The sequence below is a fragment of the Mchenga conophoros genome, linkage group LG6 (genome assembly GCF_057382185.1).
Source record: "Mchenga conophoros isolate Kocher_MC1m ecotype Shallow Benthic linkage group LG6, M_conophoros_male_GT1.1, whole genome shotgun sequence".
NCBI lineage: Eukaryota > Metazoa > Chordata > Actinopteri > Cichliformes > Cichlidae > Mchenga > Mchenga conophoros.
In genome coordinates this window covers 1,275,593-1,335,159 of record NC_140531.1, presented here as the reverse complement: position 1 = coordinate 1,335,159, position 59,567 = coordinate 1,275,593, and the positions used below count along the sequence as shown (strand labels likewise).

Genomic DNA, 59,567 nt, shown 5'->3' with positions numbered 1-59,567 from the left:
AGGGCTCAGAGAAGAGCTCGAGAGGATGTGGAGGGTGAAGGTAACGGTGGTCCCCGTGGTAATCGGAGCACTAGGTGCGGTGACTCCCAAGCTAGGCGAGTGGCTCCAGCAGATCCCGGGAACAACATCGGAGATCTCTGTCCAGAAGAGCGCAGTCCTGGGAACAGCTAAGATACTGCGCAGGACCCTCAAGCTCCCAGGCCTCTGGTAGAGGACCCGAGCTTGAAGGATAAACCGCCCGCAGGGGCGTGCTGGGTGTTTTTTTATATAACTATGTTAACAGAATAAGTTCAGATTCTCTTAAAAATAATAACACTAAAATGTTAAGGACTTTTTGAGAACCCCAGCACAGACACATCTGAGGGATAAATATTCTTTAATCGTAGATGAACTCAAGCAGAAATATCGATGAAAGCAGCCTCTCCCAGCTGTCTCAGTGTGAGAGGAGGCTACAGCCTGGACAGGTCCCAGTCTGTCACAGGGCTAACACACAGACACCCATCCACACCCACAGTCACAGCTGTGGGCAGTTAGCTAACCCCACTAACCAACCCAAGTCAGCTTCCCTTTTCTCATTTAAAGACATTGATGATAAAAGGTTAGATCGCTGATGTGCACAGAGTTTGTATCTTAGGATGAAACAATAAATAAACTCAGTGATATTGTGACTTCACACACGCATTAGTATGAGCAACCATTAATGAATGAAACTAAAGTTATACAGACCTTTTTGATCTAAACAGGGATTTTTCTTCATGCATTCATTTATGATGATAGTTTTTTATGTTCAGTCAGTAAACCTCTGCTCCTAAATGGACCTGTGAGGATTTGGCAAACATAAACTTCCTCTTAATTATACACAGATCAGCAGGATGCTCCTTTTATTAATATTCTTAACTCAAAAACACTGTTGGGAACTTTTTTAAATTCACTGAATCTGTTTGCGTACATCCTTCACGACTGTTAAACTTAGAAAAACCACATAACTGACATTATTCCTTGTGGACAGATGTAACATGGTGGACTAATATACTGACTCATCCCCATTTTTGCTGTGGACTGGTTTGTTTGTGTGTCACAGTTGCTGGTTTGGATTAACTGGAGGCAGATGTTTTTGATTGCACTGATGTGCGGCTCTGTGCAGGTGTGTCATATGGTCACATCCTTTAAATGTGTTTACGATGGACAGTTTGCTGTGTTAATACATAATTATACAGCTACAGTTGTATAATTAGCCTAGACCCGAACAGTCACACGTACACGTGACACACAAATTGCAATGGGACAGCCCAATACAGCCACCGGGACAGTCTGGTTGCATATTCAAAAATTCATTAAAAATCATTCTTGATAGTTGATGTCCAGCTTTCACCACATACCTCTGTGCCAAGTTTCATCCAGATTTACTGTAATATTCCTCAGAAATTAAAGGACATTTATATTCAATTCTATACGATTACTTAAATATTGCATCGTATTCAAAAATTCATTAAAATTCATCATTAATAGTTGATGTCTAACTTTCAACACCGTCTTACTCTGGGCCACCTACTGTACCTCTGGGACGCGTTACATCTCAATTCGTTGTAATCTTTAGCAAAAATTGAAAGAACAATTATATGTCAAGGCTGGCTCTGTGACACTAAATAACAGAACTCAGGGAATAATCCAAAAGGCGGTTTTATTAAACAAAAGCAACATACAAAATATCCCTAACCCATACTACATAACCTAAAAAGAAACATAGTGGAAGCAAAGGGACACTTAGAAGCACAAGAAAACAATATTATACTGAAAGGGCAAGAGACACAGCCCAAACATATTCCACAACTAAAACGCCAAAAGAACAAGTCATCCCACATAGCAGACGGGTCTGGCCCGGATCTGGTATCAAGCCAGCACTGCTGGCTGACTTCTGGTGTGGTAAGTGGTATATCATCCAGATATGGGCCAGGCCTGGCATAGATGGCACTGTTTATGTGATGGCATGCCACATCTGGCCTGATTGTGGTTTGGTTTATGTGGCCCAGGCTCATAGAAAACAGGTCTGGGCCGGATCCAGCATCAAGCTGGCACTTTTTCTGACTGACTGGTGTCATGGCAGGGTGTATGTCAACCAGATCTGGGCCAGGTCCGGCAATGATGGCACTATTTATGTTCCTCTTTTCCTACTTTAGTTAGAAGACCCAAATGCCATGTTGCAATACTATACTGCTATGGTAGCCAACGTTTCACATGCAGCTTTGACAGGTTTGTGAGTGTACACTTTATCCAAAACCTAGTGACTCATGTTTATCACTGGGTGGCTGTAGCTCAGGAGGTAGAGCAGGTCACCTACTGGTCGGAAGGCTAGTGGTTTTATCCCTGGATCCTCCAGTCTGCGTGTCAAGAGTGTGAATGTAGTTAGGAAGCAGTCAGTTTAGAGAAAGTGTGTGATTGGGTGAATGTGACATGTTGCACAAAGCACTTTGAGTAATCTGGGAGAGTAGGAAAGCGCTATGTAAGAATCAGCCCATTCACTGTCTGAACAGTTTTGTCATGTTACTTTTGCACTATTATGTTCCGGCACATGTTGTTATTACATGGCTTGATTAAGGTACACATTAGGCTGACAGATCTGGGCCACCAAAGGGCCGTCATTCTTTGCGGTACGCAGGCCATGTGTAAGCACATTGTGTGGGACAGATCCAGGCCATACCAATTTTGCTATGTGGGATGAATTATGTAAAAATAGAAACATCATAAAAATGAAAATGAACATAAAGTAAAATGTACTGAAAAGAACATCAGTATGGCCATCATTATTTGCTTGGAAAGTCTAAAGTTCCATGGCTTTGAACAGCCAGAGAACGCAATGCCCAGCTTAGAACGACTAAAAGTAACTTCTTTTAACATTCTGTCATTCTGCTTCTATATCAAACATCCACTAAAAATAGTCATTTGGAAAAAAAATTCGCCATTTTTCAGCAGTTTGGGTTCTTCTGTTTATAGGGGCTGTAAGGCAAGGCAAGGCAAGGCAAGGCAAGTTTATTTGTATAGCACAATTCAACAACAAGGTGATTCAAAGTGCTTTACAGAGACATTAGAAACAAGAACAAATAAAAAGCATGATTTAAAATTGATTAAAACAAGCAAATAAACTAACTAACTAATTAACAAACAAACAAACAACAGTATATAAAATCAAAACAGATAAAATCAGAACAGTAGATAAAATCAGTAGTTAGAGTAAGTTTTGAAGTTTAAGCTTAAAGTGTGGATTTGGTGCTTTATTCAAATGCAGCTGAGAACAGGTGAGTCTTCAACCTGGATTTAAATAAACTGAGTGTTTCAGCTGATCTGAGGCTTTCTGGGAGTTTGTTCCAGATATAAGGAGCATAAAAGCTGAATGCAGCTTCTCCGTGTCTGGTTCTGATTCTGGGAACTGATAAAAGACCGGATCCAGATGACCTGAGGGATCTGGAAGGTTCATACTGGGTCAGGAGGTCATTGATGTATTTTGGTCCTAAACCATTCAGAGCTTTATAGGCCAGCATCAGAACTTTAAAGTCTATCCTCTGACGGACAGGCAGCCAGTGTAAGGACCTCAGAGCTGGACTGATGTGGTCCACTTTTTTGGTCTTAGTGAGGACTCGAGCAGCAGAGTTCTGAATGAGCTGTAGTTGTCTGACTGATTTTTTTAGGTAGACCTGTAAAGATGCTGTTACAGTAATCAAGCCTACTAAAGATGAATGCATGGACTAGTTTTTCCAGGTCCTGTTGAGACATCAGATCTTTTATCCTTGATATATTCTTGAGGTGATAGTAAGCTGACTTTGTTATTGTCTTAATGTGTTTTTCTAAGTTTAGGTCTGCATCCATCACTACACCCAAATTTCTCGCCTGGTTTGTGGTTTTTAGATGTATAGATTGAAGTTCTCTGGTGACCTGTAATCGTTTTTCTTTGGCGCCAAAGACTATTACCTCAGTTTTGTTTTTGTTTTTGTTTAGGGGCTCTATCCGCCTTAGTGCAGCTGCCGTACCATACTGTAATGCAGTAAGTTAGCAGGCTCTCAATGGGTGAGTGGTGGAAGGTCAGCAGTGGATGTCTGGGATGATTGTATTAAAGGCTGAGCTGTAATCCACGAAGAGCATTCTGCCACTGTTCTAGGTGACTCAGCACCGAGTGGAGGGTCGTGGCGTCTTCTGTGGATCTGTTTGTGCGGTATGCAAACTGGTGGGGGGGGCGAATTCTGGGGGGAGGTAATCCTCGGTGTGCTGAAGGACTAGTCTCTCAAAGCAGCCATCCCATCCTTTAGACAGGATGGGATGGCTGCTTGATCCAGTGAGAGGTTGAAGATTCTGGTGGAGATGAGGGTGAGCTGGTGGGCACATGCTCTTAGCACTTTACCACGTAGTCCATCTGGACCGGCCGCCTTCCTGGGGTTCACTGCTAGGAACACACATCTGACATCGTGCTCCGTTACAGTGAATGGAGCGGTGCAGGAACCAGGTGAGGCTGAGGATGGGAGCAGGGCTGAGGCAGATGAGTGCTGCTGTTGTGGTGTTTCAAAGCGGGCGAAGAAGCTGTTTATTTCCTCTGCTAGCTGCACACTCAGGTTTTCTGTTTTCACAGTTCTGCCTCTGTGGTTTATGTTGTCTATTATTCCATGCCATGTGTTGTTGCTGGACAGGTGGGACCCCTTTTCAGGTCAGCTCGAGCAGCTCACCTGACCTAAAGTTGGCATTGTGGGCTTTGAGGAGTGTGCAGACCTCGCTGGTCATCCAGGGTTTTTGGTTTGGGAAAACCTGAATGCTTTTGTCCACAGTCACATTTGCCATACAGAACTTGATATAGTCCAGTACTGATCCTGTGAAAGTTTCTAATGCAATATATTATACTTTACTAATGTAACACTGCATGCCAAATCAATTTCGAAAATATCTGAATTTTGTATTGAAAAATGCAGGTTTCTTTCAGAATTTATTTTTATGTTATCAAAAATGTATTAAAAGTACAAGCATGTAAAATTACAAGAATGCAATCAAAAAAAATATGACCAAACAAGCTTAATTTACAGTTTACAGTTTGAAATACAGAACATAATGAAAATATATAAATAACTACCTATTCGTACCCTAAAGCAGATGACTCGTAATCTGGAGAGGAAATGGCGTGTCACAAATTTAGAGGATCATCATTTAGCCTGGAGAAAAAGTTTGCTGCTTTATAAGAAAGCCCTCCGCAAAGCCAGAACATCTTACTATTCATCACTGATTGAAGAAAATAAGAACAACCCCAGGTTTCTCTTCAGCTCTGTAGCCAGGCTGACAAACAGTCAGAGCTCTGTTGAGCCAACCATCCCTTTAACGTTAACTAGTAATGACTTCATGAACTTCTTCACAAATAACATTTTTATCATTAGAGAAAAAATTACCAGTAATCATCCCACAGATGTAATATTATCTACAGCTACTCTTAGTACCATTGATGTTAAGTTAGACTCTTTTTCTCTAATTGATCTTTCTGAGTTAACTTCAATAATTACTTCCTCCAAACCATCAACGTGTCTTTTAGACCCCATTCCTACAAAACTGCTCAAAGAAGTCCTGCCATTAATTAATTCTTCGATCTTAAATATGATCAACCTATCTCTAATGATCGGAGTCATTTTTGACCAGGACATGACCTTCAACGCACATATTAAACAAATATGTAAGACTGCTTTCTTCCATTTGTGCAACATCTCTAAAGTTAGAAATATCCTGTCTCAGAGTGACGCTGAAAAACTAGTTCATGCATTTATTACTTCCAGGCTGGACGACTGTAATTCATTATTATCAGGAAGTTCTGAAAACTCACTGAAAAGCCTTCAGCTGATCCAAAATGCTGCAGCAAGAGTCCTGACAGGGACTAGAAAGAGAGAGCAGATTTCTCCTGTTTTGGCTTCCTGTTAAATCCAGAATTCAAAATCCTGCTCCTCACATACAAGGTCTTAAATAATCAGGCCCCATCTTATCTTAATGACCTTGTAGTACCATATCACCCTATTAGAGCACTTCGCTCTCGCTCTGCAGGCCTACTTGTTGTTCCTAGAGTATTTAAAAGTAGAATGGGAGGCAGAGCCTTCAGTTTTCAGGCCCCTCTTCTGTGGAACCAGCTTCCAGTTTGGATTCAGGAGACAGACACTATCTCTACTTTTAAGATTAGGCTTCAAACTTTCCTTTTTGCTAAAGCATATAGTTAGGGCTGGACCAGGTGACCCTGAATCCTCCCTTAGTTATGCTGCAATAGACGTAGGCTGCCGGGGATTCCCATGATGCATTGAGTTTTTCCTTTCCAGTCACCTTTCTCACTCACTATGTGTTAACAGACCTCTCTGCATTGAATCATATCTGTTATTAATCTCTGTGTCTCTTCCACAGCATGTCTTTTATCCTGTCTTCCTTCTCTCACCCCAACCAATCACAGCAGATGGCCCCGCCCCTCCCTGAGCCTGGTTCTGCTGGAGGTTTCTTCCTGTTAAAAGGGAGTTTTTCCTTCCCACTGTCGCATGATTGTTGGGTTTTTCTCTGTATCTATTATTGTACGATCTACTGTACAATATAAAGCGCCTTGAGGCGACTTTTGTTGTGATTTGGCGCTGTATAAATAAAATTGAATTGAATTGAATACGTTACTCTCATTCAGTAACATAACGAAATCTATTCTGTAATCTGTAGTGGAATACATTTTAAAAGTAACCTTTCCAACACTGCTTGTAGATCTGCCCCTGAACAATAGGATTTTACACCTTTATGATTAGAACTACAGTATGGGCAGAAATCTGTGCCATCAGAAACTGAATTTGAATAGTTACATTTGAATTGCTCAGATTGAACTCAATTCAATTCAACTGAATTCAACTTATGGTTTCTGAATGATCGTCACTAAATTGAAATTGAATTCAATTGCTTTGAAACTGTATTATATCCTTTAAAAATGTAGCTCTCGAATAATTTCAGTTTCACTTCTCACCATTCAGTTTCAGTTCCAAAATTCAGTTATTTGGAACTTACATCCGGTTCCGGTTCAAGACTAATCAAGCGGAGAGTAATCGAACTTCGTTTTACCAGCGGACCGAAAATGGCAATCTTGAGCTGGACCTGGAGTTTCCGAACCATAAATTGAATTTCAAATTAGACTAATTCAAATTCAGTTTTCAAAAGCATTTATTCAAGTTACAATTCAGATTCAATCTGAGCCACGTGATGTTTCTGTTTTATTAGGAGACTGTCTCACCCCAACATCGTCAGACTCATGGCAGTTGCCCGCACTGAGTCCTGCTTTTTGTTGGCAACTGAATACATTCATGGTGCAACCCTGCAGCAAGTGCTTCACACAGACAGCTGCTACTCTAATAGTCTGTGTTATTGAAGGATTCAGCACTTCTTTTGGGTTTTTTAATCCATTTTTAGACAGCGATGAGATCAGCTGCACACTCCACAGAGGCCCAGAGTTACTGTTAATATCAAAAATATAACGCTGTCCTTTGAGATTTTAACATAAGACTGTGAGTGTGATGGATCTAAAACTGTTTAAATCTCTACAGCCTGGTAACATGGAAACTTTAAAAACATCAGCAGAAGGTTTCAGTAGTGTAGTGTGAGTTGTTCTTTTTATTTAATAATAGTCTATATTATCTATAACAGCTACATTCACCCTGGAGAGAAACTAGTGAGGGAGACCATCAGGACCAAGCTGGGTTTCTGGGTCCAGAGGTTTGGAGAAACTTCTTCCCGTTCTTTCATCACAGCTGTCCTGTGCCAGAAGTTCTGTTGACCCACTGAAAGAGGCATCATTTCAGAAACACCAGGAACACTGAAGCTCATCGCATTGATCAAGCAGGACTCATGATCTTCACCAGCAGCTCCCTCACAGGGAAATCTTCAGAGCTCCTCTGTAGGCCCGCCCCAGGAGATGGATAAACCCAGCATTTCATGAACACTGTGATGAGACCTTTGCTTTGTGTAATGTTATAAATACTCGGATACTCCCCAGAGGCTCCGGACTTTTACATAAAGATATTATATTCAGTCCTGTAGAAAGTTATATATTTAAAAAGATATGATCCTCTCTGGTTACTCTGGTATGAATAACTCTGCATCACTTTATGGTAAATAACACACTATCTGCAAAAAACTGTGAAAACTGTGACCTTTGACCTTCATCAGGTTTTATTTAATTGTGTTAGAGAAACTCAAACACGCTCTTCATGCAGCTGAGTACATCAAGTGTTTAAAACGGAAGCTGTGCAGGTCTGAGATACAAACTGAGGTCCTGTTAATGCTGATGTATAGTGACACAGTTACAGGGGTGATTAATCCTTTTGTTTTTTTGTCCTTAACTTTATCAATAAAACAGCTGCAGCTTTCACTACAGCACATGTGGTACTTTAACCTTGTACCGTTTTCATCAGTTCATTTTGCAGTTAAAAATTTAAAGATGCCGAGGAGCAGCTCAGCAAAACCTTAAAAGAACTGAAGGCAAAAGAAAAGAAATCACAAAGCAGGAACTCCAGCAACACTTGAGGGAAGATGAACAACTTTAATAATAGACCAACGCGTTTCGGCTTGTGGCCTTCATCAGGGTCATAGTAGAACATTTTAAAATTGCTTAAATACAAGACAGGAAACAGAAAAAAATTCCAAATTAACCAGTCAAAACTTCATAGATAGGTCAGCTGACATATAATAGGTAGGTATTGGTTAATTGGCTAAGTCACGCCCAAGAAAATACCGGACTAGATCATTACTGATGAGGAGGAGGGGGGGTGACATAACCCCCATACGTCTGAAAATAACACATGCATGAAATGCATAAGGAGGATGCTATAAATATACACACAGGTTTAAAAAAAAGGGGGGGGGGGGGGGTTGAATGGTAAAAGCACGTTTGAATTAGAAAACAAGATTACATCATCACATGGGAACACATTTGTTAAAAGATCCTTATTTATGTCTCTAAAATGTAAAATATCTAAAATTTAGACTTGAATTGTAGACTTAAGATGAGATGTCTGAAGCGCTACTTCTTCTTTGGCTAAAATAATAAGATTAATTAAATAAATATTACTCACGTGAGAGTAATTTAACTGGTTAAAAAAAAGGGAGATGTAGCTCATAAAAACTCTTTGATAGAAAAATCCTCATTCATACCTCTGGGGTGCAGACTCTTAAAACGGAATATCCAAGATGCTTCTCTTTTTTTCCAGATAAAATTTATGTTGCCACCTCTTTGGTTTAGTTTAATGGCTTCTATGCCGGAAAAATAATGGTGAATTTGGATGTTTATCATTGAAGTGTCTTGCAACAGGGCTGGTTAAATCATTCCTCTTGATTGAACTTCTGTGTTCATTAATTCGATCTTTAAGAGGGCGGGATGTTTCTCCTATATATATTTTATTGCATGGGCACTGTATCATGTAGATTACATTGTTAGTTCTGCATGTGATAAAGCCCTTTATGGCAATGGTTTTGTCACCTATAGCGTCTTTGAATGATTTAACATTTTTGGTATATTGGCAATTAATGCATGCCCCACACTTGAAATTACCATGTAGGTTATGAGTTATCAGGGTTTTATCTGGAGTGATAGGGTCCTGGCAGGCTCTAACAAGCCTATCTACCTATTAAGACGCACTTAAAGAAATAGGAAAGCTCAAAAAGGAAGCTAAAGAGCTCCTCAAACACAAAGTGAAACTGGCCAAACAGCAGCTGAAAGAAACATTTAAAGATGCCGAGGAGCAGCTCAACAAAACCTTAAAAGAACTGAAGGCAAAAGAAAAGCAAGCCGAGGACAGGAGGGGATTCTGGAGCAGCCTGCTGAGGAAGAACTGACCCAGCAGCATCTCAATAGTTTCTTCCTCCTCTCTCCACCTTTCTTTCTCCCCATCCTTCTTCTTGGGACGTTTGTTTGTTTTTTAAAAACTCTAATCTAAATACATGCACTGAAACACACAAATAAAATTGCCATAACTTGACCTCATGTTGCCTGCTTGTGTGTCTGTGGATGTAAAACAGTAACACACCTCCTGCTCTGTGTCTTTAATTGTAAATAAATGCAATATGTTTTCATTTTAAAATGCAGTGCAAAAAACTTCTGCTCCCACGTCTAACAGGCAAAGGAAGCTTTGGAGCACACTTGTAATCTTACGCTGTCAGAAGATAAACAAATGGAGAATGGTAAATTTACATGGACCTCACTCTAAATGGGTTTATATAAATCTCATATCTACTATGGCAGTGACAAACCTTAGCAGACTCTGTGGGTCCAGCTTGTGAAGCACGAGCGATTTGCTGCTGCACTGGGCTTTCAAATGTCCAATGTTTTTTCTTGAGAACTGAGACCTGACATTTTTTTGTCTGATACCTGACAAATTTTTTCTTGAGACCTGACGATGTCCTAAAATGTACACGGTACCAAAGGCATCCGCAGGTGACGACGTTTCGTCAACATTGTTGTTTGTTGGGGAGGAAACTTACAAACATACAGTGCAGCACTTCAGAGTCACACTGCTAGCGATCGAAGATTTATGTAAATTTGACAATCTGAACACACTCTGTACTGTACAGGAGACACGGCATGAGATTGATTGACAATCGTCTACAGCCAATCAGGACGCAGAACACAATGCGCTGTTAAAAAATAAAACATAAAAAAAGCATGCAAAAAAATCCGCAAAACAGCGAGTCTGCGAAAGGTGAACTGCGTTATAGCGAGGGACCACTGTACCTAGAGTGGCTCTTATTTATGCAACACTGATCAAATGAAAGGAGGCTGTCCCACACATTTATTTACAGAGGGGTACATCCTGGAGAGGAGTGGACCAGGTCACCAGTCTACTGTTCAATACAAAGATAGCAGTACAACACTTTATTGTACACACAGTGCAGTTTGGGGTTTGGGTTTTTTTTGTTTTCATACTGGAGAACAATAGCATGTCACACCAGGTCTGTGGATGGTAATATTCAAATGAAATAATGATCTATGCCAATAAAGTTTTACACTGTATTTAGACATTACATGGACCACATCCTAAACATGGTGGCTGTGGCTACAATGTAGCTGCCATCACCAGTGTGTAAATGTGTGCGTGAATGGGTGGATGACTGGATATGTAAAGCGCTTTGGGGTCCTTAGGGACTAGTAAAGCGCTATATAAATACAGGCCATTTTAAACATGGAAATTCAGCTGAATGTCCTGAATTTATCGAGTTTCGGAGAGAAAAAAAATCCTGATTGTGATTTGATTAAATGGTTTGATGAACATGTTGGCTGTTAGGTCTTCCGTACCTGAGGAAAATGGCTTCAAATAAGCGAGAACTTCAGTTACACCAGGTGTTTATCTTTAATCATCACTGAAAAATGGAGCACAGACTGGAGGTAGAGTTCAACAGGAGCACTGTTTCACACACCGTCACAGCAATCACCATCATCAGGTAGATCTCAGGCTTACATCAGCACCATTTAAACAAGACAGAATACTGTTGGCATATTGGGTAAATATTTACATTCATATAAAAATACACTGCGGGGTTTAGAACAAACAGAATAAATGTTTGTCACAGGCTCCCTGTTAGAGGTCCACCTGCAGAATCACTGAGTATGTTAGTCCTGCCGAAAAGTCACATTTCATCATGTAAGGTTGCTGAGCTATATAATCATGTCACATTGGTACAGTTGAACTGAAGAAATGCTGTATGAAACTAACAGTTATTCCATTTGTTTCCTGTAAATGAAGCAGAAGCACTAACTCACTAGTGTGAAAATCCAGGAGTCAAACCTGAGACAAACCCGTCAAAGCAGGGAAACACTGTTCACAAAACTCGGAGGCACTGTGGTCATCACTAACTCCAGAAGAATATTTGACACAAAAACCTTTTAGAGCACATCTATCAGAAAGCAACAAGCAGACTGAAAGTACACAATATAAACTATAAACAACGGTACCTTGTCACATATTCATCACCCAATCAGGTAAATCTGTGTTTTTCACTTTGGACTGCAACAATCAGCAGATGTGAGAACCAGTGAGGACAGACACAGTGAGGTTTGAACAGCTTTCAAAAGCTCATAAGACTCTAAAATGACTACAGAAATGTTAAAGTTCAAGTAAGAAAAGTTGAAATCGTCCCGTCGTCTTCAGCTCACAGGACCTTCTCCTCGCACTGACCGTCAGTCGCGTCCGGGCAGCGACAGGAGAGCCCTCCAAGCCGTGGCAGGCACAGGTGAGAACATCCGCCGTTGTCAGCGCAGTAGTTATACACTAAAGCATCAAAGGGAAGACAATGCAACAATGTCACAAAGGTCTTTACAGAAAGGCTCTTACTTTGACCGTACAGGATGTCTGAAAGGCCATGGTGGCAGAGGACTGATGATGTCACCCATGTGCACCACTGTTGCTGTCAAATGTCATTTTAGTTACATTGTATTCACATGTGTTCTCAAACTAAATGCAAAGAGAGCTTAGAGCAGCACAACAGTGTAAAAACAAAAACAGTAATGGGCAACAGAGCAGAGTTCTGATTGGCTGCTCTTTCATCGAGTTTGTGTGTGAAGGCCAGCAGTAGCAAAAAGAGATCTGTGTTACGTACGTGTTTGAAATAAAGATTTCACATCAGAGTTAGCGTGCCCGTCTTTTATACTGGGAAGAACCCATAATGTTTTCATGTGGACTGAAACAGCCAATAGTGAAAATACCTCAGAGTTCTCATGTGTGTGTTCACAGAAGGGCCAGCTGGCGGGACGAGTGCATAAACATGACTATATGACTAGAGGATCTGCAGCCTCAGGAAGTGCCTGAACACTTCATCATCCGTTTGTGTTGCACCGAAACCAGCAGGTGAAGCAGTTTCTCATCGTGGCCTGTTGTACAGTTCTGGGCTCTGAGCCAGTCTCCATATCCACAGCTGGCTTCTCTGAGGTCATGTCAGCCTGAAATTCCCATGCTTCACATGCTATGGAATCTGGAATCAATTATTCCCACTATTCCCACTGCATTAAACTGCTGTGAAACAAACTCCACAGAGCTCGAAACTCTCAGCCCACAAAGTTCCAACGAACGGGAAACTTCTCTGCTTACAAAAAGACAACATGGGAAAATCACCACCACCTTTAGGGATGTAAGAAAATATCGATACAACCAAATATCGCGATATTTCGCGCAATGATACTGAATCGATATTTAAAATCACTGTTATCGATTTTTTTAATTGAAAAATGACATGCATTTACTGTTTATTTCTTTTGTATGTTGGAATTCAAACTCCGGCCACTGGTTTGCAGTTTTCACCGCCTTTACTATGACGTAAAAACGAGGTCTCGCGATAACTGTAGAAGCGTCTAGTTTGCCAAAAGAACGAAGTAGAACAGTCAGTGGACGTGTGTGATGCTAGCTAACTGATGACTGAAGAGGAGAGGATACAGCCGGCCCCCGCAGCTTTCAAAGATGATGTGTGGACTTATTTTGGATTTAGGACAAAAGAAGGCAGTAAAGACTATGACAAGAGCTATGCAGTCTGTAAAACCTGCACCGCCAGAGTCAAATATTCCGGTAACACAACAAATTTACGAACACACGTGTCTAGACACCATAGCGACGTAGCGTCAAATGCTAATTTTAAAACGAAACGAGGTGATCCCGCTCAACGGACAATTGAAGAAGTTAACTTTTCGAAACTACCAGCAACTTCAACTCGTGCAACAAAAATAACGCGGTCAGTACTTGTTTTTATTTGCAAAGACATGCGCCCTCTGAGTGTTGTGGAGAATAAAGGATTTCGTAATATGATTAAAACGCTGGAGCCCCGTTACACCGTTCCTTCTCGACAACACATCACGGACATCGCTCTGCCAAAGTTGTACCAAGAAGTCAAAGCGACAGTGCTGGACTCTCTCAGCTCGGCTGAGACAGTTGCTCTGACATGCGACGCTTGGACTTCGAGAGCCACTGAATCGTACGTAACTGTTACAGCACATCACATAACGGACCAGTGGGACCTTCAGTCTCATGTACTACAAACCCGAGCCATGCATGACAGTCACACAGGTGAGCACATTGCAGCGTTACTAACTGACGCTGTGGCTGAATGGGGATTGAACGCAAAGGACCTTGTTGTTGTTACCGATAATGCACCAAACATGGCTCTCGCGGCTAGACTTGCCTCAGCTATCCAAAGTAGCAAGGAGTTTCCTATGCATTCCTGGAACAAGTGTCTCTGCAGGGAGAGTTTTCTCCTCTGCAGGAGACATAGTAAATGCACAGAGAAGTGTCCTGAGAGCTGACCATGTCGATCAGCTTGTATTCCTGCACAAAAATCTGGAAATTGAAAAATAAACACTGAGAAAACACTACACATGTAAAATCTCTGATATGAGAATGTTTGACATTTTGGTTGAGTCTCATAAGCACTTATTTAGATGAGTAAATTCCTTTTTTCAGGTTGTACTAAAAGTGTTCCATTGATGGACACTGCAGAGCTGTACTTTATTTTATCAACACTTAATTGTAATAGCACTTTACATTTTTTGTTAATGTTTACTTGGATGGATTCTTCAAGCAATTTCATTTTTGATTTATATTTGTTTATGTTAAGGTCACATAAAAAGTACTTTGTTTTGATGCTCCATAGAGCAGTTTTTGGATAAGTATTTTACAATCATAGTACTTAGAAAGACTTCAGTGTTACATGTTTACTTTTTTCATGTTAAAAAATACTTGATATTTCAGTAAAGTAGTTTTTGTTTGTTTATTTGACATGACTTCTAATAAGGCAGATGTTAATTTCTCCATTCATTTTGAACTTAGAGTGTTTTTGTTTCAGATGTTTCATGTCAAGCATTAAACAGTTTGGACTGTTTACTTGAGTTTTCCTAATTAAATTTAGTCCTACTAAACACAAATATCGTCTGGCTTTTAGTATTGCAATATATCGTATCGTCTACCCTGTATTATGATACATATTGTATCGCCAGATTCTTGCCAATACACACCCCTAGTTCCCTTATTTCCTGACGGTTTTATGACCTCTGGCAATATTTATTAATGTAAAAAACCAAAAAAACAATTAAAAACTAGTAACAACCAAACGAAACCAACCTTTTTCCCCTAATCTCAGTATTCATGCTAAGCTAAGCTAATTACACTCAGATGAGCTTTGCCCCCTTTTAAAAAAACCTTTGTAAACCTTCCTCCCACAGACTGTACTCTACAATTTCTCATCGTCCTTAGTCCCTACATTTGTCTCTCTGGTTTCAGTCACTGCTCTGGCTGATAGAAGTCATACCCTGTGGACACTGTGTTGCTGTTGTGGTGATGCCGTACAGGCGAGAGCGTTTCTGTGGCAGAAACTCTTCTGTCTCTTTCCCCAAGTGACGATCCACAGCCACCACGGCCTCCCTGTAAAACACCCACAACCTTTTAAATATCTCAGAGGCCACATAGTGATGTGTCAGATATGTCACATTAACACTGCCATTAGTCACAATGTAGTGAATGTAAGATACAAAGCACTTAAACATAGGAAAAGGGCTTGTGTAAATAGGTGAATGAGGCATGTTGTATAAAATGTTTTGACTTCTCCGTGAGAGTAGCTGACGTCATTAGCCACTTCCAGGTCCAAACTCCGCTTCAGGTCCCAAAGTCAAACGAACACTGCGACATCACTGAGAGTTACAAACTGTCTAAATTCTTTCATCTTTAATAAAATGATCAGTGTTGCTGCTTTACCAGGTGTAACTATGAAGTTTAACAACCGGTCGCAGCAGATGGCCCCGCCCCTCCCTGAGCCTGGTTCTGCCGGAGGTTTCTTCCTGTTCAAAGGGAGTTTTTCCTTCCCACTGTCGCCAAAGTGCTGCTCATAGGGGGTCATATGATTGTTGGGTTTTTCTCTGTATCTATGAGGCGCCTTGAGGCGACTTTTGTTGTGATTTGGCGCTATATAAATAAAAGTGAATTGAATTTAATTGAATTGAATTAACATGCAGGATGTTAACATGCAGGATGTTAACATGCAGGATGCTGTAAACGGACCAAACTTCAGCCAGGAGAACAACTGAGATAATCCATCCACAATACAGGTTAGTCATTCATATACTGCTGCATGGGCTGGGCTGTAGTTACATCCTAAGGTTTTAAAAACTGAGCTTTAAAATGAACAGTGGCAATAAAAACCGAGAGAGGCCGACAGCGATCACTGACTGTTTTAGTGATCACTAAACACTATGTAATCTGGCTTGTTCAGATTAAATAGAACAAGATACAAAACATTAAAACATGTTAAAAACACAACAGCCTTAATAAACTCAGAGCAGTTTGGACCCGGAAGCAGGGTTCATATGTCATCACTTAAAGACCGGATATAAGACTCAGTCCATGTACCATTTGACAGTTTTGAGCCAGGACTTTCTGGATTTAGATCAGCAGAGCTCTAAATAAAGAAAAATGCAAAGTAAATGTCTTAGTTGGTACCTCCTCCAGTCAGTGTAATACAGGTTTCTTCCAAAGGAAACCAGGGCAAACGGATACTGGATCCCTTCGACGATATTCCGCCTCAGTTGGCGGTGAGGATCCATACACTCCACCTTCCGAGTCCCTGCAGAGTCATTGGGATAAGTAATCCAGGAACACATTACCAGTAGGAGCTCTGAGTGCTGTGTGTGGATCTGAGGAAGGCTTTTTCCTACCTGCATCTGCCCAGCATAGCTGTTGGTTTTCATAGTCAAAGGTGAGACCGTTGGGAAGTGCTAGATTGTCTTTGACCAGGACAACTCGCCCAGTCCCATCCATGTTGGACATCTCAATTTTAGGCCCGTCTCTATTCCAGTCTGCCCAGTACAGCCGCCTGAGACCAACATCACAAAAACCAGTTACAAGAAACTGCTACTGCTGGGTTCATGATACAACTTCTGCTCTGATATTAATTTCACTGCTAGCAGACTCAAGCACATTAGCTTTCACCAAGAGTCCTGAAGTTATTGCTAGTAATTAGAATATATGGCATGTAGTAATGGATATATTGGACAAAGGATGCTGATTCATAGTGAAGGAGGACATGCAGAGGGTTGGAGTGACAGAGGAAGATGCTGGGAGGATGAGGAGGATGATAGAGGCATTGTGAGATAAAGGAACCTTCTAAAGGAAGCAACCAAAAGATGTAGTACACACAGGGTCAGTGCTACTCCTCGTTATACGATTACATAGTATTACTGCTAATACCTAGAGATGGCACGATACCACTTTTTTATGTCCGATACCGATACCGATATCATAAATTTGGATATCTGCCGATACCGATATGAATCCGATATAGTGTTTTTTAATCAACAAAACTGTTTTTTAAATATCTTGCTGCATTTTGTATAAGTTCATACTCAAGTTTAAAACAACAACTACACTAAAGCTATTCTGTTATACCTGTATACAAAAAAAAATATTTCATAGTTCAGCAATACTGATCAATCTAATAAACTTAAACCTACACCATCCTCCCTATTCTGGTATTTTAAAGAGTACTTAGCGTAAATATTAAGCAGCCTAACTAATAGGGTTCCAACTCCCAGCAACAACAAAAATAAATAAATAAAAAATAGGGAACCACCCCTCACACTCCACCTCATGATGCTTAATCGACGTAATCAACCTTAATTTGATGCAGTGTGAAAAAAAATGCACAGAAATCAATTATTTTTCAAGAAATATTAAATAGATTCAACATCTTTCTTCAACAAAATTGCAGACTGCACAGATGGTACCTTCCCAAAGGAAAAAGTACTATAGCTTACTAGGGTATATATATATATATATATATATATATATATATATATATATATATATATATATATATATTAGACTTAATAGTCACTATATACAGTAATTGACTTCTATTCATTTTACATCAAATTAAAACTTTGGGTGTCAGATAATTATTTATTAAAAGCTAGACATTTTAAATGAGAATAAGAAAGAAAAGTATGTCTTTGTGCCCCCTTTTCCCTGTTCATGCCCTATCGGCCCCCCTGGCTAAACTTTGCTAGATCCGCCCCTGCACAGTTACCAGCCGTCAGCTACATAGAAAAGATCCTGGAGTAGAAAGTAATATTAAATAAATTCTAACAACAGCTGATCAAGCTTAAACGTGCTGCTGTTGTTCAGCCGCTGGTTTCCTCTTTCTGGTGCAAAGTGGACCAAAAACAAACTAGAGACACGGACTCACGACAGAAAAGCCGATCAGCTGATCGTTAAGCAGTTTCATGATTGAAGTAGCAGCAAGAAGAGGCAGTCGTTTGTTAAGCTTAACGCAGGAATGCTTTACAAACATTCAGAGATGGACTTACACACTTGCTTTACTTCTCTCGGGGATAACTTTGTCGGAGATGAAATGCCGGGTTGCTAGCGAAGCTCCAAATGCTATCCAGACCACCGACAGGTCCCGCATGCCACAGCCGCGCTATCACGTGATGCATACTGCTCCGAGTGCTAACGTGCTGAGGTGAGTTACGGCGTGTTGCAAGTTTTGTGAGGTGCTTTCGTGATATTTAATGGATCGGATTACATTTTTTATTTTTCTCCGATATCCGATCCAGTAATTTAGGTCAGTATCGGACCGATACCGATACGTAATATCGGATCGGTCCATCTCTACTAATACCAATACAAATACTATTACCCGTATGCTGGGTTGGTGACGATGGGTCGAGGGTTCACCAGGTCAGTGTCAAAAAGGACTCTCCGGTGACTGCCGTCCAGCTTTGAGACCTCTATGGTGTCTCGCGTGGAGTCAGTCCAGAATAGAAGGCGGGCCACGTGGTCAATGGCGATGCCTTCAGGACTCTGCAGCTCTGAGGAGGAGCAGACATACTTAACACTGAATACAGGGACTGATGGCACCACTGCACTTAACTGCCAAAGGCCGAAGAGCTCAACTTCATCAGGGGCCTGGCAGGAACATCGAAAAAAAACCCTTAAACTACAAGTCACTAGCATACAGCTAAGAAGTACAGACCAAGAACATTCCTGTGGCCACACGAGCTGCTCAGCAACACCTGAAAAATACTGACCAGCCTTTTCAAAAGATTTTTGATGAAGCATCCACGGGATCTACCAGAAGGTTCCAGGAGTCGGATGTTCAATCCCTAATACTGGGACAGTTTGATCTTTGGTTTTGAGAATATAGTTTAGCTCTTGTGACAGCAGCTGCAATGAAACCATCCCACTGCTAGAACAAAGAAGTCCTGGGCATAACTTCTCCTGCACCCGAGTAATCAAACAAAGAACCACACAAGCTCCAGTCTCTCGTACAAGTTCAGCACAAAGTGGAGCCACATATAAAGCTGCTTCTGCTCAGTCGCGACACGTGCTGTACCTTTAGTAACAACTGGAACGATGTCTCCTCCAGTGAGGCTGGCCTTGCTGATAGCTGGTCCAGTGATGTCGGTCCAGTAAACCATCTTCTCCACACAGTCGTAGGCCACAGCGATCACCACTCGATCCTGGTCATGAAAGAAGAAAAAGATCAACCTTTCATTATTTTAACAGACAGCTGTGTGTTCAGCTGCAACACATTAATGCAGATGTGCCAGATGATTTCTAGACTTCATGACAGAGACGAAGAGCTCTGCAGCTGAAAACAGCTAAAGAACAACGTGAATGTGTGAGGACACAAAAATCATAATCCATGAACACATTCAGGCTCTTACAGACATCTTTTCAAAAGACCCTCATCCGAGTCTAGACACAGAGAGCATTGCAGTGATGTCACTATGGTACCACTCGCAGATAATTAAACTGGTGAGTAAAATATCACTGAAACACCAAGTCAAACAACCAAGTGGCATCTCTCTGAAGAGAATATCATTATGGCCACAACACATTCAATTCAGCACCAGATCACAGCAGCAGCTGTCTCAGGGTGCTTTACACTGTAAGGTAACACTAAAGCATGTCAGGCAGCAGGACGGGCTGATAAAGTCCAGACAAAAACACGTCAGTATCTGTGGAGGCTGTCAGCAGCAGCAGTGTCATTGTTCTTACAGGGACGTGCAGCAGAGGTTTGGCCTCCTCCCTCCTCATGATGTATCCATCGAGCGGCACATGTTCGATCTTCCCGCTTTGAGCGAACAGCAGGTATGCTCCAGGAGCGATGGGCTGGACATCAGGCCGCGGCGTGGGACCGATCGGAGCGGGAGTAACTGCCTGATCGATGCCTGTGTGGGAGAAGAGTCATGCTGGCAGTGGGCTTTGTGTGGAGATGTAACAATTAGCCTACAACCTTCAGTTCACCAAGATGATACTGGCCTCTCTAAGACATCACCTGACATGTCTGACACATCCAAGTTTATATAAAGGTACATGTACAGCATTACATGACACGCATACACCAGCTGGACTCTGCGATGCTCTGCACAGATTAAAACTATATATGGCCACGGTATGCTGTGATTATGTTTCTAATCACGGACTGATTTCATCTTTTGGGTATTTAGATATTTGAATGCTGCCATTTATTTTTCTATTAAGGTAGTGGGAGTGTCAGGTGGGGTCACTCTGGTGTGAGTGGGTATGATTTTCATGTGGCCACAAGTTTGAGTGGATGGACTGCGCCTGGGAAACTGATCAGCATCGTGGGTTTATTGGGTGTTTCTAGATCTATTTGTATTCTATTGTATATATTATTCTATTTTACTCGATTGTATGTAGTATTTTTATTCTATTCCAGTGTCTTCTAATTTCTGCTACATAACTTTGCACTTTTGCTGTATCAAAAACAAATTTCCCACGTGTGCGCCTAATAAAGGTTATCTTATCTATAATTATTTTCAGTGCTTCAATCAAATGGATGTTTTTATTGTGTGTAACCTTTTACCTGTGTGTGGTGTGCAGCTGTGCCGTCCCTTTTCCCTTTGATGTTTTTGTAGTTGGGCTTTAGTTACTCTGCTCAGCTGTGTACGCCATGAACAACTGGGAGGAGCCTTGTAAAGACGGACCAACCTGTTTGTTTGTGCCACTTCCCCTGTAAACCCATTACAGGTCACACACAGCACTGACTCCCAGCTGTTTGCAGTGCTGTGCTATGAGTTTAATGTATGAATTTATTATTACCAAGCAGTGGTATGGGTATATTTCTTACTTTTTACCGTTTCTTCCTGCAGTAAATATAAACAACGACAGTATTCAGGAAGAAAACAAACACTGCAGATATTTTATCATAACTCTGGTTTTACGTGGCCGATCAACACAATTTAAAAACTGGTATAAAGTCCACACTTTTCCCGTCAGTTGTTCCGTCTGTCCTGCTCACATCTCCAATGGTTGTACACGTTGTCATTAACGTGGCTTCATCCACATCAGCCGCTTTGCTAAAACACCGGTGTCGCAGATAAGGACGCTGTCATAGCCTGTCAACCACGTTGATTAGCTGCGTATATACGAATGTGAATCGCGTGATTGGCTGGACTATGGGATAATGTGGCATCGTTCTGATCCCATACGGGAGCAGCCAGTCACTGACTAACACTGCAGAACAGAATTGTTAAAGTATTAATTTTAATTTCAATTCAGGTTTTTTTTGTGTGCAGAGACGTGCCAGCAGCTTAGAGGGAACATTGCAGCCTGGCTACAGAGCTGAAGAGAAACCTGGGGTTGTTCTTATTTCCTTCAATCAGTGATGAATAGTAAGATGTTCTGGCTTTGCGGAGGGCTTTCTTATAAAGCAGCAAACTATTTCTCCAGGCTAAATGATGATCCTCTAGATTTGTGACACGCCATTTCCTCTCCAGCTTACGAGTCATCTGCTTTAGGCTACGTGTTTGAGAATTATACCACGGAGTCAGGTACTTCTGATTAGAGACCTTAGTTTTCACTGGACCTACAGTATCCAGAGTCGTACGTAGTGAGGAGGTGAAATTATTAACAAGATAATCGACCTCTGTTGGAGTAGCGTTCAGATAGCTGCTCTGCTCTGTGTTGGTACAGGGCATTGAAGATGATAACAGTGGGTGGATTATATTCTTAAACTTAGTTACAGCGCTTTCAGAAAGACATCTACTGTGATAAAGTCTACTCTTTACTGCTGTGTAATCAATTATTGTAAGTGTAAATGTTATCAGGAAATGATCAAACAGGAGAGGGTTTTCAGTTATATAATGCTCGACAGTACATTTATCATGTGCAGCTTCAGGCAGAAAAGAAATCATATTTAAATTGAAATGAACCTCATATGAGTAAAAAGTTTAATATATCGATAGAATGACACGATAAAATGTTTGTTTTCCGATAGCACAACATCAATAAGCAGAAACAGAGACTCACAAAGAGGAGGGCTACTGTGAGGTCCTGTGCGGGTGTTGGGGACCTCCTGCCCGTTGGCGTCCACACACCAGCACTGCCCAATGCTTTGGTGGCACTGCGTGGGCTCGTAAGCTCCGCGCTCGTCACACCGGGGAACGTACCGACCGACAGTCGGACGAGGACGGAATGAGAAGGGAACGTCAGAGTCGGCTACGGCACTCGCTCTCTGCTGCTCACACCGGGTCTTCTCACGCTCTGAGGACACACGAGAACGAAACACGTTCACAGAGTGATGGTCGCGCCTACGGAGACGTACCAGTGTCCCGCTCCTTAGAGAGTCACATGTTCACAGTCACACAGTAGTAGCATCTGATGACATTAGCATTAATGCATCCACAGGGTCACAGGGAACAGGAAGAAAACATGAGGCTCCAACACCTGTCAAGTTAAACCTGCTCTTGATCTGTTATTGACATCACTAGCCCCGCCCCTTTCTTTCTATTTAGCATCCAAGCAGTCAGACTTCTGCAATACCTCCCCAGGCCTTTCTTTGGACGCTGGCTGCTTTTATCCATGTACCAGATGACTTTCAGATAATTTTTTATGTGTTTGTTACTTAAACCACATCACTTTGACCTCTGAATCACTAAAGCATAAAAGGGTCAAGATCTGCGAGGCAGATCGTCAGGAGATGAGAAGTGTGGACCCAAGTGCAAGCGCTGACAACTGAGTAAATGAATGAGTTTTCTTTTCAGGGAAAGGTGAAGCACAAACAAAAGCAGAGCATCGCAGGGAACTAAACCAAACAAAGGCTAAACTGGAAGCAGCTACAAAACAATAACACAGAGGAACAAAAACCTGCGAAACCTGAAACGTCCAACAGGAGACGATACACAGACGAACCAGCAACTAACAGAGGCAGACACAAGGCTTAAATACACAGAGGGACAACGAGGGAATGAGACACAGCTGGGAGTAAGAAATGACGAGACCATGGGGACGCAAAACTCAATACACTGACATGAGACACAGACCTTCACTATAAAACAGGAAATGCACGAGGGCGAGCACAGACACGACGAGCTGCAGAGACATGGAATAAAACACGAGGGGGAAACCCAGTAAACTAATCTGAACAACTTAGGACTGAGAATAACTCCAAGAACAACAAATGAACGTAAGATGATACAGAAACGCAAGGAAACAAAGAACGCCGGGTCAAATGACCCAAAGGAGCTGTTTACTAAAGGGACGAACCAGTCAGCACATAACAGACAACCAAAGAACACATACAAGTGTATCTTTGTTAAAAGCAGCATGTTGCACTGCAGGGCAACCTGCTTGTGACAAATAAAGCTTTGAGTGATTGATTGATGTCGAAAAACACTCCATACAAATGATTTTTGCACCAACAGCATGATTCCCAAAGACAACGACGTGACACGGTGTCTGTAGGACGTCTGAGGAAACTGGAGGCTAAAAAACCTGATCAGCAGGTGATCAGGAACTGAAACGATGCTGCAGTGTTAGCATTGAATCAGGAGGAAGACGTATGGTGTCCTGATCAGGGTGCATTTGTTTGTATGGACTGTGAGTCTGGAATGAATCACTATTAGAAACAAAGGATTCGTCATTTTCAAATGCATCAAACTTTAATGACTGGGTCATTTGGAAAAACAAAACACATGTGACACGTGGCTTATTTCAAAGGTCCGTGCTCCTGAGCAGACTTCAGCACGTGGCAGCTGCAGATACAAAGACTGAGTGATTAAAGCAGCAGGCTCTTCATCTCTGTGGTCCCACAGCGAGTGTCCTCAAAGACAAACCACAAGCCAGCCACAACAGTGTCATCGCACACGACAGCAGGCTGTCCTCACAGCGCCACATCTGCCCCCAACAGTCCAACGGGACAAAGGATCCCTGATGGCGGCGGAGACGATCAAAGCCCCGCTGTCGACACTAGAGGCATCTAAAAGATGCTGCTGACATTAAGAGTCACGGACATGTTTTGACACGGGACACTAAATGATGCCTTCAGAGGCAAGACAGGTCATAATAAAGGATGGAAATATGACAAAACTGTGGTGCAGAGGAGTAAAGCTGTAATTAGCTGTGTGCCTCCAGCTGCTGACAGCTGGAATCAGTATTACTCTGACTGCTGGCTGCGCTTCTGTTTGTCTTCTTTTAGTAACACACACACTTTCAGAAAAAGAAAGAAAACATGAATCAGGAACAAAAAACGCTGCTGTTTCCTCAACACTAACTGTACTTGAATGCGTCACATGTTGAGTTAGATCAGACAGAGAATGTGCTGCTGTGCTCCGAGCAGCATCAGAACCATGCAGCTGGAGCTGCAGGACGACACTCTTACTGGAACTCACAAATCAAAACACTCTCATGGGTCTCAGTGTCTCCGTTTACAGTGATACATGCATGGCTGGGGTGTTTAAACAGACTCCTCCAGGATGACCTGTTTCACGATTAAAACAATGAATGGGGGCAGTCACTCTGGAACCAGCAACCCTCTGTCTGTAAACCTGTGAATGTGCTGGTTACCCACCTGAGAACGTGGGACTGCAGTGGAAGCCATCTCCGTGGAAACCAGGACGACACTGACAGGTAAAGGAGCCCTGTGTGTTGGAGCAGGAGGCCTCGGCGTGGCATCGATCCTGCTGCTGGCACTCATCCACATCTGAACAGGCAGAAAAAACAGAGGCTCCTCACATTCTGGATCTTGCAGTACCAGTAATGGCCACCAGATGGTGAAAAGTTTGAAGGTAGATCTTTAGTTGAATGCTGCAAATAGACTATGTGCGCCTTAGCATGTGCTACTTCTGGCACTCCTGCAGAGCGCTTCGTTTCCGGTGTGATATTCGTGCCTTGTTTATGCTCGGGTTTTCTAAAACAAGTCAACCAAATTGACGATTTACATTTCTCAAGGTGTCTTGGGCATTTACCGAATATATCTGTAGATGTTCGTCAACTTGTCGATATTTCTTCCTCCGCGCCTCAGAGCAAAAGAGAGGAAGGATTCTAATTTTATATTTCTCAGTATCTGTATACAGCGGTCCCTCGTTTATCGCGGGTGTTATGTTCTAAAAATATCCCACGATAAGTGAAATCCACAATGTAGCCACCTTTATTTTTTGCATGTTTTAAGGCTGTAAAACCCCTCACTGCACACTTTATACTCTTTTCTCAGGCAGGCATGAACATTTTCACACTTTTCTCTCTTGTTTAAACTCTCAAAGTTCAAACCTTTGTAGAAGAATAAGTCGAGTATAAACCAAAGATCAAACCCTGTTTTCAGCTGCAAGAGAATTCAACATTAATGAATCAGAAGTCCAAGTTTTAGTGTGATGGTCAGCATCTTCCTCTGCCTTCTGGGTGCTACCGCAGGTGCAGAACGTTTTGTCGACGTTGTGTTTGTTGGGGGAAACGAACATACAGTACAGCACTGCAGAGTCACACTGCCGGTGATCGATGGAGAACCGTCCAGTAGATCACAGGAGAGACGGCACAGAGGAGATCGTCTGCAGCAACCAGGACGCAGGAAAGTGAGCCGCGTCATAGAGAGGGACCGCTGTAATTTTGAAGGTACGTCACAACATACTCGTTGTAAATACTCATGTATACAGACCCTAACCAGCAATCAAGCAGTGGGCAGCCACCAATGCAGCACCCGGGGAGCAGTGTGTAGGGACGGTACCTTGCTCAGGGGTACCTCAGGGTGGCCGTTCAGTGGAGTCGAACCCCCGACCTTCCGGTCATGGGGTGTCAGGGCCACCACTCTACCTACTGAGCTATCCCTGTTCACCTGTGGCTTGAATGCTGAACATTTGCCTGTTTAAATCATAATAACTGTCACTATACAGAGATGTGTCTTCTGCTGCAGTGATGCAGTTCTGCTTGTGTTGAGTGATGTAAACAAACAATCGATCTGCACGCTTCAAACGTCAAAACTGATCATTTGACTTTTTTGACACAGCAGTGGTGAGTGTTCCCACCTTCTGCTCTTTGTAACTTAACGCCATCTTTCCGTTTTCGTGTTTGGATATGACTTTGGAGTCCACCTTCGCAGTAGCGATTGACCGCAAAATAAAGCTACTTTACATCCGGTCTTAAAACAGGAAGTTAGCATTTTCCCGTGCACAGGGTCTATTGTAATGAAGCCATAACGCCAGAGTTCCCGGGCGCGACAGCCTGGCAGGCTCCCGCAGCAGCAAAATCCTCCTAAACCTGTTTGGTCGTGTCTTTGAGAGCAGCTGTGTTATCACTGCTTGCGAATATGGACCCGAACACAAACAGCCGATGGACACTGAGCAGTCGTACGTCTGTGGGCAGAATTTAGATGACTATGTGCATCACAGACTGAATTTAAAGATAAATCACCCAAATGACCCCCTGGTGGCTGGGTGAGGTACAGGTTTTAACATAGTCCCTTTTTGCAGCTGCTAATTACGGGCTCTGAGTAGACTCTTCTTCAGCCAACGTTGAATCGACAAAGCATGCTGACAGACCCGTCTCTTTAACCAGACGGTGTATTTATAGCAGCAATAGTTTTGTCCTCCTGTCTTGCAGCCCTCTGTCCACAGAGGCTCAGATCCAGCCAGCGGTCATAAGTCTAGTGGCTCGACGGCTGAGTTAGTGACAGGTAGCATAAACGCTATGAGAGGAAAGCATCTTCATTGCATTCTGTAGCCCAAACATCCAGCTGGTCATCACGAGCCATCTCCAGCCACAAGAACAAAGAGTCCTGCCCCACAGAGCCCTGATCGAAGCAGCCAGTCTGAGACAGGGCTGAGCACTATCAGCCCACAGCGCTGTGAGGCGTGGCTGCATGTTTCAGCACGTCGATCAACGGTTAGATAACAGGAGCTAAAGGTGTCAGACCCGAACATCGTGATGTTTGTAACTGTAAGTACACTGATTCTGAAGCACTTTACAGTCTGTACCATTAGCACTGGAGCATGGTGTACGTTACATGCTGTCTGCGAGCACGACAAACATCTCCAGACTCAAGGACACACAGTTTTACATGGAGGACGACAGACATCCAATCAGCTTACAGATATTTAGAGCAATGTGCTGAAAATGACTCTGAAACCTAACAGCAAACTAGAACGCATTATTACTCGAGCCACGAGTGTCAGCGTGTTAATCCATCAAACCCATAAAGATCCAGCTCTTCAAACAGGCTGTAAGAGAGCGTTGAGATGGGCCTGAGCCCCGTGGTGACCTTTCACCCCCAAACACCTGTAATCTGAGTAAACTGATGACACACAGGTCCTGGCTGTGTTGAACATTTCACACACAGAGCCTTTGAAAGGTTTCTGTCATGTAGCTGGAGAGAGGTGCAGAACTGTGGATTGCATGAGGCTGTGCTGAGCCTCACTTGTAAAAGCTCGACCTGCAGTTACCACTCAGTAGCTGTGACTGTGGACAGACAGAGGTCTGTGGTAAAGGACTGACTGCTGTGCAGCACACACTGATACGAGCCTGTAAAGCTGTGGAGTGACTCTTCATTCTGTGACAGGTGAACATACCTGTCAGGCATACGATCCCAAACATTTGTTGTATTCATGCAGCAGTGTCTCTTACATTTACAGTGCATCTGTTTATTAAGGATGAGACATCAGCGAGCACCGTGAACTCACCCCGACAGCCCCGGCCGTTACCCTCAAACCCCGGCAGACAGGAGCAGATGTAGGCTGAACCTCTGGTGTAGCGGCACAGTGCTCTCTGTGGAACATCGCAGTCATGAGAGCCTCTCTGGCAGTGATCTACTGGACGGTTCTCCTCTGCAGGACCAGAGAGAAACATGTTTTGATGAACCTGTCCCAAACTACACGTCCCCATTCATTAGTATGATAATAAAGACCAGTGGTGTCTATCTAGCCATCCATCTTCTTCCCCCTTATCCTGGGCCGGTCGTGGGGGCAGCAGCCTACGCAGAGAAGCCCAGACCTCCCTCTTTCTGGCCACCTCCTCCACCACCACCTCCATTTCCTCCAAGGCATTCCCAGGACACGCTGTCCTGGGTCTGCCCCGGGGCCTCCTCCCGGTGGGACGTCTCACCCAGGAGGCGAACAGGAGGCATCCTTATCAGATGCCCGACCCACCTCACCTCTTTTCAATGTGGAGGAGCAGCGGCTCTACTCTGAGCCCCTCCCGGATGGCCAAACTCCTCACCCAGTCTCCAAGGGAGAGGCCAGCCACCCTTCAGAGGAAGCCCATTTCTGCTGGTTGTATCCGCGAGCTCGTTCTTTCGGTCACTACCCACAGCTCGTGATCACAGGTGAGGGTAGGGACGTAGATGGACCGGTAAATTGAGAGCTTTGCTTTTACACTCAGCTCCCTCTTCACCACGACGGACCGGCGCAGCGTCCGCATTACTGCAGCTGCAGCACCGATCCGTCTGTCGATCTCCCGTCACTCGTGAACAAGACCCAGAGACATTTCAAATCCTCCACTCGGGGCAGGAATGTACTGCCCCGGTGAAACTTCCAGGCCTTTAGTTTTTGAGATCACCTCAAAGTGCCCTGCTGTAGGTGGGTGGACAGGTCGTTTTGAAAAAAATATTAATCTTGAAGAGTATTTGACTTGTGAAGCTAAAATTCCACAGCACTCATTAACCATCCAAACTATTATATTTAAACACATCCTACATTACAACATCCCATCAGAGGGACGAGGTCCAACCAATGAACCCGACAGCATCTTCATTTTAGGTTGAAGCAGTCACATCTCGTCACTACAGACCAGGCAGGAAACATCTCGTCTGTGCTGCACAGATCGTTATTGTTTATGTCCGCTGTCAGCTTTAGGTGCAACAAAGTCATACTCACCCACAGGAACCAGATACCCCCCAGCTGTCAACACACACACACACACACACACACACACACACACACAACCCACCGACACACGTCTTTCCATCACTGGCGAACACAAAGCCGGCGGAGCACTCGCAGCGCAAACTTCCAGGCTGATTACTGCAGACGGCGTTGGGTCCACACACTGAAGGAGTCTCCCTGCACTCGTCAATATCTGCCAACAACATACATGTAATGTTACTGCACATTACATGATCTCTGCTCCATGTGCTGCTTGTAGACGCTCAGATTAAATGTAATCCAGGTTCAGATCATCATTTTACTACTATGGAGCGTTTCCACGTGACTGTCACATTTTTGAAATTATTCTCTCATCTGTTCTTTCCCATTTTCAGCACTGCCCATGTGACCAAGTGTGGGTTTGTTACCGTGGCAATATCGTCCATCTCCAGCGAAACCAGCTGTGCATTCACAGCTGAACCGGACGCCCTCGCCAGGTGTACAGACAGCGTTAATGTCGCAGCCGTGTCGGCCGCTGAAGCACGGATTCTGCTCCAGAAGACTGCCTGTCAGAAAATTAGACACACCTCCAGTCAGAAACAATGTGACTCTTCACAGCACACAAACGCAGAACCGCGCACACCGAGCAGAAAAGATTGTGCAGTTTGGCAACAAACCCTGAAGGTCAACCAGATAATGATAACCCTGAAAATAGCTCCAGTGTCTCCAGAAAGTAGCACTCACGGTAAACCACCAGCACAGCAAGAAGCGAGGCAGCGAGAGAGAACAGTGAGCTGTGTCACCTGCACGTTGTTTACCAATAAAATCTAACCGTGAAGAACAACAAGCATCATGTAAATGTGCAAACACACATATGCACACATATGTTACATGTGTTGGTGTTAGAAAGCTCTCCCATCCAGCTCTTCAGCTGTTACAGTTTCACTTTGTCACAGTTGTTGGTCGCCTGGAGACACGCTTAGTTTCCATCGTCAGCAACACAAACATCTATAGACTATATAGAAAAGATGGACCTAACCACCGCGACGTCACCACTCATTAGTGACTTCCTGAGTGCTTCTTCCAAAGCCACCATGGTTCTTGATATTTGATGTGAATACACGAAGTACAGCTGCTGTGTAACATCAGAGCTGGGGCCCGTTCTTCGTACCTCGCTAAGTAGGTTAGCCGGATGAGATTGTTGATGATTATGCGTGATCCTGGATCAGTCGGTTCCCCGAAGCTCATCCGGGACTTGCTGTCATAGCAACAGAGCCGTAAGCGTAAACCTGCTCGGGAGCAGGTTTACTTTATGTAAACAGGATTAGATCGCGGCCACTAAGGTATGTCCGCTTCATTTATACGAAAGCAACAGCGATATTCCACCACTGTTTCACCATAAATAAATAACATCAATGTAACTAAAGATAATGCAGCACTTGATCCATTTATTGATGTCACACAGATACATACAGGTCATTTCCTAAAAAAGGGAAATGTACTATTAACATTCTATTACATGTATGTGATTATTACAGATGTAATTCATATTTCACAGTAGTAATTGTAAATTACTTCGTGTAATCAAGATGAGAGACCACGGCTATAAAAGCGAAGGTGGATTTGGGAAGCCTGTCGCAGCCATGTCCTGTCCGTATACGCGACCAACCCATTGCGGAAGGTGCAAGATTGATAAGGAGAGTCCTCAGAATTCAGCGTATATTGCGGGACAGACAGGATCCTTTAGCTCAGCGCGACAGTGTGCTCATTGAGAGATATCGATTTTCCCGTGAGGGTATTATTCACTTAACCAACTTGTTGACGAGGGGGTGCAGGACCACCACCTGTCTTTGTTTGCTCTGCCCTTTTCTTGGTTGCTGTTATGAACAAACTAACAGAGTATTACAGGCCAGTATTACCTTGCCAAGAGACGCAAAGCAATCTAAGAGATAAATATTACCATTCTGTAGAATACTCCTGTATTCCACTTTTACTTGTTCCCATGTTCTTGTGGGTCCTGTTGTGGTTCTAATGTGAAAGGGGATATAATATAACATATTATAATATAATATAATGCCATATGATATTGGACAATATAGTGTCATATGATAGATCTACCCTACCGCCTACTGGTGTTGGCCAGAGGGGCCGATGGCGCGATATGGCAGCCTGGCTACAACCGTAGCTGCCTCCACCAGTGTGTGAATGTGGGAGTGAATGAATAGTGGTATCGTAAAGCGCTTTGGGTGCCTTGGAAAGCGCTATATAAATCCAATCCATTATTATTAGTATTATTATTAAATTACCTACGAGTTTGATTTGTCAGCAACTTCCTGCCAGCCCTCTCTCCTTGCTTTTGCAGCCTTTGCAGTGTTCTCTTGCGTTTTAATTAAACTCTGAAACTCCTGAAATCCCTCACTCATGAGTTCTTGCTCTGCTGCCGGAAAATACCGAGCACGCCCCTTCGACATTTTCGCCGACCAATCAGCGGGTTGCCGATCAATGTTTCTACTATCGATGCGTAGCCCCTTTTACGACACCCAGTGATGTCACATTCCTGCGTCCAGCTGTAGTAATCGTCAACAGCAGGTGTGTTCGGGGAACCGGATTAGCGAGCTCACGGTTAGCGCGATGATTTGATCTTGGATGTGTCATTTGATCTTGGATGTAGTAAGCGACGTACGAAGAACGGGCCCCTGCTCTGTTATTCAAGTATTTAAGGAAAATCTGCGTTTGTCTGTCGAGTTTGCAGAAATGAGAATTTAAATATTTGGGGATATTTTGGTGGAATATCGAGACATGCATGTTGTAGGCGACTGCTGCTCCTTCTTCATGATAAAAGGATTAATGGATAAAAGCGAATCTGTGGTTCACTCACTGACTGCTTTCGCTCGTGCAGCTGGGCGGAGCTCCTGGCAGGAAACATGTCCCAGATGCTCTGCTGTTTGCCAACAAAGCCCAGCTCAGTGTTGTTTGCTTGTATAACTCTAAACCCCCCGAGCTTCTCCAACCAACCTCACCTGCATATTTACCTCAAATCCTGCCCCTCCCCCAACCCCCACCCCCAGCCCGGGTTGGTATCTTGTTGACATCAGCCGCTGATCTTCGCCCCCTGCCTGCAGCACTCTCACTCTGATTGCAGCTGAGGAAACAGAGCCAGGCTCAGATTACTGTTTACCTTCCTCCGATGTCCCACTGCAACACCGCTGAGGGTTTAAACTATTGGATATGTGTTTCCGAACATTCCTCGGAGTAACAACACGCACCGCTTCGCTGTGACTGTCCCTGACAATGTGGGAAACCTTCTGTGACCTTCAGCATGAGTCTGCTCCCTGACCTGTGCCGTCTGCATCTGTGACACATGTGGAACTAAAATAAATACACCACACATTCACAGAGGCAGATTTTTACATCACTGCTGTTTGTGCCAAGAACTCAAGTACTAATAATCACAGCCTCCAAATGCTGTTCGGTTAAATATGTGGAGGCTAAACTTGGAGCCTCCTGTAGGGTCCATCCACAAACGAGACGTCAGGTCGGCTGTAAAATAAAACAAACTCTGTGGCAGGTTTAACACATTTGACAAAGACTGTGGCCTCGTCCTTCCAGGTTACATCAGCGATATTTTTACAGCCCATTTCAGCTGGAAAGATTCGTGTCACCTGTGTCTCTGATTGCTATTACACACTTTCAAACATGAAAGACTTATTCTGGTTTGTTAAATACAACAACAGTGCGACGGCCACCTTTTTTCTACTGTTTGTGCTTTTGGTTCATTTCCAGTATTTTAATGGGACCTCACCTCACCTCACTACAGGCCTTTGAAGACGTTTGTTTCATTTCGCTCAGTCAGATTCTAGTTTTGTTTGTCTGTTATGTAGCACTAACTCATGGCACCTGTACATCTTACTGAGTAACTTCTTAACCAAATCCACCCATCCACCCACTTCTGGTGGAGGCAGGGTACACAATGGACAGGTCACCAGTAGAGTCACTAGTGACTCAAAAATCAATGCAATTAGTGGTGGCGCTCCAACATACACACTCACAGACACACACACGGATACATATGTGGACGTGTAACATACTGTGGATGGGACCAATTTTGTTGCTCATGGCGTAGCGGATAAGGTGGTTGTTAGCGTCAAACATCACAAAGATTTGGTCTACACTGAGCTGCTGGGTGGTCAGCGTTGCCCCCGCCCACCCAGCCTCATCATACGGGCAGGTCTGAAAGATGATGGACTGACGCCACTGGTAGCTTCTAGTCTGGACGTCTCCATCAGGGGAGGTGATGGTGTAGTTGCAGCTGGAGGAGGAGATGATGACTAGAAAGAGGAGGAGAAATACTTTAGCATTGAGCTACCTTCAGTGGGAAGTGAATCTTTTAATGTCCTAAAACATTGATTTGGCTGAAATATTTACACAGAAAGATTGAAAACAGAAAAACGGACTGTTAGGCCCTGACTGCGTGACGAGCTTAGTGTCAGAGCTGCTGGCCTTACAGTTTCTGCTGTACTGGTGAATCTCCTTGTATGGCTTGATCTGGACAGTGGAGCCTAACGGGACAGCCGGCAGACGTCCATCCAGGTCTGTGCTCATCACCAGGTGGTCGTGTTCATCGATGCCTTTAAACTCTTGCTTGATGGTCAGATGCTCGTTGCCCGGCTGGAAGACCACCTCGGCCTGTCGGGAAAACACGCCGCCTACAGGAATGTGAAAACACACGTTTTCAATGCATTTAGGCAAAGACAACCTACTGAGTGCAATGTGCATTAAGTGCAAACTGAGCGTCAGAATGAAGAAGACTGTCTGATGTGTGGTTGTTGGTGCCAGACAGGCTGGTCTGAGTGTTTGGAAGCTGCTGATCTGCAGGCATTTTCCCACATAGCCATCACTGAGGTTTGCTGCTTCCAGCTCACAGTGAGCTCAGCATGAATGGAATCATTTCTGAATCTGTTTTGGACTTTCTGCATACAAACATGATAAACATTACAGTTACAGTATTTAACTGTTCCCAGGCTCTAGAGGCCCAGAGTCTTTGCAGTTCTGAACAGTTTTGTGAGCACACGAGGGACAAATTGATGCAGCTTTACACAACAATCATCATCAACCTGCAGCCTTACCAATGAGACTGAATCCATTCTCGTAGCCGGGCTGTTCCAAGGCAAAGGCCCAGCCGATGACGCCCCCCAGTGAGGACAGAAGCTGCAGGGAGGGCCCCACGCTGTCGGGGATGTTGCTGATGGCCACATAGGCCCGTCCATCATTGGCTACCACGTACGAGTGCAAATCATTGTTAGTGAGCCTTATCGGTGAAGGTAAGTTTCCCACAAACACTTGGCCGTTCACTTTTCCGTTCATCCTCTGGGGTTTGCCTGAAAAACAACTTCTCCATTAAATCATTTTATTGTTTCTTTTATCTTCAGTCATCTTTTTTCCTACGAAAACTCCTGATAAATATAGACAAAGGGAATAATATTTACATGACATTTACCAAGTTTTAATGCTTTTAAAGAAGCTTTAATAGAAGAAAAGTTTGGATAGTTTTGACTACACTGTCTTACACAATAAGAAATGACCAAAGCTGCTTTCCTGTTATTAAAATAATCCACAGCTTCACTGATAAGGAACTCAGTTCTTCTTACCTTCTGCAACACAGTCCTTCCCATTCCCATAATAACCAGGCCTGCAGTGGCAGCAGTACCCCCTGCTGTGATCTCGGCAGTCAGCAAAAGCTGAGCATTTGTGCCTGTTGTGGGCACACGTCTCCAGGTTGTATGCAAACACTGTGAAAGGAACAAAAGAAGGCAGGCCGGTAGCTTCAGAATGAAACTATGACAATCTCACCCAAAGAAAAATAAAACACAAACGTCCTGTTATTGAAATCTACCGTTCACATCCAAATCTTCATCGACCACAACGATCTGAGGATGCTGTGGAGCTGAACGCGGTGGTGCTGGTACGTGCCGCTGTTGCAGCCCCGGCTTCTCTGAAGTGTATCTGGGTTCACTGGGCGTGGGAGTGGTGTGTCTTGGTTGCAAAGTCTCAGAGGTGGTGTATCTGGTTTCAGTCTCATGTTGCTCGGTTGGATGTATTCGTTGAATTGTCCCAGTGCTGGTGGGTGCTGGTGCAATAGTGTCTGATTCCACAAAGTGTGGCTCCTGAGTTTTCAGCGTTGCGTTTCCTGGTGTGACGGTTTCTGGATAACCGGTTTGGAAGCTGCTGGGGGTCTCAGATGGCTGCTCATGCTTTTCCTCCGGTACTGTTCCAGCTGTCTTTATCCCCTGGGTTGTATAGGTCAAGAAGTCCACCCCCACATGATCAGCAGTCTGTGTTGGTAACATGGTCACAGGAGGCTCAGTAACACCCTCATTCTCAGGAGAGCTAGTCACTTTCCCCGGTTGGATCTCAACGAAGAACGGGGAGGATCCAATCTTGTACACCCAAACTCCACTGCGTGCTGCGTTGGTCTTTCTGGTTGGATAAAGAATAACATGAAATGTTTCCAAAGTGGACGACAGTGAAAATCAAACTAATGAAGTGGAAACTAGAAATGACAGACAGCATTTCTAAGATGTGTTGTAGCAAAAAGAATCGTGAGCGTCTCCAGTCAGTCCAGAATGCTGCAGCAAGGCTTTTAACAAAGACATGAAAAGAGAGCACCAGCTCATTACACTGGCTTCCAGTACATCTCAGAATTCATTTTAAAATCTTGGTACTGACTTTTAAAGCTCTGAATCATGACGCTCCTGCCCATATTTCTGAGCTCTTAGAACGCCACGCTCCCTCTCGCAGCCTGAGATCGTCTAATCTAAGGCTGCTGGTAGTTCCCCGAACACGTTTTAAAACCAGAGGTGATCTTTCAGAGCGGCGGCCCCAGGTTGTGGAACGCTCTCCCTCCATCTCGACGTTGCCTGGATTGTATTTGTTCTTTTAAACATCATCTTAAGACTCATTTATTGAGACTGGCTTTTAATCCGATTTGTGCTGTATGTTTGACTGTACTGTTTTATATTATTGTGAAGCACTTTATCCTGTGAAGAGTGCTATACAAATCAATAAAGTAAAGTAAGTGTATTTCAGAACTTAATTACAAGGACTACTGGAACTTTGATTTTGCTTAAATAAAGTCTACAGCTCTGTGAAAAGGCGTTTCCTGTCTTGTGTGGATGCACGCTCAGTCATCAGTCAAATGGATTCTGTTCACGTCACTCTCAGCACATTGTTCCTTCAGTGGTGCTGGTTTCAGTCATTGTGCAGATGTCCTGTTTATATGGTTGGTCTGGGGCTGCCTGCTGCTTCAGGACCTGCTGTCATTGATGAATTCTGCTCTCTGCCAGAAAGTCCTGACGGAAAACATCCGATCATCGTTTACTGAAGCACATTTGGGTTTCGCAACAATGATGCAAAACACAGCAGCAAGTCCACCCGTGAATGGCTCCAAACAAAAAACCTCAAAATGAAGGTTTTGAAGAGGCCTGATGAACGTCTGGACTTGCTGTGCTATGACCTTAAGACCATGCTGAGAAACCCTCCATTGTGCCTCAAGTCAAACAATCCTGCAAAGAGTGGGACTAACGATGTTTCAGACATTTGATTAAGGCGCCACAGCCATGACTCCTTTTTCACACACAGTAGGTTTGGACAGCTTCTTTAACAGGACTTCGGATTTACTCAGGTTTTCTGTGTCAAACATTAAAACTTGTTTGTTCTGAAACATTAAAGTGACAAATACACCAGGAAGGGAGCGGGCACTTTATCACAGCACCACGTACAAACACAGACTTCATATTTTCAGTTCCACTATAGCAAAAGCATCAGCAGCAGTCATACTTGGTAAGTTGGCTGATGGAGGCCTCGTCATCAGAGGTAATGTTGAAGTACAGCCCCTGTTTTTTCCAGAACCAGCCCACCAGGCCTTCGTTGAAGCCTGACTCGAGCAGCTTTCTTTCTCCTCCTATTGATGTGTAGAGAAACTGCAGGCCGTTCCTGGGGTACAAGAGGATGGCCCAGGCAGATGATGCTGTGTAGGCTACAACCAGCTGGAAGGTGATTCTCTGAAAGTGCAAGATAACATGTTTATATCCACACCACTGCTTATTTTTCATTCTGGGTGGGTTTGTGTGTGTTTTTGCTCACTGTGTGTTTATACACCACTCTACATTTAATCATCACTGATATTCCACACCATGTCCTGTCTCTCCCATCATGGCCCCGCCCCTCCCTGAGCATGGAGGTTTCTTCCTGTTAAAAGGGAGTTTTTCCTTCCCACTGTGGCCAAAGTGCTGCTCATAGGGGGTCATATGATTGTTGGGTTTTCTCTGTATGTATTACTGTAGGGTCTACCTTACAATATAAAGCGCCCTGAGGCGACTGTTGTTGTGATTTGGCGCTAATAAAACTGACTTAGACGGAGACAGGGTAGAATGAGTGTTTATGCCGTAGAACTAAAAAATAATCCGTTTTTCTGCACTAAGGAAAATACACTCAGAATAAATTAGTAAATAAAAGTATATAATATATATAAAAAATAAATACATACTATCTAATTGAGAGAAATTGAAATCCTCACCTTAGTGTCCAGTTGGTCTCCTCGTCCAGATGTCCCCTGGGCAGCCATGTTCTCCCAGGTAACAATGAAGGTGTTGGTGGGCTTCTCTACCTTACCATCTGGGAAACCCTGCCTGATGTGGTCAGCGGCTCGACCCAGGATATTGGGGGTGCTGTCGTGCCTGAAGTACACCTTGCCTTGTCCGTCACTGTTGTCCAGGTCTCCCAGAAGGACTGCAATCATTTTAAACTCACTGGGCGTCTTCCCCAGGTATTTCTCCTCAGCGGGAGGCTCGGCAACAGCCACAAACCCATTGGTGTTGATCTGAAACAGGAGGATCAGGTTCTTTGGTTAATGAACAGACACCTCATATTTCATGTGAAATCACACAGTGCATTTATGCACCTCAGATTTTAGTAATTGTGAGAATGTATCATTTTATTTTAAGGTTAAATGTTTTTACTGATGACCAATCTGGACATTTCCCACAATCCTGAGGTCTGAACTATAAATGTGGTCCAGTACTGTCTGATTAAATTTCACGAGCCAGTAACTGACGTGAGATAAAGTGAGGACTGTTGATGCTCCGTCATTATCATAAGTTTCTCAAAGCTAGGACAAACAAACCCTGCGCTACAGTTATTCTCAGAATGATAACTTATTATTTAAATAAATGATTTGCTTATTCAGCACAAAGTGTAAGCAGAGTGCACAAAGTTCTCTTGCTGCTATTCTGTGCTCTGTCAGCTCCAGGAATTCCACACAAATAATTCACTCAGAAAAGAAAGATCTCTTTAAGCTGGGCAGACACTGGGCGATTTTTTCAGTCGTGCGATTCAGCTGCTGCTCAAACTGTACGATTGACTCGCAGGGGTGAGAAGTTCATAGGTCACGATGCAGGTCACACACTATACGGCCGATGCTCTGATGCGACCTGAGTCACACTGTGCGTCCATAACATGAAGGTTATAACAGAAAATCTGTCGCTCTCTCCCTCTCTGTCTCTCACTCACACAGACACACCACCACCATCAACTTTGCTAAATTGCTAATGAAAAACATGATCAGGCAGCTGTGATTGAGCAGCAGTGTAGATCCAACTATTCACGGTTGTTGTGGTCGTGATGATTTTGTGAGGCCACATCGAAAAGGCTCGGATGAGCTCTCTACAAGTTGTGCCTCCATCGCTTGTGTCCGGATCACACGCTGCACTGCTGCTCCGTCTTTTTCAACGACCTTTATGTGTTTGCGCGTGCGCAGTGTGAGAAGCTGCGGTGATAGCCTCATGACGGTCCTCACAACCAAGCGATTGATGATCTGGAGCTGGTCGTGAGGTGTTAATCGCTTCTCGTTACCCCACGTATACTACACGATGCACGACGCACGATGAAGGCCAAATTCGGGCCGATCACCAAAACGGTCGCACGACTGAAAAATCGGCTCAAAATGGGCCAAAAATCACAGAGTGTAAGCCCAGCATTAGCCCATCATTACCCCAGCATTAGCCCATCATTAGCCCAGCTTTAGTCCAGCATTAGCCCAGCTTAAGCCCAGCATTAGCCCAGGTTAAGCCCAGCATTAGCCCATCATTAGCCCAGCATTAGCCCATCATTAGCCCATCTTTAGCCCAGCATTAGCCCAGCTTAAGCCCAGCATTAGCCCAGCATTAGCCCAGCATTATCGCAGCATTAGCCCAGCATTATCGCAGCATTAGCCCAGCATTAGCCCATCATTAGCCCAGCTTTAGTCCAGCATTAGCCCAGCTTAAGCCCAGCATTAGGCCAGCATTAGCCCAGGTTAAGCCCAGCATTAGCCCATCATTAGCCCAGCATTAGCCCATCATTAGCCCATCTTTAGCCCAGCATTAGCCCAGCTTAAGCCCAGCATTAGCCCAGCATTAGCCCAGAATTAGCCCAGGTTAAGCCCAGAATTAGCCCATCATTAGCCCAGCTTTAGCCCATCATTAGCCCAGTTTAAGCCCAGCATTAGCCCATCATTAGCCCATCATTAGCCCATCTTTAGCCCAGCATTAGCCCAGCATTATCGCAGCATTAGCCCAGCATTAGCCCATCATTAGCCCAGCTTTAGTCCAGCATTAGCCCAGTTTAAGCCCAGCATTAGCCCAGCATTAGCCCAGGTTAAGCCCAGCATTAGCCCATCATTAGCCCAGCATTAGCCCATTATTAGCCCATCTTTAGCCCAGCATTAGCCCATCATTAGCCCAGCTTAAGCCCAGCATTAGCCCAGCAATAGCCCAGTTTAAGCCCAGCATTAGCCCAGCTTTAGCCCAGCATTAGCCCAGCATTAGCCCATCATTAGCCCAGCATTAGCCCATCATTAGCCCAGCTTAAGCCTGACTCGAATCGTGACCGTGTGAAGCCACACCACCATGAACTGAGTGCAGTCTCCTTTCAAGGACAAGGCAGTAAATGCAGACAAAATAGCAAAAATATGTCATAATAATCAACTTCTTCAGTTCAGATAATGAGACAATCATTCATTTGTTTAGGTTTCAAAATATGAGCAATGGTGGTGACTGACGCAGGATTTCTACAACAGGAGATAAACCTAGACATGCCCCGCTGTGACTGAGCTTTAATACGCATCGTATGCCTTCTGCATATTATATGACAAGACATAGACAGAGAGAGGTATGCAAAGCAGTTTGTGCTCTAAGTTATTTGGTAATATTCACTTGTCAAACATCCAGTACACACTGCGCGCTTCATATAAAGTTGTCCTGTTGCTCTGTGATTTTATCTCATTCTCACAGTTAAACCTTCCCAACCTCGTGTCTCACAGGCTGTTCATCATCTGTTTAGTGTCACAGATTCAGATTCTTTCCCAAACCTGATGATCAGTCACTAAACCACCGTCACCTTTAGCATTTTTAACAAAGCAAAGCAGAATTTCACCGTAGCTGTGCCACGACACAGGTTTACATTCACCGTTGCATACAACAATGAGACAAACCAGATCTGTCAGCTGTTTATCAAAGGCTTTACAAACATGCATCTTTCATGTGTCAGCCAGCATGCAGCCTGTTTCAGTGTTAGTTACTGTTCTTACTGTCCGGGAGGAACTTTGACCACATCATTGCCTTGGCACTGATAAAGTATTCTGATTCTGAGATGCTCACAGCTGATGATGTGCGACCCAAAAGCAAACTAATTCAGTTCAATTCAGTTTAATTTATACAGCACCAAATCACAACAACAGTCGCCTCAGGGCGCTTTATACTGTGAGGTAAAGACCCTACAGTAATACAGAGAAAACCCAACAATCATATGACTCCCTATGAGCAAACACATGGCGACAGTGGAGAGGAAGAAACCTCCGGCAGAGCCAGGCTCAGGGAGGGGCGGCAATAACTGGCTGGGTATGAGTGGAGGACGAAGGCAGACTGTGGAAGAGCCAGACAAGAGCCTCACTTAGTGCAGAGAGCCGTCTGAACAGAAGAAGCACTGAGTGCATCATGGGAAACACTCAGCAGCAAAACTAAGCAATCCAGAACTTTATCAGACATGAGAGGGAAAAGACTGCTGAACATTTGGGTAATTATATTAAATGAAACTAAATCATGATGATTTTCATTCATGGTATTAGTCTTGTTTCTGATGTTATGGATTATTTTAATGTTTAATCAACAAGCTGACAGTAAAAATCCCTCAAAAACACACTGATCTTGTCTGTTTTTACACACTCACTGCACCAGAAATAAACTGTACGAGTCGCTCATCATACCTCCATGTGTACCACACACACACACACACTCACACTCCTAATGTCATCTTCATGTCCTGCTTTCATCTTTAACGTTTGAGCTAAAGCTGACACTAAATTTGTAGAAATCTCAGAGGTGTACAGCAAATATGTCCCCAACTATAATAAATCCTACCTGTGCTTTCTATACTCTGAAATAGGGCTGCTCGATTATGGCAAAAATGATAATCACGATTATTTTCACTGAAATTGAGATCGATTATTTGACGATATTTATTTAACCCTTTAAGACCTACTATAGAACCAAGTCCGCCAGAGCTTATATATTTTTTTTTTACATGCTGTGGAGCCATTTTTGGGAGCATTTCAAGTTGCTATATATCAATACAACTGTTATAGCCCATATTTTAATAATATGTATTCATTAAGTCCATAGTAACTACATTAATTGCAAAAAAGTGCAATAAACTACAAAAAAATTGAAAATCGTTTTTGTTTTGTTTTTTACATGTATTTCTACTTGGAGAAATTTAAGAGGTTTATCCCTCAAAACTTTAAATACAAAAAAGTTGCAAAAAAATAGTTTACAGCAACAGGAAATTTATTTTGAGTGTCTTCATAGTTTTATTTTGGAGATACACCAATTTTTATATACTGCAGGAAAAACAAAAAAACAATCCTATGATGCAAATTTGCAAAGAAAACAGCAGGTGCATCAAAATAAACTATTTCCAGCAGTGCAATTCGAGTCCTAAGCATCCCAGCAACTATTCAGAAAAGTCAAACATGACTTATAAAAACACCAGTATAGGCTTTTAAGGCCTACAAGTAAAAAACTACATTTTCCGCGAAAATGACGTCACTTCCGGTTTCGGACAGGAAATGAAATGAAAGCTTTATGTGGAAGGAAACCGTGACAAGCTGATGGCATCAGATGTAAGTACAACTCCTCCGGTTTCATATGCAAAACAAATTATTGCGCTAGCTTACACGGTTCCAGTTCTACAGGGATTTAAAGGGTTAACAATAACAATGTATTGAATAATGACTTTAAAAAATAATATAAAATAGTGCAAATACTGATAACAGTGCAAATGTTTGCAATATAAAAAATAAATAAAAAATGTAAACATCTATGTTTAGTGAACTTTGCAGTGTTGCTCTGTGGTGCAGCTACGACACTGTAGCAAAGTTTACACACTGTGTCTACTTGATCCACGTCTGACTGAACCCACAATGTTTCCACACCACTGAAGTTTTTTTTCTTTTTTTACCTCTCTTTTCAACCAACGGCAGTCACTCTCCTCTCCAAATAACTTCTGCTTAGCTTTCCGAGCTTCCCTCGGGTCCTCTTAATTGTTGTGACGTATGTTCGAAATGCAGAGAGGTGCGCTCGATTTGCCACACGGAGCAGCGCGAGAGTAAAGCACGAGGGAGGGGCTAATAATCGGCTCAGTCATTTTTAATGATCGTTGAAAGCCCAGATCGTAATCGTGATTAAAATTCGATTAATTGAGCAGCCCTACTCTGAAAGTAACACACCATTGATTAATGCTTCAATATTAAATATGATTGCTACCGAAACACAGGCCCTTAAATAGTTAAATGATTACTTAAAAAGCCATCACCCGGCCGTCTTAGCTAATCATAGGCCCATCACCAACGTCCTTATATTTCCATAAATCATAAAAGAGTAGCTGTCAAACAGCTAACTGATCATCTGCACAGATAAAGGTCCCAAGTTCGACTCCCCCCTCTGACCTGTCAGTGTGGAGTTTACTCATGGCAGTGACATGGTCTCGTACTGTCACATTCCCAGTAAAGAGTGATTTATTTTAACTGGAACATTTTGGGCTGCAGGTAGTTTTTCTGCATCTTTATGCAGAAACAATCCAAAAACTAAGAATGGAAACTATCCATTTCTCTACTGCTTTGTGACCTCTGGGATTGAGATAACTGGAGCTGAGTCGAACCTAAACGTCTGTTTGTGAGCAAAGACATTCTTAGCTTTGAAGGTCACATAATCATCAAAGCACAGCAGAGACAAAACACATACTGAGCAGGCACGTCTGATATCTTTACAAGCAGCCAGCATCAAAAATGTTGAAAACATATCTGCAACCTTGAGATGAGACAGGAAGAGGAGAGGAAACATGAGACAAAGAGGAAAGCCACATTGCTCGAGTGCCTCTGTAAAGAGGGTCTCAGCAAAGTCATGTCTTCAGGGGAGCTTTCCCCCACCCTCCCCCATCACACCCTCCTCCCAGAGACAGGCTTCCTTCAGAGAAATGCACGAGCGGCTCGAATGGCTGCTCTCCCAGCCGGTATCTGACACTGCAGAGCTGAAGAAGCTCCACCTTCATCACAGAGCAGACAGCAACACACTGCAAAGGAACACGGCTGATGAGAAACTCTACCAACAGCTGTGTGTCCAGTTCAATGAAATGTGCTTCATGCTCACTGGTTAGCTAACAGGACTTAGTGTTAGCAGCAATCAACCAACCCACTGATGTCATATTCCTGACTTTATTCTGATGTAAACACTGTAACTAAAAGCAATGTTTTAGGTGTTAGACCTGCATCAGTTTTTCCGCGGGGGCTTCATACATGTAGTTTTTTCATGCCCACTTTAATATGAGCAGTACACGATTTAATGTTTTTAAAAGCACAGCGCCTGGACAGCAACTCTCTTAATAATTCTGATTTCATTTCTACTAGTGGAGCATTAAGGAAAATACTGGTAATTTTTTATTTAAAGATTATCATATGTTCAATTCAATTTTATTTATATAGCGCCAAATCACAACAAAAGTCGCCTGAAGGCGCTTCATAGGTACTTGTAAGGCCTCTTTATCAGAATATTAAAATTCTGCTCACAAAAACATTGAGAATTGAGATATTTTATGCAGTTTCCCTTTCTTACGTGTAGTGTACAGGATGATGGTGGAGGTAGTGTTTTTACTGGACACTGGTGATGCTGGTGCAAAAGTACTTATGGGGCCTGACATGTGCCCAGATGATCTACAGCCCGGGTAGAATAGAAAGCCTCACAGCTAGTAACGTCCTGATGTGTGGTGATTTCCTGAATCTACTAATGAACTTTGAGAAGACACCTCTCCTGACTTTAACACTATGCTATTTAAAAGCATGTCATGGACTTGCCAGTGTCAAGCATGTTGGTGGTAGCACTGTGCTCTGGGACTGGTTTGCTGCCACTGGTACACTGTGCAGTAACAGAATAATGAAGGAGCACTATCTTCAAATTCACCAACTTCACCTCAAATCAACAGTTAGACGACTGAAACTTGGACACAGACGGGAGTTCCAACAGAACAACGATCCCAAGCACACAACACTGTTTTTGGAATGGATAAAGCAAGCTAGCATTAAGGTTCTGGAATGTCCCTCTGGACGCCCCCAAACTCGGGTCTTCTGCCCAGAAGACTCATCACATATCTGGGCTGAAATATGCAGAAGCTTGTTGATGGCTACATGTGCAACGTGCTAAGAGATGTTTAACCCAATATTAGTGGGGGTGTATGCATCTATTTGAGCCGTATATACACTTTTGACCTGGTTTGGATTAGCGAAACTCCAAATTTTAATCCAACTCAAGCATTTCAAAGTAATTAATGATGCTGTACAATCACTCCACCGTAGAAAATGAACAGTTCAAAGAAACTGACAATCACGCAGATGATGAGTGTATGTATGTATGTAATCATTAGTGTATTAGCTAAAATCATATGCCATATTGTATCAGTGTACACAAAATGCTACCTGTAGTGAGCACACCGCCTCTTCCAGGCTATACCAAGACATCTGCATCACCCGAACCACAGGACAAGACTGTTTTCGATGTGTGTTACACTGAGGCAAAGCCCAGCGATGGAAAATCAAGGGTGAAAATGGCTCTTCAAACTGTCACTGATAAAATGCTGCATTTATAATTTGCATCTCACTAATAAACCATTTGTTACATAAAGACAAGGCGAGCAAGGGATTAAACCGGCAGCTGCCTGGGTCTCATCATCGTAACAAGCGGTCAATGTTGGGCCAAAACACGTGACCCGGCTGCTGCAGCCTTTGTAGAGCCTACGATGTAACCTAGCTAACTGTCCAATGCCGCTGTCAGCATCCATGCTTGTGTGTAATGATGTGTTCATGTGTGGTCGTCTCCCGGGGTTTCGTACGTGGTGCCAGCAAAGAGGAAAAATAAAACGCTGGGATTGTTTTTCCTTCTCGCTAGCTTCCACCTAAGCATGATATAGCATGTTCTGACTGAGAGATTTCTGAACAAATTCAAACGTACAGCTCTGCTATCACTTCCAGCATAAATGAAGACAGAAAACTAAACAGCAGTGACGTTTGTAGGGTTACTGAAGTTGGGCTAGCTGGTATATAATGATGTGCTATGTGATCGCTAGCGACACAGCTATGTTAGGTAAACACAGTGAAGCTGGAGGATGAACGCTAACTTTCTTCCACTCGATAAAAGTTAACGTGAAGGTTCCTGATGGTTAGAGACAAATGCAATCGCATGGCAGGATGCTGTAAACGGACCAAACTTCAGTCAGGAGAACAACTGAGATTATTCAGCCACAATACGGTGGCTGTAGCTCAGGTGGTAGAGCAGGTCATCTACTGATCGGAAGGTTGGTGGTTCGATTCCTGGCTTCCCCTAGTCTGCATGCCAAATATCCTTGGGCAAGATACTAACCCCAAATTGCTCTCCGATGCATCCATCGGAGTATGTGTGTGTGAATGTTAGCTATAAAGCACTTAGAAAAATGTGTGAATGTGTCAGGGTCCTGGGTCTGAGCGACCCAGGATCCCTGAGCAGTTATGAATTATATGTATTTTGGTGTTGCTTCCCTTCTCTGTGCTTGTGTGTGTGTATATATATATATATGTGTGTGTGGCTGAGCACCTGTTTATAGGCGGCGTCAGGCCTGGAGGGTGTGGTCCTGCAAGGGGACTGGCCACACCCGAAGCCACACACCTGCTGCTGATCAGGCCTCGTCGGGGGAGCTACTTAAGAGAGTCTTGGAGCTCCCACCGACGCGGGATCATTCCATGAGACTCCACGTTAGTCTTCTGCTTAGTTAAAGTCTGAGTGTATGCCTACTGGAATTAAGTGTCTTGACGGCTGCCTCTGTCATTTTCCCCTCAGGAGGAGCGTGGAACATCGGAGGGCAGCAGGCACGGGGTGTGTGTGGACACACGAGAGTGGAGAACACGGAGCACGGACTTTTTGGGAAGACACGACACGGGAGTCACGGGAGAGCACGGGGATTTACTGTTATTGTTTCCATCACTGTAAATAAACGCACTGTTTATACACAGAGTACCGCGCCTGGGTCCTCCTTCCCCACTCCTTCCACGGTGTGCCATGCCGCACCGTGACAGAATGGGTGAATGCACAAGTTGTGTAAAAAAGCGCTATATAAGAACCAGTCCATTTACAATACGAGGTTAGTCATTAATGTACTGCAACAACATGGGAATAGAGCAGCTGTGAGAGGATTCAGCATTAATGAATCAATGGTACAGAAGTGGAGGAAGCAAGAAGAATGAGTTGAGTAAAGTTTTATCCAATTTTGTTTCGCTTAATGCGCCTTATAATCCGGTGTGCCTTATGTATGAAAACAGACCCGTTCATCAACAGTGTGCCTTATGGTCTGAAAAACACGATATGTTGGATGACACTGTGTGGAGCTGTTAAAAGCCTGGCTCAACATGCAGTACTGCATGTACTGTTTAAGGAGCTGTAGCAGTACCCCGGGCAAACTTGCCAGGACGTTGCTGACATCACACATGTCTGACCCCTGAGATCATCATTATCAGTGTGAGAACAACACAGGGAGGAAACACCCTGAGACGTGACATCTGGTTTGGGAGGACAAATGTGTCATTCTTCCATGTTCCAGATGTGCCGGCTCTCCAAAGAGCCTCCATTTACTGTCAAGGATCAAACTACAACCCAGATAACCTCCTCAGCAGCAAACCCTGGAGCTGAGCCAGGAGACTGCATCTTGTGGTTTTCAACCCGGGCATCATATTAAATGTAAAGGACTCATAAACACTGGTGAAGCACAAAGCAGCAGGATATTACTCGCTCTGACGCGCTACGGGGTGGGACTGGTGATGGATAGATGGAGATGCTTGAAAAAGAGCTGGTGGGGGCCGACTACACACTTACTATTAGATCTTCACACTGAGTGAAACCCAGCAGCAGAGGCTGAGAGCAGCTTTTAGTTTCATGCTTTCACCCTGAAACTCTGTTAATACAAATTCATAATGTTTAAATGACACACAACACACAACCTTTGCTTGATATTCTATCATCTGCATGAAAATGGAACAACCACAAAATCAGAGACTTTTCTCTGGAAGTGAGAAAACACGTCCTAACACAGCACATTTAAAAAAGGAATATAGTTTGGAAAGCACACCCCGACTTTCAATCTCCACCAGCACCTTGAAGCTTTTCCACTCGAGCCTCATGTCACCCACCCACCCACCCACTCGGACTCGACGTAATGATGAACACATCAGGGTTCACTATCTCACCCAGTGACACACTGATGTGCAGACCGGCGTGGCCGGGGCTCAAACCACAGCTCCTTAAAGCTCTTTGACTGTTAGCTTTACCTGTGGGTTCAACAGGAAACCAACATTCATAGATTTCCTGTCCTATATGCAAATAACTCGTTCTACCCCCAGTAACAGCTCTGTGTCTGAAATAATGTGAAAAGACAGGAGTTTACTGGAGCTGGACCTTGACTGTGTCTCATCAACTTCCTGTTGAGCCAGGGAGATGTGTGTGGTCTTTTTGTTTTAACAGGGGGATGGAAAGCAAACAGTTGTGGGACAGAAGAGCAGTGGACATGGATGCGTGAGGAGAGCGTTCAGCAGGTGTGCAAATCTGAGCACATCAGTCTAAAAGTGTGTGACCGAGCTCTGTGTGTCATCCACACTGGACGTCTCTCTGTGGAGACGACTGCAGTAACATGTTTACAGTCAGCAACTCTGACCATCCCGCTTTCTGAGCTATTTTGCCCCGCCCCCCAAAAAAGCCACAAACGATATTGAGGCTGACACAGTCTATGACGTGTATGTACTCTGCACTGAGCTAATGATAATAATTGGTATTAAATATTTAATACTTACTTTGTTACTATAATAGAGTCATTCCTACTATTCGGTGCCATTTCAGTGTGATCACTCTTCATCAAAAAATACAAAATTTTGAATTATTTTAACATTTCATCTAAAAGAGGGATTTTCAACCTATAAGAAAAATGTATTGGTCCAGCTAAGGATATTATATTATAATATTTTTTAAAATCAAAGTCTTTACCCATGACGTGCCAAATGTCCACCCTGTTACAGGACATTCAATTTTCTATTAATAACTGTTTTGAATACACAGTTATAGTAATATTTACATTTTCTAAAAGCTACAATGTCCCTTTTTAAAATCTGCAAGGAAATTTCATGTTACAGTGCATAGCAATAACAGGGGTGACGGTAACAGGGGGGAGATTTTATGCTAAACTTAGCCATTACTACTAGTATGATGAACAACAAGCTAGTACATGGTGACCACTAAGAACCATTTTTAACATGTTTATTAGCCATATTATAAAAATTACAAAAAAAAAATTGTTTCCACTATTAATAAGCGTAACAGGTTGGACGTGTTATGCTTTGCCACATTACAAAATCTTGCTAAAACATTGAAAAAAGGGTTGATTAAAGAGTGGTACTTACTCGTCTTCTTCTTGAAAGTTTTCCCTCCAAAATATGTTACATCCGGGAGTGTCATGTGACTAAAAGAATAATCAGGTGATGTGTTCTATGGAATTCTTATCAGAGTAACAGGGGTGACAGTTGATTCAGGGACACAACATTTTTTAAAGATTTTAAGTATTAAACATGCATTAATAATAAAAAAGAACATTTGATGAGGAACATTAGAAATAAGCCAATCCAGAAATGATGAAAAATCTAGATTTTTTTTTTTTTTTTTTAAGTTATATTTGTAACTGAAGTCGAGCAAGCATGACTGGGGACATAGTACTTTAGTGACTTGTGCTAAAATAAAAGTAATTTACTTTTAATGTATTTATCCTGTGTATATATCAATGTGTTCTATGGTAGAGGGGGGTTAAACATACAAGAAAATGGTTTAGAAATAAGCATTAGACAAGTTTTACACTAAATATACCATATTATGTCATTAGGACTCAAATGGCACCGAATAGTAAGAATGACCCAATACTATAGTTTCTGTCACAGTTAATTTTACCTGTTATAGAGTGAAATAATGTGGAGCTTTGGACACGAGCGAGCTGGGAGCAGCCTGGCTTTGCTCCGGACTTTAACTGTGTCAGTAACAGCTCACATTTAAATTCACATATTCACAAAGAGTCGAGCACCTGTGTCAGACTGAGCCAATCCAATCGCACACCTGTCTGTTCACACATGTCACACAAACCCACAAATCAAACAACGAAAGTCAGAAAGCAGCAGGAGGATGGACAAAGGTATAGCGCCAATAAAAAAGCTCATCAGGTGACAAACAGACAACGACTGCACTGAGAAAGGAATTCACTCTTCAGGTAGGTGCGAGGAGCCTGAAACGAAGGCAGAGCTGCATTTGCAAAGTGAACTAAGTTTGAATCATGAAGAGTGAGCGAAAGACAGAGCTGAGTGTCCTGGAGCTGAACGAAAGGATGAGGAGCTGTGAGACTTTACTGAAAAAGTCACTTAAACATGTGATCAGCGCCAAGAAAGATGGAGGACATCCTCACCTCTCTGACCACACACCTCTGAAAGCAGTTCCCAGAAATGTTGCGCTAAACTTCAGCGTTCAACATGCGCACGCAGCGCACTGAACCTGACCATGAGCAGATCCTACAGGACACAAAACCGCACAGCCCTCAGCTTTGTCCTTAGAAATTCTAATAAATCAGAAATGATTTCTCCCACTGAGACTCTCAGTCTTTACCAGCTTCACTTCACTTTGGTTTTTGATGCTTTGAAAGGTGACAAAAAGCTGATTCTGGATTTTTTTTTTCTGCGTACTCCTCTTTTTACGAAGAAACTTTAACACATCATCATCATCCTCTAGATATGACACTCACATAAACTGTGTCGTATTTTTCCTCCAAGTACACCAGTGACCCTTTCAGAGGCAGCTTTGCCGTGGAGTCGGAGCCGGGTGGCAGCTGCAGGTCTCCGGCTGCTTCTCCAAACTCAAACAGCTCCTCCAGCTTCAGAGCCCGAGTCACAGCACCCAGACCCGCCAAGTACCAGCAGAGCCACCAGCAGAGTCGGGACACGGCCTTCATCTCCATCTTCACCTGAGGATTCCCACCGACCTACGAGCTGAGCGCAGCGGCGGAGTGACACCGGCGGGAGGACGGGCGCACGGATGGATGGATGGAGAGCGATGGGAGTGACGACCGCACAACTTCCGGAGACTTTTTCAAAATAACGTGAAGTAAAGCTAGAAGTTAGAACTTTTTAAAAGATAAAAAACTGAGTGAGGGACAGCTTTAGAAATGCGCGCCATCCTTTTTTGCTTTTAGCCTTTACACGTGACGTGTTGTCTAAGTTGAACTTGTGTCTGTAAAATATAAGTTTGTCACACAGTGCTCCGTTGGTCCCATGCATCACTGCCATCTACCGAGCGCAGTCTGTAACTTCATACAACCACAATCGGACTTGTTCGGAAACCCGAGAAGATGATGAGCTGATTTGTGCTGCTGGGGTCAGCGGGGGGTCAGGTGTGCAGCTACCTGAGGTGTTCCGGAGCCTGTGAGGGAATGAAGCTTGTGATGACGTCACTAGGGGCAGGGATAGCTCAGTAGGTAAAGTGGTCTCCCCATGATCGGAAGGTCGGCGGTTCGAATCCACTTAACGGCTACCCTGAGGTACCCCTGAGCAAGGTACCGTCCCTACACACTGCTCCCCGGGCGCCTGCTTAGTGGGCTGCCCACTGCTTCACTGAGTGAATGGGTCAAATGCAGAGAAAAACAAGTAATTTCCCCATGGGGATCAATAAAGTATCCATTATTATTATTATTACAGCGTGCTGCTTTCATCACTGGCATAGGGTCTCTGACTGATATAAATGAAGACATTTGGTCTGAGTTGTTGGACCCCATGAAAAGGCCAGTTTACACAGGAGCATCGTCACAGGAACCTTTTTTGAAAAAGGTCACAGATTTGAATCTGGTGTGAGGTGTGATGCAGGCAACATCCAATCAGCTGCAAAATATTTTTTAATCCTTCAACAGATTAATTTTCCTTACAAAGCCTGTATATAAAGGGTGGAAGTAACAGCTGTTGCTTATTGTTTTCTGGACTCATTTCTGTTTTCAAGGTTCAAGGTTTCAAGGTTCTTTATTTGTCACATGCATAGTTATACAAGTATAACACACAGTGAAATGTAACCTGACATGCTCCTCGACATGTGCAAAAATGGGGGGGGGGGGGGGGGTAGAGGAAGAACATTATATATATATATATATATATGTAGTATATACACTGGGTGAATGTGCAGTAGTAGCAGCAAGCAGGTGAATTCTGTACATTAATATGAATAGACATCTGACTATTTTACAGGATAGACAATATAAACATATTTAAAATTAAAGGAATTGAAATGTACATTGTGCCTTGGTTTAGTGTCTGGAAGAGTCCTGTCTCAGTCAATTATAGATGATGTGAGAGGGCGGGTGTGTGTGTTTAGGGCCCGGATGGCTTGGGGATAGAAGCTCCTCTTGAGTCTCTTACCCGGAAGATGCAGAACCTTCTACCAGATTGCAGAAGTTGGAACAGTTTGTTGCCAGGATGGGACGGGTCCTTCAGTATCTGCTCTAGTCCGGCATCTCCTGGTGTAGGTGTCCTGAAGCGGGGGGAGAGCAATCCTGCAGCAGCGTTCTGCTGTACAGATCACTCTCTGGAGAGCTTTTTGGTCCTTCACACAGCTGTTCCCAAACCACGATGTCATGTTCTGTGTGAGGATGCTCTCCACAGCACCGGTATGTTTTTTTACAAACCATGTAGGTAGAAGGATTTTAAGCTTTGTGGACAGACTGCAGCACTCAGCAAGTTGTGTTATTTGTATGAGGTGCCGTAAGGGACATTACTACTGAAACGCTCTCACACACACTACTGAAAAACCAAGGCGTTTCAGTTGAACAGGAAGTTAATTCTTGACAAGGAAACTGAAGGAAAAAGTGGTAGATTTCAAACAAACCACTACACAGATGTCTACTCAGCAACCTGCTAGTTAGGGGTGGGTTTTTATAATCGATTTATCAATTAAAATCGATTCTGGCTTGGATAACGTGAAATTGATTCATTAAAATCCTGAATCAATTTTTTTATTTAAATTTATTTTGCCCGAAATGCCAAAATCTCTGGTTAAACCTCACAAAATTTCAACAACCACCAAACAGCTAAGACAGTAAATGAGAGCAGGAGATTGTGCACAAAGACGTAAACACAAAGCTCGACCCACCGACGGATCAGGATCAGTGAGATGTCGCCTTTCTCACCGACGGCACGGACACGGTCGGGGCTGAAAGCCGACAGCTCGCTGATTCTGATCCGTCGGTGGGTCGAGCTTTGTGTTCACGCCCTTTTTGCGCTGATTCTGAAGCTGTTAGTTTGATCTCTCTCCAAACATTTGTGACCGAACCAGCAGCAAAAGAAGATCCAAACTGCGCTTCACATAAACATCGTCATGAATTCACTCTGACTTTTACTGTTTTGCTTCCACCACGATAAAATCTCACTTCATGCACAGCTCTCGCTCTCTCTCTCTCTCTCTCTCTCTCTCTCCCTCTCTCTATCTCTCTCTCCAACAACAGTTTCCCGTCTAAAAATCTGTTTTCTGCATTATTCGCTTGCTTGTTACGCACAAGTCTACCGTTGTTTACAGCCTGTCGGACGCTGTTTTTTTCGTTTTACTTACTTCCGAAAAGAAAACCTAATTTCTGCCGTTCAATACTGAACAAATTTAAACTTTTTAAAATTAAGCAAAATTGCAAAACGCTGTGTCTCTAAAACCTCTGTAACTTCAGAGGTAATGTTCATATGTTGATTAATGGTTTTCTTTCATTTGTGATGTACTGCAGAATATTTTTATAAAATCCCAGAACAGGAAAATCTCCTTCATGTTTTTCTGTTTTATCTTCAGCTACTTTGACACAAAGGCCTCTGCTGTGATGCTCACACCTTTGATAAAGTCTTGCGTGTGTCAGCTTCCTTTTTATAGATACAAAAATATGTAAATGTACTGATCTGAATTATAATATTTCTGACTGTCAAAATTTCCCAGAATCAAATCGAATTGAATCAAATCAAATTGAATCGAATCGATTCTGGACCTTAGTGAGACAGCTGCATTACTTAACAATATGTTAGCCTCAGCATAAGTCAAAATTTAGAATATGGTTTCTATGGGGTTTTTTTGGCATATGTGCTTTTTGTCTTTTTTAGCAAAGAAAAAAATATCTTAAAATCATCAATAAAACCAGGGAGAGAAGGCTTAGCGTTCCTCCATTTAGCACAATGGATATGATATTTACTCAAAAGTAAAAAGCTGACATTGCCCTAGCAATAAATTTGGGAGCACTGATGAGAAATTATTGTATATCATAAAAATATTAATCAAATGAAGCAGAGGCAGTGGGACCAGTTCACAAAATATGTTATATTCTCTTTGAGAACAGTTTAGACATTGACTTATTTTGAAGTCTTTCTTAAAAATTGATATTCCTTGTATGTCGTTAGAATTTTTGATGTGTTAACAACTGAGTTGCCAATATAAAAAGCTTAGGGGAAACAGGACATACTTGCCGAATTCCCTGTTTCACCTTGAATCCATTCCTTGATTCAAAGAAGCTAAAATATTGTTAAGTAATGCGGCTGCTTCACTTAGGCTACAAGTACAGCAGTCCCCAGCCCCCAGGTCCTGGACCAGTACCGGTCTGTGAGTCGTTTGGTACCAGGTCGCAAGAGTTGAGGCTTGAGTTTGAAATGTATGGTTTTCAGGGTATTTATCGTTTTTTTATTTTTATGTCGTTTACGTGGCGAAAAAAAGGTTGGGGACCGCTGTACTGGCAGGTTGCTGAGTAGACATCCTTGTAGTGTTTTGAAATATACCACTTTTTCCATCAGTTTCCTTGTCAGGAAATAACTTCCTGTTCAGCGGAAATGCCTCTGGTTTCAGTGGAGTGTGTCAGAGCGTTTCAGTTGTGCGTGTGAGAGCGTTTCAGTTGTGCGTGTGAGAGCGTTTCAGTAGTGTGTCAGAGCGTTTCAGTTGTGCGTGTGAGAGCGTTTCAGTTGTTTGTGTGAGAGCGTTTCAGTAGTGTGTGTCAGAGCGTTTCAGTTGTGCGTGTGAGAGCGTTTCAGTTGTGCGTGTGAGAGCGTTTCAGTAGTGTGTGTGAGAGCGTTTCAGTTGTGCGTGTGAGAGCGTTTCAGTAGTGTGTGTGAGAGCGTTTCAGTAGTGTGTGTGAGAGCTAAAATTTCAGTAGTGTGTGTGAGAGCGTTTCAGTAGTGTGTGTGAGAGCGTTTCAGTTGTGTATGTGAGTGCTAAAATTTCAGTAGTGTGTGTGAAAGCGTTTCAGTAGTGCGTGTGAAAGCGTTTCAGTAGTGCGTGTGAGAGCGTTTCAGTAGTGTGTGTGAGAGCGTTTCAGTAGTGCGTGTGAAAGCGTTTCAGTAGTGCGTGTGAAAGCGTTTCAGTTGTTTGTGTGAGAGCGTTTCAGTAGTGCGTGTGAGAGCGTTTCAGTAGTGTGTGTGAGAGCGTTTCAGTAGTGTGTGTGAGAGCGTTTCAGTTGTGTATGTGAGTGCTAAAATTTCAGTAGTGTGTGTGAAAGCGTTTCAGTAGTGCGTGTGAAAGCGTTTCAGTTGTTTGTGTGAGAGCGTTTCAGTAGTGTGTGTGAAAGCGTTTCAGTTGTGCGTGTGAGAGCGTTTCAGTAGTGTGTGTGAAAGCGTTTCAGTTGTGCGTGTGAGAGCATTTCAGTTGTGCGTGTGAGAGCTTTTCAGTAGTGTGTGTGAAAGCGTTTCAGTTGTGCGTGTGAGAGCGTTTCAGTAGTACGTGTGACAGCGTTTCAGTTGTTTGTGTGAGAGCGTTTCAGTTGTGTGTGTGAGAGCGTTTCAGTAGTGCGTGTGAAAGCGTTTCAGTTGTGCGTGTGAGAGCGTTTCAGTAGTGTGTGTGAAAGCGTTTCAGTAGTGCGTGTGAAAGCGTTTCAGTAGTGTGTGTGAAAGCGTTTCAGTAGTGCGTGTGAGAGCGTTTCAGTAGTGTGTGTGAAAGCGTTTCAGTTGTGCGTGTGAGAGCGTTTCAGTAGTGTGTGTGAAAGCGTTTCAGTAGTGCATGTGAAAGCGTTTCAGTAGTGTGTGTTGAAAGCGTTTCAGTAGTGCGTGTGAGAGCGTTTCAGTAGTGTGTGTGAAAGCGTTTCAGTAGTGCGTGTGAAAGCGTTTCAGTTGTGCGTGTGAGAGCGTTTCAGTAGTGCATGTGAAAGCGTTTCAGTAGTGTGTGTGAAAGCGTTTCAGTTGTGCGTGTGAGAGCGTTTCAGTAGTGTGTGTGAAAGCGTTTCAGTAGTGCGTGTAAAAGCGTTTCAGTAGTGCGTGTGAAAGCGTTTCAGTAGTGTGTGTGAAAGCGTTTCAGTAGTGCGTGTAAAAGCGTTTCAGTAGTGCGTGTGAAAGCGTTTCAGTTGTGCGTGTGAGAGCGTTTCAGTAGTGTGTGTGAAAGCGTTTCAGTAGTGCGTGTAAAAGCGTTTCAGTAGTGCGTGTGAAAGCGTTTCAGTTGTGCGTGTGAGAGCATTTCAGTAGTGCATGTGAAAGCGTTTCAGTAGTGTGTGTGAAAGCGTTTCAGTTGTGCGTGTGAGAGCGTTTCAGTAGTGTGTGTGAAAGCGTTTCAGTAGTGCGTGTGAAAGCGTTTCAGTTGTGCGTGTGAGAGCGTTTCAGTAGTGCATGTGAAAGCGTTTCAGTAGTGTGTGTGAAAGCGTTTCAGTTGTGCGTGTGAGAGCGTTTCAGTAGTGTGTGTGAAAGCGTTTCAGTAGTGTGTGTAAAAGCGTTTCAGTTGTGCGTGTGAGAGCGTTTCAGTAGTGTGTGTGAAAGCGTTTCAGTTGTGCGTGTGAAAGCGTTTCAGTTGTGCGTGTGAGAGCGTTTCAGTAGTGTGTGTGAAAGCGTTTCAGTAGTGTGTGTGAAAGCGTTTCAGTAGTCCGTGTCAGAGCGTTTCAGTTGTGCGTGTCAGAGCGTTTCAGTAGTGCGTGTCAGAGCGTTTCAGTAGTGCATGTCAGAGCGGTGTGTGTCAAAGCGTTTCAGTTGTGCGTGTGAGAGCGTTTCAGTAGTGTGTGTGAAAGCGTTTCAGTAGTGCGTGTGAAAGCGTTTCAGTAGTGTGTGTGAAAGCGTTTCAGTAGTGCGTGTGAGAGCGTTTCAGTAGTGTGTGTGAAAGCGTTTCAGTTGTGCGTGTGAGAGCGTTTCAGTAGTGTGTGTGAAAGCGTTTCAGTAGTGCATGTGAAAGCGTTTCAGTAGTGTGTGTTGAAAGCGTTTCAGTAGTGCGTGTGAGAGCGTTTCAGTAGTGTGTGTGAAAGCGTTTCAGTAGTGCGTGTGAAAGCGTTTCAGTTGTGCGTGTGAGAGCGTTTCAGTAGTGCATGTGAAAGCGTTTCAGTAGTGTGTGTGAAAGCGTTTCAGTTGTGCGTGTGAGAGCGTTTCAGTAGTGTGTGTGAAAGCGTTTCAGTAGTGCGTGTAAAAGCGTTTCAGTAGTGCGTGTGAAAGCGTTTCAGTAGTGTGTGTGAAAGCGTTTCAGTAGTGCGTGTAAAAGCGTTTCAGTAGTGCGTGTGAAAGCGTTTCAGTTGTGCGTGTGAGAGCGTTTCAGTAGTGTGTGTGAAAGCGTTTCAGTAGTGCGTGTAAAAGCGTTTCAGTAGTGCGTGTAAAAGCGTTTCAGTAGTGCATGTGAAAGCGTTTCAGTTGTGCGTGTGAGAGCATTTCAGTAGTGCATGTGAAAGCGTTTCAGTAGTGTGTGTGAAAGCGTTTCAGTTGTGCGTGTGAGAGCGTTTCAGTAGTGTGTGTGAAAGCGTTTCAGTAGTGCGTGTGAAAGCGTTTCAGTTGTGCGTGTGAGAGCGTTTCAGTAGTGCATGTGAAAGCGTTTCAGTAGTGTGTGTGAAAGCGTTTCAGTTGTGCGTGTGAGAGCGTTTCAGTAGTGTGTGTGAAAGCGTTTCAGTAGTGTGTGTAAAAGCGTTTCAGTTGTGCGTGTGAGAGCGTTTCAGTAGTGTGTGTGAAAGCGTTTCAGTTGTGCGTGTGAAAGCGTTTCAGTTGTGCGTGTGAGAGCGTTTCAGTAGTGTGTGTGAAAGCGTTTCAGTAGTGTGTGTGAAAGCGTTTCAGTAGTCCGTGTCAGAGCGTTTCAGTTGTGCGTGTCAGAGCGTTTCAGTAGTGCGTGTCAGAGCGTTTCAGTAGTGCATGTCAGAGCGGTGTGTGTCAAAGCGTTTCAGTTGTGCGTGTGAGAGCGTTTCAGTAGTGTGTGTGAAAGCGTTTCAGTAGTGCGTGTGAAAGCGTTTCAGTAGTGTGTGTGAAAGCGTTTCAGTAGTGCGTGTGAGAGCGTTTCAGTAGTGTGTGTGAAAGCGTTTCAGTTGTGCGTGTGAAAGCGTTTCAGTAGTGTGTGTTGAAAGCGTTTCAGTAGTGCGTGTGAGAGAGTTTCAGTAGTGTGTGTGAAAGCGTTTCAGTAGTGCGTGTGAAAGCGTTTCAGTTGTGCGTGTGAGAGCGTTTCAGTTGTGCATGTGAAAGCGTTTCAGTAGTGTGTGTGAAAGCGTTTCAGTTGTGCGTGTGAGAGCGTTTCAGTAGTGTGTGTGAAAGCGTTTCAGTAGTGCGTGTAAAAGCGTTTCAGTTGTGCGTGTGAGAGCGTTTCAGTAGTGTGTGTGAAAGCGTTTCAGTTGTGCGTGTGAAAGCGTTTCAGTTGTGCGTGTGAGAGCGTTTCAGTAGTGTGTGTGAAAGCGTTTCAGTAGTCCGTGTCAGAGCGTTTCAGTTGTGCGTGTCAGAGCGTTTCAGTAGTGCGTGTCAGAGCGTTTCAGTAGTGCATGTCAGAGCGGTGTGTGTCAAAGCGTTTCAGTAGTGTGTGTGAAAGCGTTTCAGTAGTGTGTGTGAAAGCGTTTCAGTAGTGTGTGTGAGAGCGTTTCAGTTGTGTGTGTGAGAGCGTTTCAGTCGTGTGTGTGAAAGCGTTTCAGTAGTCCGTGTCAGAGCGTTTCAGTTGTGCGTGTCAGAGCGTTTCAGTAGTGTGTGTCAAAGCGTTTCAGTTGTGTGTGTGAGAGCGTTTCAGTAGTGCGTGTCAGAGCGTTTCAGTTGTGCGTGTGAGAGCGTTACAGTAGTGCGTGTCAGAGCGTTTCAGTAGTGCGTGTGAGAGCGTTTCAGTTGTGCGTGTGAGAGCGTTTCAGGAGTCCGTGTGAAAGCGTTTCAGTTGTGCGTGTGAGAGCGTTACAGTAGTGTGTGTGAAAGCGTTTCAGTTGTGCGTGTGAGAGCGTTTCAGTAGTACGTGTGAAAGCGTTTCAGTTGTTTGTGTGAGAGCGTTTCAGTTGTGTGTGTGAGAGCGTTTCAGTAGTGCGTGTGAAAGCGTTTCAGTTGTGCGTGTGAGAGCGTTTCAGTAGTGTGTGTGAAAGCGTTACAGTAGTGCGTGTGAAAGCGTTTCAGTAGTGTGTGTGAAAGCGTTTCAGTAGTGCGTGTGAGAGCGTTTCAGTAGTGTGTGTGAAAGCGTTTCAGTAGTGCGTGTAAAAGCGTTTCAGTTGTGCGTGTGAGAGCGTTTCAGTAGTGTGTGTGAAAGCGTTTCAGTAGTGCATGTGAAAGCGTTTCAGTAGTGCGCGTGAGAGCGTTTCAGTTGTGCGCGTGAGAGCGTTACAGTAGTGCGCGTGAGAGCGTTTCAGTAGTGCGCGTGAGAGCGTTACAGTAGTGCGTGTGAGAGCGTTACAGTAGTGCGTGTCAGGGCGTTTCAGTACTGCGTGTGAGAGCGTTTCAGTTGTGCGTGTGAGAGCGTTTCAGTAGTGCGTGTGAGAGCGTTTCAGTAGTGCATGTGAGAGCGTTTCAGTTGTGCGCGTGAGAGCGTTTCAGTTGTGCGTGTGAGAGCGTTTCAGTTGT

The 59,567-nt window shown here is 43.6% G+C and overlaps 2 protein-coding genes and 1 long non-coding RNA gene across 6 annotated transcripts; 2 read left to right on the top strand and 1 right to left on the bottom strand.

The window, feature by feature from the left end:
• Nucleotides 1-4,240: 4,240 nt before the first annotated feature.
• Nucleotides 4,241-8,400, top strand: LOC146571816 (uncharacterized). Its single transcript, XR_014892618.1, has 2 exons — nt 4,241-4,492; nt 7,672-8,400. It is a non-coding gene; the product is annotated as an uncharacterized LOC146571816 (long non-coding RNA).
• Nucleotides 8,401-9,509: 1,109 nt separating this feature from the next.
• Nucleotides 9,510-50,946, bottom strand: LOC146571814 (nidogen-1-like). Of its 4 annotated transcripts, none has more exons than XM_085275781.1 (20): nt 50,573-50,943; nt 37,719-38,021; nt 36,980-37,203; nt 35,037-35,620; nt 34,792-34,932; nt 34,270-34,521; nt 33,649-33,849; nt 33,232-33,471; nt 29,572-29,709; nt 29,229-29,357; nt 27,965-28,108; nt 24,868-24,999; nt 22,329-22,562; nt 20,052-20,224; nt 19,384-19,510; nt 18,688-18,859; nt 16,706-16,863; nt 16,491-16,614; nt 15,307-15,419; nt 9,515-12,287 (listed from the first exon to the last, which is right to left on the bottom strand). In XM_085275781.1, the coding sequence occupies exons 1-20, from the start codon at nt 50,783-50,785 to the stop codon at nt 12,169-12,171; spliced, it is 3,921 nt and encodes a 1,306-aa protein (XP_085131907.1). In that variant the 5' UTR covers nt 50,786-50,943; the 3' UTR covers nt 9,515-12,168. The 4 variants fall into 4 exon arrangements, with proteins under 4 accessions (XP_085131908.1, XP_085131907.1, XP_085131909.1 ...); XM_085275783.1 differs by lacking the exon at nt 50,573-50,943 and adding an exon at nt 40,393-40,484 and having other exon boundaries at nt 9,516-12,287; XM_085275784.1 differs by lacking the exon at nt 50,573-50,943 and adding an exon at nt 39,192-39,213 and having other exon boundaries at nt 9,516-12,287.
• On the top strand, nt 13,086-14,305 carry LOC146571815 (E3 SUMO-protein ligase ZBED1-like). Its single transcript, XM_085278757.1, has one exon. The coding sequence runs from the start codon at nt 13,424-13,426 to the stop codon at nt 14,303-14,305; it is 882 nt and encodes a 293-aa protein (XP_085134883.1). The 5' UTR covers nt 13,086-13,423.
• Nucleotides 50,947-59,567: the final 8,621 nt, after the last annotated feature.

What these genes read in the sequence shown, in the direction of transcription:
- LOC146571815 (XM_085278757.1), top strand. Translation starts at nt 13,424, where the DNA reads ATGACTGAAGAGGAGAGGATACAGCCGGCCCCCGCAGCTTTCAAAGAT.
- LOC146571814 (XM_085275781.1), bottom strand. Translation starts at nt 50,785, where the DNA reads ATGGAGATGAAGGCCGTGTCCCGACTCTGCTGGTGGCTCTGCTGGTAC. An exon ending in CTGCAGTCCCACGTTCTCAG is followed by an intron (nt 22,563 to 24,867) that starts GTGGGTAACCAG and finishes GTGTGTCCTCAG; the next exon opens with AGCGTGAGAAGACCCGGTGT. An exon ending in CGTTCCAGTTGTTACTAAAG is followed by an intron (nt 18,860 to 19,383) that starts GTACAGCACGTG and finishes GCTCCTCCTCAG; the next exon opens with AGCTGCAGAGTCCTGAAGGC.